This window comes from Lutjanus erythropterus, chromosome 19 (assembly GCF_056507025.1).
Source record: "Lutjanus erythropterus isolate fLutEry1 chromosome 19, fLutEry1.hap2, whole genome shotgun sequence".
NCBI classification, from domain to species: domain Eukaryota; kingdom Metazoa; phylum Chordata; class Actinopteri; order Lutjaniformes; family Lutjanidae; genus Lutjanus; species Lutjanus erythropterus.
Genome location: NC_139335.1, coordinates 33,970,189 through 34,042,277, shown reverse-complemented (window position 1 = coordinate 34,042,277; position 72,089 = coordinate 33,970,189). Strand labels below are relative to the sequence as shown.

Genomic DNA, 72,089 nt, shown 5'->3' with positions numbered 1-72,089 from the left:
ATCATGAGAATCTTCCGGGAGATGGTTGATATCTTGGGACTTCAAGTTCGGCAGATCAGAAAGCCGGTTTTAATCCACCTTGGGATGGAATTAACCCAAAAACAGGCATGTGGAAGGACATACCAGTTGGGGGTGAACAGAACCCCTCAAAGACACAAAATTGGCCTGAACGTCTGCAAAAAAAGGAGGTGTCATTGAAAACGAAAATGCGTTGACCTTTCTCTCTTTCTCACTCTCTTTTTCCCTCTCAAGTCTTTACGGTATCTTGACCTCCCCCCCCCCTTGCATCTCAGCATCACTGCTGCTCCTCCTCTTTAGCAAAACTGCATGGCATGAATGAAACCAATTAAAATCCGAAGAAAGACAGTCAAAGACACAATGGATGAATTAAAAAAGCAGAAAGAGAAAAAGCATGGAGTCCATGAGAAAGGGGGAGAGAGACCACAGATTTCTCTTTTTTTTCCACCCAGCAATGTCAATGCAAAGTCATCATCATCATCATTCAAGCCACTTTTTAACCACCCCAAACCGGCTGCTAATATTTGCAAAACAGCATCTTCTGCAGCAAACTGCTCTCTCAGAAGGGATGATGGATGAGGAGGAGCTCCCTCCCCCTCTCAAGGGAAAGAGGGAGGGGGGAAGGAGATTCTACAGACCATACACTCTATACCTCTGGGGATGTGGGGCAAGAAGATAGAAGCTTTTTAAAGAAAGCAGGCATTCAGCAGGAGCAGGAGAACATCTTTGAGAAACTATTCTAGGGACAAAAACAAAAAAATGGCAACGATTGCAAATTAGAAATGCATTTTTATGACGTTGTTTACCAGCATGAATATTCTGCATGACTTCTGCAAGCCATTCTGATCTCCCCCATGAATAACAGGGCTAGAAATTGAGAATTTAACAAAAATTATGTTATATGCAACAAATTTAAAGAAATGTTTAGGATTATGTTTCAAAAGATATTTCAGTTTTGTTTTTATTGACAAAACACAAATAATTAAGAAAAAAGAGGTTGCAACATTTGCCCTGTTTTTGTTTCTGTAAGAAATCTTAGGAGACCCTGTGTGTCCCACTACAATCCAAGAAGACTCCTCCCAACCTCTGCAAGTATTTATTCTGCTACTACGAGTTCGTCTACTACTACTACTTCTACTTCTCACCTGGCTGCTACCCTGCTTCTTCTTCTTCCTCCTCTTCTTCTTCTCTTTCTTCTTCCTCTTGTAGCCTTTTACCAGAACCCTTATACGTAACTCTCTCCAATGGCAGCTGTGTGTGTCTGTGTCACAATTTGGACCCAGGACTATCAAACTGATGTTGAACTGTGCTGTCCGCTTCCAGATGTCATTGACTTGAATCAAAAATGTCCGTTGTCCATTTCCTTGGAACTTTTTCATGACCTTGACATCCAAGGCAATGCCACACCTTCCAGGTTACAAAGGTCATCTGAAATCTGGGTCAGTGATAAGTCAGGAGGTACAGGTGATGTTATATACCCACACAGTGATCCAGGAAAGGTCTGTTTACTTCTTCAGGTGAAAAGGTACAGGATGGCTGCCTCATCATCCAGGGCTGTAATTCCTCCACCTTAGATCTATGTCTGAGGAGAAATGTTTCTTTTCTCTGAGCAGTGATTTGCTGTTTTGTCACTTCATGTTAGAGTCCCTCCATTGTTATGTTATATGGAGTGAGTTTTATAAGTATTAGTATGAACAAATACACGTCCAAGGGTTTCAGAAATCCACATCTCCCAAGCTCAACCTTACCCATCTAAGCAAAGTTTGTAGGCCACATTTTATTTATGGCAGGTGTCAATAGCCAACAAGGTATTTGCACCCGGGGTGGAACAGCAAACGTGGCTATTTACACATGAGTGTCTAGCATGGCTCAAACAAGCACCCAGATGTGATAGCCAACAACCAGGTGTGTACACCAGGTGTATACACTCAGGTGTATAGCCTATTTGGACTAGGTGGTAAACAACCAATGAGGCTATTTACAACCACAAACCATAATCTTTTCCTAAACCTAAACAAGTAGTTTTGTTTCCTAAACCTTAAAATATTAAAATAATAAGTCAAGTCTAAAAATTAAAAGACACTACTGAATTCTAGTTTCACCCAGGATTCAAACCCGCTTCCCTGTGGAAAAGTTTAATTTTTAAACCATTCATCCACCACAGCCCTCTTACCGAAGAGCCTAAAGATCCTGCACACTCAGTCACTAAACTGTCAATAACATTTAGTCCAAAAATACCAATCATCATAAAAAAAAACAAAAAACAAAAAAAAACGTGTAATTGTAGAATGTAATTTTTTATTTTATTTTTGTTTGGTTTTTTTTTTGGGGGGGGGGTGACAAACAAGAAAAGGGGTTCCATGGAAACATCCCACATCCAGATAGAAGACAGAAACTAAAGGATGTCATGTGAAAATGTTTTCCCCAGTAGCTTTTTCATGGCGTAGCTTTGCCAAATCTGCCCTTTGACAGTCCCATAATGAATGGAAGTCTCTGTAAGGTTTCTTACTAAATGGGATTGTGGATATTTTAATTACTTACTTGAGTTAGCTGGAATGTAGCCACAACTGCACAGGTAAAGCTCCCCTATTCTTTATTTTTAATACTTTTGTTTTCAAAATAGCTCAGGAAAACAGTCACTTTCTTCTTTGTGTTCCTGATGTTGCATAAAGGTGTAGCTACATTTAAAATGTATTTATTTACAGAATGAAGTTAAAAAAAAAAATAAGTACAGGTGTTCTGATACCATTTGATCTTTCCCGATTGTATCGATGTATAGATTCCCCGACTTGTTGGTACCCGGTCCAGCATTTTAGGCTGTATCGGCACATTTCTGATATCAGTGCAACCCTATTCATGGAATACACAGATATCATATACACTCTGAAGGAACTCAACATATGACTGTATGTAAACCTGCTTTAAAAAAGATTATCCTCATGGCTAAAGGTTTTGCCAAGTAGTCATTACAACCAAACTATTTCTAATTCTGTAAATCTTTTTTTACATAACAAACTGTCCTAGAACATGTATAGTTCTGCTCACATGCCAAATGTGGACATTTTTAGTAGCCTGACATGTTTTTAAAACAATATATGACATGCCCAGCTAAAACATGTAGTAAGTACGCCATAAGCCTGTAAATAAAGAAGGTGAAAACTTAGCAAAGACTGCAAGAAGTTCAGCCTGTAGAGTGGAGGATTTCCACATTATTATTCTTTAAAGTGACCAGATTTGAAAGACTTTAGCAATTGTTTTGTGAGGTAGTACGCAATAAATCCATACAAAGTCTTAATTAAACACTGTGGTAAAACTCCTGCAACAGGGTGCTTTAACACTGAAGTAGGTTGGGTCTAATACTATTTGCAGTAGAGCCACATCATAGGAGCAAAGTATCATTTGGCCTGGTGAGATAACAGAAGATGCACAGCTGCACAGTGTGCAGCTCATTGGTCGGAGCAGCATCGATGGATGAACAGCAGCTCCTGTGTGCTGGTGCTGCAGGTGGTGGTTCTCCCAGGGTGAGAGGCAGCTATCTTGGCTCTATGTGTTCAAACAGGGTAGGCCAAGTACCCCATCACCAGGAACAACAGAAGCAAAGCATTCTGCGGGGCTGTTAGAAAGTTTTTTTCCTCACTTTCTGTGGACAGATGTAGATAAACAGAGGGAATTCCACAGAATGGTGGCAGAAGATCTTTGAGTGGACTGGAAGCTAGCAGACACTAGACATATGTGTTGTTACAAAACAAGCTATAAATGTGGATCATCTGGATTTGGACTGTGCTGATACTTATTATTTGTCCTCTCATGTCTTTGTCATGCATCTCATATTTAGTTTTTGATACTGTTTTATTAATTGTTCTGTATTAATTTTCATTTGTTTAGTGGGACCATGTGGCATCACCACGTGGGCAAAAAGCTTGTGAAACTGTGTAGACATGGAGGGATTACTGAACAGGCCTAGCAGACACAGGATAAGGGTTTAGGGAGCTCTGGTCAATCAAATGACTACAAAGAGAATCAAAACAACAAGAAAGAGATGCAAAACTGCTTCAAAGTAAGAAAAGATGGCTGCTTGTAGCATTTTTGTGTCTCTTTCAGTCTGAGCAGATTGCTTCATTGCGAGGGGGGGTCTTTTTCATATCTCTGCCTAGGGGCCCATTGTTGAATAATCCATCCATGTGTGTTATTTTTTCATTTTGTGGCTGACATACAGTAGGGCTATGACAAACAAAACAAAAAACAAAACAAGAATATCCCCGTTCACAGCTTCTTCTCTATTTAAAAAAACATGTTATGATGCTTTTTGCAGACAGAAGTTTGTCAGCTGTACGTCATGCCTTTCAATAAGGGCTATTAAGCTTAAAGAGTTCATTCTAACAAACCTTTGCTATATCACAGTGGAGCATCGGTGATAGACTGATGGATGTGCCTGCTCAGAGGGTCTATATTCAAATGTCTACCCGTAGGTTTTGTGAATTGGACCTCTGAAAATGTTGTCATATGTAGCATGACGTTTCAGCAATCATCACATTGCAAAAGGTGCAAAAGGACAAAATGTTCTATAAGGTAGAACTTAAGGCCAACTTTTTTCTATTGGCATGAATATAAAACATCCCAAATTATTCTTCTCAATGGTTCTTAATGTTGGCATTTGGCAATTCATGCAAGACATGCTGGGTTTGCAGCTTTACATTGTTTAACAAAGACTGGTTTTGGGTCATCTGCACAGTCAAACCCTCTATTACAGGTGGATTAAAAGATTCTGGAGAAAGGTAGTTATTTGTTGAGTCTCATTTCCAGGTGATCAAATACTGATGCTTTGGTTTGCATTGATTCTTAAGTCTTCTTGACTTAAACCACCAACCCTCGGACTGAGCCACTCAACCAATTAGTAAGACTCAGGGATCACCCCAACACAAAGCAAAGTAAAAAAGTATTTGACAACAAGGGAATGAGACTCAACAATTAACTATTTTTTCTCCTGAATCTCTTACTTCACCTTTAGCTGGGATTTTCACATTATTATTGTGCACTCTGTAGAAGTCTGCAGAAAAAGCCCTTTGCACACTTGATGATGTACGATTTGAACAGCTCCAGGCACTAACAGATGTCTTGAGAAGACACTAATTTAATTTGCGTGTTTGTAAGTGTGAGGAAGTCCAGAAATCTGTATTCAGCCGAGGTCTGACCTGTTTGCTATAGAGCAAAACAAAATCCTTCTGGCTCAGTTATTTTTTCTGTCGTCTGTCTTTTTTGTAGTCTTTTATGTAGGTCATGCAGTGTATCAAAACCAGACAGAATCATATTTTTAGGCTAATTAACATTATAAATTGTAGCATTAGAGCATATGTTACCTCCCTAACTGAATCCAACAACTTCAAGGCTGTAATAGAATAAATTCCCCTGGTTGCTGACATATGAGGTGAAGATTTGCACTATATTGTGCATTGTGGGAACCGAAAAGATTTTGGTACCCGTTCTGTGTTCAAAATTACTGTTTGTTGTCACACTCCACAGAAGAAGAAAAGCAGTGTTACTGTTTTTCCTTTTTTTTCTTTCAGTTTTTCAGACATACCAACTGTTCTCTGTATCATTCTGGGGGAGTCTTAACAAATCGCAGGGAGCCAAAAATCAATTAAAATCATTAGAAAATAGGACCTATCTCAGGAATACACTGTATCAAAAATCAGAGGTGGAATGTGGAGATGTTATGATGCTGCAGTTTGTATTTTCAGGAAAGTTTGAAATTTCAGATGAGCATTATGATCAGTTCAGTGAGTAAATCTTGATCCCTACAATGTTACTTGAAGCCTGGAATTAGATTTCTCTGTCATTTTGGTTGAAATGTGTCCCACTGTCCTTCCACACAGCACTACAGTAGGTCTTCATCTCTTCCAGGGTGTTCTTTTTTATGTGGTACTGTATGTCATGAGATTAGGAATCAGTTCTGATATTTTATATCACTTGTCTTCCTAAAGGTATAAAGTACAGCTTCAGAAATGTCAAAAATAATAATAGCCTACCGTGCACTGTACTGTAGCTATAATAAGATGAACACAACTTCTGCCAGTGTCTAATTTTGTTCATTTATATTGCTTTCAGCATTGTTCTTATTTGCTAAAACTGTAGTTTTTGGTTTTACATATCATATATTTTGTATATTTTAACACATGCAATTATGATGAATTATGACCATGAAGATTCTAACAATGCATTGATAACAGCTTTTGTATTCAAGCATGCAGTGATCATAAAGACAGCCTATGCACGCACCAGTTGGGCTACAGGCTTCATGTCATTGTGTTCTTGGAGAACAATTGTTCACTTGTCTCAGAGGGGATTTGGGGAAGATTAGTCAGGGGGCAAATGTGGCCATCATAGATATCTGAGAAGGAAGAGTTTTATGTTGCAGACTTTTAATCTGGTTATCAAATTATGGACCTGGTTGTCCATACAGTTGGGAGTCTTTTGAGAAACAGATTTGAAAAAAAGACAAAGGCCAAAATTGAATTGGGTATTTTGACTTTTAGTCCCTAGCATGGGCCAAGCTACAAAAAGGCAAGATCCTACAATAATACAACTCGACAGTGTTTGTCATTAGACCCTTGCTGTCTGATAAACACCTACATCTTTCAAAGTCCTTGGCAGCAGTTTGCAATGAAGGCTCACCTGACAGCATTGTCAGACATTTTGGTTTGAAACCAAGTGTAAAGAAGATCAATCCTTTTTTGTTGTAGTTGTTGTTGTTGTTGGTGGTATTCTTTTTTAGAAAGGTGATTGGTTAAGACCTGAAACCCTGGTGGCATGGATGGATTACTGAATGGGCGCACTGGGTAAAGGCCCAGGGGTCCAAGGGGTCAGGTAGCAGACACAAAAAAACTACAAAGAGATACAAAGCAACTACAAAGACACAAAACAAGACAAACAAAACAACTACAAAGTGGAACAAAATGGTAATTTAGAGACACAAATCAACTACAAAGGCACACAATGACTACTAAGAGACTCAGAAAAACCACAAAGTGAAATAAAATGACTATAAAGAGACTCAAAATGACTACAAAGAGACACAATGACTATGAAAAGACAGAAAAGGACAACAAAGAGACTCAAAACAGCTACAAAGTGAAATAAAACGACTACAAAGTGACTCCAAACAAAATACAAACAAAACAACCTTTACGTGAAACAAAACAACCGTAAAGAGACACAAAATGACTTTAAAGAAATGCAAAAACAACCACAAAGCAACTTCAGTGAGATGCGAAATTACCACAATCAACATCTCTCTGTTGTATTTATGTCTGGTTCAGCTACAAAATACAGTTCAGCTGCATCACATCATTTTGTGCCTCTTTCTGTCCAGGGGTCTGGCTTCTCTGCAAAAGGTGTGGAGGGCATTTTGTATGTCTGTGCCCAGGGGCCCATTGCCTCAAAGTCCGTCCATGCCTGAAAGTCCAACCAAAAACTCTCTTGGATCTTTGTCTCAGTCTTCATGGTGTCCCTTTTCAAAACTCCTGAAACTCCTCATGAAATAAACAATTGCATAAATTTGACATGAGTGGAGGATATTGGATATTGTTGAGTCTAGAGGCTGCAAACGCTCATTACTTCACAACAAAAAGCACACAAGTTGAAAATCACAATATAGTTTGTTGACATTGGATGGAATATTTTTCATCTTCGATCCCGTCCCGCAGAAATGATTTTTGTAACTTGCTCAGTTTGGGAACATTTAGCTGTCAGACAAAAAGTAGTAAATGTCTCCAGTGTCTTGTTTGGTGCTTTAGTGTATGACAAAGAAATGCTTCAAGGGTTCACAGGATATGGGTACAGCCCTGCATCACTGTCCCTCACCAACCCCCACCCCTGTCCATACATCTCCTGAGGCATGTTGCTTAAACCAACCTAAATACAAAATAATAGAGACTTACAAGTAGCAGGAGGAGAAGAAGTAGTGATGGCTGCACAGTTTGAGACAGACTACAGAAACCTTGGTTATTTCATTGCAGTGTAGTCAGGACAGAGCAATAATGGTTTAAGCTCTTTTATAAGGATTCTGATTTTGGTTATGTGTGTAAAAATGTGTGTTTGTATAAATGATGTGTGTGAGTTCAGAAGCATTTGGTGCAGACTGAGCTAAGCCATACCCCTGTTAGAAGACTGACAACTGAGCTAACCAATAGTGCAACTTTACTTGAAACCCAATCCATGACCAAACATATCAGGACAAGATGCAGAGGAGTGGCTCTGCCCTCCCCCCACAACACACTCACTTTCTTTAATGCTGATTGGAGTTTTAAGGGCATTTATACAAATATTTCAAGAAGCTAGGAGCAATCTGATTGGTGGGTGATGAATCAAATGCAACAGAAATGGTGGATTCACAGCTCTGTGTGACATCCCTGGTAGATTGTATTAGTTGTATTAGTTAATTACATTGCATTTTACTACTTGAGGCAAGCTAACTAATTACAGTTGAGGCTAGTGGAGCTACGCTAAAACTAGCTAACCTAAACTTTGACTCTTTCCTCTCAGGGCCCACCAACCCATCTTGGTTGCCCTAAAATCATGATTAAAAACTTAAATGAATAAGCAATCCAAAGTTAAATCAAAGTTAAAATTGTCTTGGCTAGCTGGTTTTGGTCTAGGTCTACTAGCCTGCACTGTTTGGATATGCTAGGTTTTCTTACATTACCAAACGGATAGTCTTCATTTACATTTGCTACATAAGCTAGCTAGTATTCACCAAGCTCCACTAGCCTGCATTGTCTGGACACACAAGTTAGCTAGCCTAAAATCATAAATAAAATCTCACTAGCCTATGAAAAGTGAATGGACCTTAAGTTAAAATTATCTTTGTAGGTACATTGTTTTGGCGTAGCACTATTAGCCTTCACTGTTAGAATAAACTAGTTAGCAAACATTACCCTAAAATCATGATTAAAACCTGAAAAAAGGCTAAAAACGTGGAATTATATATATATATATATATATATATATATATATACATATATATATATATATATATGTAGCAAGCTAGCTTGCTATATAGCTAGCAAGTTGGGCTTTAAAACTCCAGTCTGCGTTTGCTGCAGGAATCTCTCCTCCTCCTCATCCCATGCTCCTCTCCTCTACTCTCTCTCTCATTCCCCCCCCCCCCCCCTCCTCCTCCTTCAGTTATTTTGAGGAAGAAGCTTCTTTTTGCATCCCTTGTTCTTGTGTTTTTCTATCCTGTTTTTTGGAGATGAATTCTAAATGCATGCGTGGGAAACTTTAAACTGATGACTTTAACTTAATTGTGAATGGCCTTGTGAAGGGAAGCTGCTCGCCTGCCGAAAAACACAAAGAATCTCGTGTTCCTGTCTTCCTTTCTCTGTCAGGTTAGAAGATGCAGTGTGGAACAAAACTTTTTTTTTCCTATCATTCATTTACTTTTCATTTTAATTCTTGTGCTTTTTTCATCCTCTAATACAGGCATGGGCATTTTTCACTGGCACTGTCACTTTTTTCAGAGCAGCTCTTTCTGGAGGCAAAACTGGCTCAGTTTCATGAGTCCAATCATGGTTTTCCAGAAGCTTCCAGCACCAGTGTTGAGGTTCTGATCCTCGTTTGGAAATTGGAGCAGAGTGCTTCTTCATTTTTCTGTCACCGTCAGAACAGATTCTTGGGTAATCTTTCCCTTCAGTTTTTCAACATTTTTCACAAGCTGCCCCCGTCATATCATCATGTCTGTTCTGCCTGTCTGTTCAAGATTATTCCATTATTTTCACCCCAATTCACACTCAGTTTTTCTCTTTTTTCCCCTTTCACTTATTATTTTACCTAATGCTGCAGATTCATATCTGATTCTGTTGACTCACTGATTGATTAGTCAGCTGATCAATTGGTTGGTTGATGGTCCCACAACAGGGATAACATTTGGTCTTCTGGAAAGAGACAGAGAAAAAAAGGAGGACAGAGACAGAGAGACGAGAGGCTTCCCTCCATTTATGAACGGGGTTTATTCTATAAAGATTGATGCTGGATATAATTTTATTGTCACTACACTGGAGAGAGAAAAATAAAAAAGAATCAAGAACTGTATAAAATATATTTCAATGGAATGTTTATTATTTACCTTTTCTATTTTTGAAACATGTAAAGAACAAAAAAGGTGAAACTGTAAAAATTCAACAGCATTTGTGAAAAAGAGACTTATAAAAAAAACAGTTCTGTTGTTAAAATGTATGAAGGTTTGACTGTGAATGCTGATTTACCTGAGCAACTCTTCTCCTTTACTGATAGGATAATAAAAAACAGATGAATAATAATGAAAAAAAAAGTCACCAAACTACTGGGAAAAAGCAAACAAATTCAGTTTAAAGAGAAAACTTCAAAAACTTGATAAAAACATTAAAAGCTTATGCCAAAATTTCCCATGTGTGTCCTGAGTCTCTTTTTTGTTGTTGTTAGCTGCTTGATTACAGTTTTTATCTGTTAAAAGACACATTAAAGAAATAACGACATCATTTTATCCTGAGCAGGATGACACTTGGAGGAAGATGTTCACTTAAAACAGTTAACTTTAAATTCAGTTCAGGTCCAGTGTGAATGGGCACCAGAACCGAAGCCGGGTTAGTGGGCAGCCTCACACTGAACAGCTGGACAGGACCAAAGATGGCCTTCGACACTGAGAGAGAGGCCAGTTTGACGACAAGTATTTCTGTGCTAAGCTTATTACCCGTTTTGTTTTGTAACAACAAGAGTGGAATTACAGAACAGGATGGACCAGGGCTAGTTGGTTAGCATGCTAGGATTTCTCTACAACAATACGATAGGAAATATAGACATCTTTTAAGCATATTGTGTCAATAATTGTAATTTTTTCAATGTTTTAAACTAAAGTTCTCATGTATTGTACCTTTAAGACAGAACAGACAAATGAGGACATGAGGACTGTGTCACTATGACATTTCATGTTATCTTTCATTGGGACTTACAAGTTGCATGAACTCATGTCATACAAACAATAGTTTAAACAGTCTGTTCAAAGCTTTCATGTCAGACAGGTATACAAATATTTCAATCAGGAGATACTTCAGAGTAAAAGGAGATAGTTTATTGATGCATGCATGAGATAATGAAGCATGAAAGTCTTTGGCGGTTAAACCCAATTGTGGTGAATACAATATGCACATATATAAGGCTACAAACTGGGAGGGTGATAAAGCTGTAGTGAAGTGGAAACCCGCTAGACACAGGGTCTAGACACTGGTGGAGAAGCAGAGACTGGGTGAAGTGAAGTGGCTCTGAACTCCTGGCTGGAGTGATGATCTGGAGGGGAGAGGGTTGGAGGAGGGTTGCATGATTGTCTGAATGACACTGATGGAGCAAAGTGTAGCACTTGTAAAGACCAATACAATAGTAGGACTGCTGGACCAGTTCTAGGTTCGTATGGAGTGGGGGGGGGGGGGTAACAGTACGAGAGGAGACCATAGACCAGACACTTTGAATACAAAAGCCGGCACTTTACTGAATGTAAAACAAGGTAAAATACAATATAACAGCTGCTCGACAGAACAATAATCCTGCAGGTAACCAAAAAGTAAATAAAATTCACAAAAGGCAAATAGAATTCACTTTTCACTCCTTTAGGTTCTCTACACTATGTAAGGAATAGTTTAGTTTCGACAGCTCATCCGGGCTGGATGGCTCCTTTAAGTTAGATAGATAGTGTTATTTTTGGTTAGACCGGTCTTTGACTAACTATCTTATTTTATATTAACAGGTTGTTCCTATTTTGGTTTTGTTATTTTCTTGAGTTAACTGTCTTTTTTCTCACAGGTAAGAGATTAATATCACTATCTCAGAACTCAAAATTAAATGAAACATACTGTACACCATAAATCACAATCATGACAATTACGAAAGGATACAATATATAACACTTCAATCCAATCCAGTTCAAACAAAGTCAATTCGAGTTCAGTTCAACAATCCAGTTCCATCTTCATTCAGTTTCCGTTCAAAAATCTGGTTGTTTCCGAATCAGTTCAAGAAAGAAGGAAAAAATAAAATGGGGAAAAGAAGGAGTTAAATACTCCTACCGCTCTGGCAGCGAGTTTTCCATCAGTCTATCCCTGTGCAGCAATCTTCTCACTGGCACGATGAAGCAGGGTCTTTGGGTCTGATTCGCCATCTTATCTCCTGCTGTGTGTGTTGTCCCACACTCACTTCATGGAAGGGTCTTCACTCTAAGTCCAACTTCAAATTGGTTCACACAAGGAAAGAAATCCTGACCTGCACGACAGGTCATGAAGAAAATGAATCATTCTATCCACATAAATGAACTCAATAAAGCTTTACATTCATTGTGAGTTGTGATATTGCTGCTACGCTGCTCAACCAGGCCCAATATGGCGGCGTAACGTTACTGCTACGTTGTTTAAACAGGCCTAAGATGGTGCTGAAGCTGCAACACCAGTGCTGTGGGCCTTGGCTACGGTAAAGGTGCATCGAGGCTCTTAAAGGGGAAGCATCACTCTTATTTTCTGTGGGCAAACTTTTAATTGTTGCCATTAAAGGGCTATTAAAATGTTTTTTTTTACAGACTTTTAATCAATTAAATACAATTTTTTTTTAACATTTTAAACATATTTATGCATTTTAATCACTTATTTATTCATTTTAAAGGACTAAATATGCATTTATTCACATCATGTTTTAATGTGGGCTACAAAAGACAGAGCTGTTCGGCTGCAGCAAATTGACTGGCTAACAAGACCGTGGCAAAATCTGATTGGATAGTAAAGAGGAAAGTGAACACCCACAGTCAACAGATTAGAGGGAGTAGGAGGAGTGAGAGAATGTAAATGAAGGTTGTGAATGAATGCAGCATGAAGAAGGTCTTGCTGATTGAACTTAGTGAGCTTCATTAAAACACAGTAAAGACAAATGTCTCAGTACAACACATTCATGTAAATCAAATGCCCCACCATACACTACACTGAATCTGACAGTTTGTGGCATGGCAGGAACATTTATGTTTAAAAAGTTGTGGTGTGTTTTTTTTAAAGCAACAGTATATAGCCATTCCACATGCAAAAGTTAGTACAGCAGTCCAAATAGAGAGCTGGAACCATAAACTATATAATAAATCTGTTTCATATAAGATCTATGGTTGAAGTGAGTTGTTGCCATCTCTTTCCACATTCAAGGAGGCTCGGACAGGCTGCAGGAACATGCAGGAGCTCAAGGTGAGTGCAGCATTGTAAAATGACAATAACAAGCACACATGCAGGCTCTGTGTGTTCTCTGCTGAGTCTATTCAGTCTTACATTTCTTTTATTTCAAGCTATGATCAATATCTGGTTAGATATGTAAATATGACCAAGTTTTCTGAATCTGCTCAAAGAGTCAGAGTAAACACACCATATAACTTCAGAAAGAAGTTATATACCCATTTTAATAGCTAGTACATAATGTCAAATCACATTTGGTGATTTGTTGGAATTTAAGAAAACAATAAATCAATTTAAAATGTCCTGTCATTATTGAAAGCAAAAGGGCTACTACTATAAGGTTTAAAATTACTGAACGTGTCCCAGATGATCGCAAATACTCCTTAAATTGTTATAAAAACATATCATACACATTTCATTCCTTACAAGAGAAATAGTTTATGTTTGTTCATCTTCTGCATCCACAACAGTATGGCAACATAACACTTAACATTTATTTATTTATTAATTCATTCATTTTTTATTAAAATTATTATTTTGTGCATTTTTGCCTGATTTAATAGGGACAGTCTTTGTCATGTGGACAAATATTTTCTTTCAAATGTGTTTTAGTTTTTGGAGAAAATAGGGGTCAAAATTAGAGCTGTAGAGAAACCACAGCAAACCACCGTGACTTCAGTTACTGTATTCTAACATTTAAAATATCTGCAAGAAAATGAAGAAATATTTCAATTATGTGCATTATAATACTATATATGACAACAGTATGGAAACATATTAAAATGACAACATGGAGTCATAACTCTCAGACTCACATCAGACTCCAGATCCCAGGTGTGAAAATGCATTAAAATTAATCAATCAGTGTCATAATTAATATGAAAAGGTTTGATGGTATTTAATATTTTTTCTCTTGCAGCATATTGCCTTTTATATTTTAAATTCCAATTTTGTTTCATCAGAAAATAAATATTAGCACCTTCAAATGCTCAGAAACATCCCAAAACCCTTGAAATTTGATTTGATTTACTTGCAACATCACAAGCGTACTGTAATATAATAATACATGTTGGAAATAAATAATAATAACAGTGATGTAAATACAGTAAAAGGTGTAATTTCATTTGACATTATTATCAGATTGAGGATTTGATCATATGTGTCATTGTACTGCTTTTTAAAGCAATCATGTAAAATCTCTGCCCTCTGCAAAGCCAGAATACAGGAACTTCCAAATAAGGTCAAAGGTCAAATCAGCGGTCAGGATTAATATGTAGAAACAATAACTTGATATAAAGATATAAAACTGATACATATCTAATTATCTGCCTGCAACTAATTTGGCTTGACAGCAAGCTCTCTGGAAAGTTTTTGCCTTTTTCCTTTGGAGGGCAAATATGACAGGAAAGGGGTTAGAGAGAGGAGATGACAAGCAGCAAACTGCTGTAGGTGCAAGTTGAACTGGCGGCCGCTGCAGAGGACTGACAGCCTCAGCACAAGGGGAGCACGCTCTACCAACTGAGCTACATTCTTTCATATTGTTAATGACATGTAACACATGTCACATGTCAGCTGTAGGTCAGAGATTACTGTAACAAACTCTCTTGGTTGAACCTTCCTATTGACATATTCCTGTGTCATCCTCACATTTCTGATTTATGGTCATTCCAAAAGTATTTAACTGTATTACTGTATTAGTATTGTATTTTGCAGTAAAAAAAAATGGACATGTAATAATGGTAATTCATAAACCTCACCACATGGGGTCACTACTCAGTCAATAAAAACAGACCAATAAACAATAAAAAACAAACTGCCCATTCTTCATGTTTTCTTGTCTTCAGGCAAGGGCAGATATTCCATAGTCCATTCTCATGTTGGAAGAGGAAATAAAAAAACAAACCAAAAAAAAATCTCAAGCGCAATTCCTGAAGGGGACACCAAAACCCCAAAGTACCATTGTATTTCTGTCTATAAACCCTTATTACCACTGTATAATGGGCAGTACCAGCATGTTATGATGTTATTATTATTATTATTATAATTATTATTATTATTATTATCACAATAATGACAACAACAACAACAACAACAACAACAACAATAATAATAATAATATTTATTTCTCGTATTTCATTCATCATCATTTTATTTCTGCCTAATTCTGCATCTTATTCTACTGTTTGGTCACAAACTACATTAATCTGCTCATTTTGTGTTTCTCTTCATTTCTCTTCTCTCCCCCGCAGTCACACACCTCTGCTCTGTTGATGCATGTATGAGCAAACTGTTGCAAAATGTGTCAGAATGTTAAGTCTGGTTTCTGAGCTGGTAAAGAGAGCCCGGGGTCTCCAGGGTCTCAGACACAACATCAAGGTTGAGTAAGAGGCTTAACAGTGACTCATGGGGTTTCTTGTCCTGACGGCAGGGTAACCACAGACCATGGACCAGGTTCACTCATTACATAACTGCTCCAAGCTGGTCTGCCATGAACCTGCCTTGGGTACATATGTGTTTGTTTGTGTCTGCAGGTGTGTGTCTGTGTGTGTGTGTACAATCAATAGATATGTCAGACTGAGGTCATCAGCACTATTCTGCTGACTCGTACGTGTAATATTTCAGGTACTGCTTGTGTAGTTTGGGGCTAGACTCTTGTTCATATCAGTGGTTGATTTGCTGCTTTGTCTCACAGGACATTTACAAAAAGAAGTGGAAAACATTGTACCAGCATGTGCAAAAAGTTTGTTAATAAATGGGTTTTTATTTCAGATAGAGTACTTCAGTGACCATAGGCAGGCAGATGCTCATCTGCCATTCAGGCCCAGTGAGTCTGATGACAGACTTTTCATCTAAACTATGGTTGGAAGATCACTGTCAGGAAATTCTATGACCATTAGACTTCAAGAATGATATAATTTACTGATGAATGTCTCTGTACTACCTCCTCGGCATACTTAATGAACATTGGAAGAAATGGATTTATGAATGGTTTTGTTTTTTTCACATGTATCTTTATTGGTATGACATTACAGAGCATACAGCTCTGGAAAAAATGAAGAGACCACTGCAAAACGATCAGTTTCTCTGGTTTTACTATTTATAGGTATGTGTTTGAGTAAAATGAACATTTTTGTTTTATTCTATAGACTGCTGACAACATTTCTCTCAAATTTGAAATTAAAATATTGTCATTTAGTGCATTTATTGGCAGAAAATGACAACTGGTCAAAATATCAAAAGATGCGGTGTTTTCAGACCTCGAATAATGCAAAGAAAAGACATTCATATTAATTATTTAACAACACAACACTAATATTTTAACTTAGGAAGAGTTTAGAAATCAATATTGGTGGGATAATCTCAATCTTTAATCACAGCAGTGGTTTTTATAATCTTCCTCATAAAATAAGATTTGGTTCAGGTGATCATCTAATCAGTGTCTGATTAAGTAGAATGAGGAGGCTTGTGTTGGAATCCAACAAACACTGGAATGGACTGACTGCCACACATGTAGAGATGCTGATGTAAGAAACATTTGTGAGAGTGCTCTCTTGTCTTTTTTCCAGAGCTGTACATACATCTGGAAGTTTTACATTGTCATAAACACACAAGAACACAGTATAAAGGCCAAACACTCACCATGCTCACTTAAACAATAAAACAAAAATAAGATATAGTCGCAAGCAGAAATAAACAGGGTCCAAGCACATTACGAATATTTGGATGCTTGCAAGAAACAAGCATTGATAAGAAACACCACACACACACACAGTTATGCAGATGTTTTCACACTGTTAGTGGGACTTGGACACGTGGAACCCTTGACCTTTGGATCCCCAGAGAGGGTGACTTATAGACTGCACCACCAGGAAGATGTGTACAATACACCTTCTTACACACCTTCTTACAAGTTGACCAATCACATCATCTGTTTAAACTTAAAACACTTACAAAAGTCAAACTCTTGGTGATAGAATTTAAGAAAAATCTCACATCATTCTGCTGCCTTCAGGTGTTTCTTTGACTTTAATCAAACACTGCAAAAAAGCAAATGTGTATGCAGTAGACATTAAATTTTACTGCATTCTCACCATCTGACTGACTTGATATCAACAATCTACAGAATGACTGTGTTGGTTTATGTTGAATTTGAATGAAGATTTGTGGAGAAAAAGTAATGAAAGTTGACATTTTTAAAGCATAACAGTAATTGATAAAAGATGCAGGTGATTCAAATGGTGAAATAGCTGAGTCTAGGCTAAGCTGTTTTCAAAATACTGATTATTACAGCGCCACCTTGAGGTCAATGAGTGTCATTTTTGTTGCCTGAGGAGTGGGTAGAAGTTGCAATCCACCTACCAATGTCGGTGAAATTTCATCTCACAATTTTTGCTGCACAAACACTTTTAGCAGAGAAAAATAATAATAATAAGAAGAATGAATAATCTGACCAAAACAATAGGGGCCTGCACTGCTTGGACCCCTAAAAAGCAAAAAAAAGAGTCACACAAACAAAAAACTTACATATGGAAGAAACTCAAAACTACACAACCAGTCCTATGTATATCCTATCCTACATATAATAGTTATGCTAATCTTCAAGAGAAGGAATGGAATTAACACAAAAAAAGAAAAGGATCCAAGGTCAGAGAAACCTCTATTACTGTATTTCATGTTCTCTGAGTATGGGAAGGATGTTAAGGGCTCGAAATTCTACTCAGTGCACACTCACAGTGTGGTGTAGCTATCATTGCTATTTTCTGACAGGTGAAGTTATTTTCTCACCAAGCACCTATGTTGTGTAGGTAGCAAATATATTCGTGTCCTTCTGTGCACCCATATATTTCCTCTGTCCTGTCTGCTTTTAAAAACATTTTCTGTTTAAATATAATATAAACATATTGCAGCAGCATTACTGCACACATGGAAACAAAAGAGAAACAGCCTCACTGATCATTAAACTGTTGTTCAGGTCAGGAAGCGCAGTTTTTTGATGTGATTTCTGCCCTTCAAAGTCAAAAATTTGTTGTAATCCTGTTTGTAACATTAAGGCGCTTTTACATGACAAGAAATTTGCTCTTCGCTTACCGCCAGTTAGAGCACAGAGGCGCCGAGCGGACGCAGAGGAGCTCAGGTATATGTCATCAACAAGTGCGAGCTATAGACTGTTGCTAGGGAACACCAAACGCTACTTGTCACTCCAGAAAGAAAAAATCATCAGACTCCTCTTCTGCAAAAACTAACCACAGCTCTATGTAACAACATGATAGGATTTACTGTTGCTGAGCTAAAGGACAGTTTATATAGCTACGAAGCACTGATCCTGTCACTGTGTCTGCCTGGAATAGCGAACATACACAAACAGCTAAGCTAATGTTAGCATTGATTTAGCTTAACGGTAGCTCGTAAACTCTGCCTAATCACAAGCCTGGTAGCCCGATCTGACTACTGACATTTCGCCAAGCAATACTCTTCCTGCCGAGATTGTGGTGTGATTTTAATGTGGTGTTATACAGTTCGGGGAACTCTGAAATACAGAGAATGAGTTTTTCTTCCACTGTCTCTCCCTCCTCTGTTTGTATGTGTTGCTTCTGGCTACGTCACATGTCAGCTGTTATCTCATTGGTTGCGCTTTGAAAGGTCAGCGGCAAACGAGGTCAAAGTTCAAATAATTTGAACTTTTGGTGCAGTGGTGCGCCACGCCGAGGGTAGCTGCCAAGATTTATCCTGTTGGATGGCAACCTTCAGGTCCCATGTTTGCATCGCTAACCTTTAGGCCACCATCATCTTTAGTCCTTTGTAAGACAGAATATTCACTCACTACACATGTTCTCCTGCACTATTGGGAGTATTCCCACCACATTTGGGTTCAAATTAACTTGATTCTTCCTAAAAGTGACACAGAAGAGTACTCCAATGTTTAAGGTCTCATCTCAACCTCCTTAACCATCTTCAAAATGTTGCATTTATAAAGTGCAGTGAAATATTAATGACAAATGAAATATAACTGCCAAATATAACCAGAGGAGCCCAGGTAGAAAGGATTTATGAATGGTAATAAATTTATTTATTGATTGACTGATAAATCACTAATGGATAATTTCTAAGATTGCTTCTTCATCAAACCTGTTTAGTTTGGATCCTGGTTCCAGCTTCTTTGTGGAAAAGAACACGTCACCTCCTGGGGCTGAGAAAGCCAGAAAGGTGGAAGAAAAGGAGAGACAGGGACGAGCAGTAACAAACTAAACCAAATCAATTCATTTCCATTCAATTCCATTCAATTCAAATCAAATCAAATCAATGCTACACAAAGCAAAAAAAAAAAAACAAACAAAACAAAAACAAACAAAAAAACACAAATAAGAGTAATGCTATGTGTTGCATTTTGTTTGACACACAAGAATGGAGTTGAAATGTGACTCAAATATGTATCTGCATATATGAATGCAGATACATATTTAAGCTAATACAAAGCTGAAGGATATATTCTGCAATAATAATCAACAAGTTTCAGACCTGAACAACAAGTTGCAGGTGCAGACCAACAAAAACAAATGTCTCCAACCAGAACTGGAGTAGATGACTTTTTCAAAACACAAGATGTGCCAAAATTATGAGGCCGATGTCAATCCAGCCAGACAGCAAGCCAACGCCCTCCAGCACGAGCTTCTGAAAGAAAGAGAGGCTCACAAAGTTACAGTAGCAGAGGGCCGGATGGTCATTAATGATATGAAGACTAAGCAGGAATGCCGCTGTCAAGAGCTGGAGCAAGAGATCTACAGCTCCTGCAGCAAAATGCCTACAAGAAGGAAAAGTCCTTTGAAAACCAGCTGGAAGAAGTGAAAGCTCAGCTCAACAGTCAGATCTTACTCAACCACGATCTTTCTGCTGAGCTTGAGGCTGATCGTCCTCCCCGAAATCATGAGGAGAAGAATCATGAACCGTGTCAGCGGGAGCAGTCCAGCTTTAATGTACCAGCCATCGAACATTCGAAGAAGGCTCAGATATCAGAGGATGAGTCAAGCAAGCAAAAGGAACCCATACCAACGGAACCGACCATCTCACTCCCACAGCAGGCTAAGACCCCAGCGGGAGAGCTTCCAAAGACAACAAACTCACCTTCATTGTGGAAAAGAACATGTCACTTCCTGGGGCTGAGAAAGCCAGAAAGGTGAAAAAAAGGAAGACAAGGATGAGGAGTGACACACATCGGATTAAACTAAACCAATTCAAATAAAAGCAACGCAACACAAGATTAATGCTATGTGTTGCAGGCGGCACGGTGGTACAGTGGTTAGCACTGTGCCTCACAGAAAGAAGGTCCTGAGGGTCTTTCTGTGTGGAGTTTGCATGTTCTCCTCGTGTCTGCGTGGGTTTTCTCCGTGTGCTCCGGTTTCCTCCCACAGTCCAAAGACATGCATGCTTGGTTAATTGGTTACTCTAAATTGCCCAAATCAATTTCAAACCCATCCCACCTCAGAAATTCCCTCAAGGTGTTCCTGAGATATCATGTTCACAAGAATGAGATGGCCGGAAAACATAATGCCTCAGGCCATAAAAACACAAAAATAATAATTTAAAAAGGGGTTTTCAAGGTTTTTTTTTTAAAAGAATTCTGAATCACAGAGGTCCTTCACCATACAGCCATGAGTGCACAAAAAATTAGGCAGATCAGTAGGAGTGTCAAAATGAATCGTTTCTAAGATGCATCGTGATGCGGATGTGGACGATTCTGCATCGATGCAGTGACAGAGCATAATCGATTATAGCATAGAGCTGTTCCGTTTCGATTTGAGGATGCAATGCATCGTGATGCATCGTGAATCGTTGACAGGATAATCACAATCAAATCGCATCGTGAGATCAGTGAAGATGCACAGACCTACCGATCTATCCAGTAATATCTAAGATTAGCTCCGGCTGAGATGTGCGTCCAGTGATTACACATCCATATGCACACACAAACAGAAAAATGAGTTAATAAGAGAAGTGTTTGTTCTGATGTTCTACACTATAAGAAAGAATTCCATACAATTACGGATAATGTCCTGGCAGAAAATTACCAGTACATTTTCTGTTAAGTTTACAGACACTTCTTTCAACCCTATAACAGAAAATTCTGGCAAATTAAAGCATCTGTTGAACATTTCTTCACCACTGACAATTATAATAATCAAATCTGTACAATGGGCAGTTTCTTTGAAGCTGGAATGTAAAATTCTGTATAGCCATTTAGTAACCCACATTTTCTTCCACTCTAAAACAATGTTGAAATTCATTAATGATTGGTATCCGTCACCAGACCAGTGCAATGTTCTAAAGTGTTGCAAATATAGCAACATGGTCAAAAAAAAAAAAAAATCCACCACAATATACGCAAATTGAACATGTTTACTTTTTCTTGAAGTACTGCTTTGCTTTTGTAATCATCATTGAATAAAAGTGCATTCAATGAGTTTTTCCTCATATAAACATTTTAAGTCAAGTACATTCAAAAGCTTTGATTGCTTTTAACAGTTAAAATGCCTAAAACACTGAAATGACAACAATTCATTAAACAATGTGCAAAGTAGGGATGCACAATAATATCAGCACATCTTCTGTATTAGGCGATAAAGGCTTTAAAATGAAATATTGGTATCAGCACGAAATGAGCAATTTTGCTGATATGGCAGGTTGAGATTTCATTCTTTCATTATGTGCAGCATAATTAAAATCATTAAACATAAGAACAGTCAGCAGTAGTTTTCTTATTTTGCTAAGTGAATGTGTGCATTTTGAATAGCACTGTATTTTATGTTTGCATGTGCCAGTGGGCCATCACAATAAGAAAAAGGCAGTCTTGATGTTGTCAGCATTTCACTGCACATCGGCCAAAATGATTTGGAAAAGTATCAGTATATCGGCAAAATCCAATATCGTGCATCCCTTGCTTTGTATAAGATTTTGTTTTTTTTTGCTTTAAATGGCAACAAACAGGATAAAACATGACAAAATAAAACACTGACATGAAGATGCATTCAATAATTAGTATTGTACCTGTGAAATGGTGTGCGGCACCAAGGATAGTTTAAATGGAGTCAACTATGAAATTAACCGCCAACCATTTTGATGATCTATTAATTGCTTTGAGGATTTTTTAAACAGACTTGGAGAACTCCTTACAGTTGACTTCAATCTAATTTTATGATGTGATTTTAATACAGTTACATCAGAAATTGACAACAGCTGTCCTTTTTGTTTTTGATTGTATTTCTATGTTGAAGTTTTTATAGGTGTTTCTATAGGCTTTGTGTAGCAGAGTGGTTCTACAAGCAGGTCAGTGCATCATCAGATGGTTTCAGAGAGTTACAAGGTTCTGTAAATGATACTGATACTACTGATAATAGAAAATGTATTTTGTACTTTGTACTTTTGAATACTTAAAAATTTTTAAAAGCAAGAACTCTAGTACTTCAACTCAAGTAAAATTTTTACTGAGCAACTTTCACTTGTAGTTGAGCGATATTTGACCAGGAGTATCTATACTTTGATTCAAGTACTGGGGTTGAGTACTTTGTCCACCACTTAATAGAAAAAAATGCAGAACACGCAATATTTCTTATCTGATTACTCGATTAATCGCCAGAATAATCAATAGATTATGCTTTAATTTTACTGGTTCGGCCCACTTGAGATCAAACTTGTCTGTATGTGGCCCCTGAATCAAAATGAGTTTGACATCCCTGATGTAGACGATGATACAACTGTAACCCTCTTTTCTTGTTGTTCGTGTTCTCCAGTTCTTCCGGGCTGTGGGTAATAAGCGGGCTACAATGTGTCTTTCTTTCGCTCATCTAATATCCGCCAACACGGCACGACAGCACAAAACAACTCCAACTTAGGAGTACAGCAACACCTCTACACACTGTCAAGCACAAGGCACTCTCTCTGAGTGTGTCACCTCTATCTGTCCGTACAACGACAACAGCAGGTAGGAACCAATTAACTCAACCAAGAGGATATGTCCCTTAAAACACTGCACATGAACATACAAATGAAATAATATACAAAGTAATATAAATGACAATGAAATAATAATTTACAGTAACAAAGTAAGTAATAAAAAAAATAACCCAAAATATAATGTGTACAATAATTACAGTTACACAGCTACTACACTACTTCAGTATATATCACTCTCATAACACAAGTTAGACATTATGATGTTTTGGACCTTTGCTTTAGGAAATTTCCTCTAACTGGACCTCTTTAAATTTTAGTTGAATACCCCTGCTATACAATATTATACCCATACTTCACAAATAAACACGTACAAATAGACACACCAAGGAAGGAAAACATTGCTGTGCCTTTTTTCCTGGCTGCTGTCTGACCTTACAGAGCCACCGTAGTTGATAAGAGACCCATAGCTAATAGTATTGGCCCTATGCTCTTTGGTTATTAAACGTGTTAAAAAGCACCACAAGAAGACCTTGCAGTGCAGTCTGACAGCCCCGGCTTGACCGTGGATAGCTGCTGAACTCCGGCCAGCTCTACAGGAGAGGCGGAGCCAGAGTGGAGCTTTTTGGCGAATTGGAGGGACATGACAGAAACAACTGGAGTCTCTTGTGTTTTCCTGAGACGCTGCAATAAAACCTACGTGAGGTGGCTATCAACTTCACTTACAGTGCAAACACACCAACAATAGCCCTTTGTTAGCTGCCAGTTAACCGCTCCGCAGCCGTAAAAACACCTAAGCCCACCAGCCACTAAGCTAATAGCTAATGCTAACTAACATTACCTGACCCTTTCCCAAATTCAACACTGATTTGTTGTCCAGACGGAGATTGTTCATGTGCTGGAAAGACTTATGGCTACCTAGCAATGGCTAAATTAAGTTAGTTGATACATTTGCTGGTCAGGTCTGTGACTTATAAGCAACTAATGTTTGCTAAGCTAGCTAGCTAGCTAGCCTGTTAGGAGTTGGCATCTGGGCTCTTCACCTGTGCTAGCATCCCTGGTCGTGGCTTAACAACTTATGTTGCTAAATCCCAACTTATGTTGCTAACCCTGAATGACATATTTATAAAATAGCTAATTTTTTTTATGTATATTTGCTTAAAGTGAGCTTACCTGAAGACCAGTCATGGCTGACATGAAGTAGCTTCTCCATCTCCAACACCTGCTCTTAGTTCTGTTGGCGCCAACTGAATAATGTGCAATGTATCGATCCATAGTCGACCTATCACCGGCTTTGAAATGGAGCACATAAATCCATCCTCTGGCAAACCATGTCCCTGCTATGCTTCTCAGATGTATTTACAGACTTCTGGAGTAGAATGCCGATGCATGATCTGAGGCTGACGTCGGCCAGATGTATGCGGGTCATTCCTAGCATTGAGTGCTATTTGAGTTCCCATGCCATAATGTGGTATGTTTTGTGTCAAAGTGGGCTAATATTTATTTTTCATATCTCATCTTACATGGTTAACTCCCCACTACCATAAAACACAACCATATGTTCACAGGATAAATTTATTTTAAATAATTAATCTGATTTTAATTGCAAGTAGGGTGTACTGCCATGTCCCCACTCATGTTTGCTCAAATTAAGTTCCAATTATAAGTAATAAAAATCAAATAAAGTCTATTTTTTCATTATTTCTGTATAGCCTCATTTATAACGATACCCAACTAGTGTTTTTTTTTTTTGTTGCCAAACCATTTTTAATGTTTAAATTCTTAAAAATAAGTTGTGTCCCTGAGTCGACTGTCCACCCTCTTACTCTGACAATACCCCTTGTTTTTTTAACAAGTGGATTGTGTCTGTTTTTGCACTGAACTGAACTGAACTGTGGGAAAGGAAGTGCTTTTTGTTTGGGATTTATTGGGGAAAATAATGGACTAGATTTTTTTAGTTTTCTGGAAGGGACTGACAGTTTGATTTCTCTGTTGCTGTTTTGTGGATTGCTCTGCTTTAATACACTGGTTGCACTAAATCTTAAACACTGTGGTATTATGTTGTTTGTAGCTTGGTGGTGTAACAACCCTTCCTCCCTGCCCCTGTTGCTGCTGCTCTTCTCTCTCTCTCTCTCTCTCTCTCTCTCTCTCTCTCTCTCTCTCTCTCTGCAGGAGGGTCATCAGAAGGATGGGACACACCTGGGCCCGGTGTGCTCCCTCCTTGAAATAGCTGCCACAGCCTGCGATCTTTCTCTTCTCCTGCTGACACCCAGACAGACAACACCTCAGCAGCATGAGACCAGTATCACCCAGATTATGAAAATCACCTGAGATTTTAGTTTCAAACAACTGTACACAGATACACAAACTCATAAAAGCCACTTTTAGGTGCCTCAAATTCCTTTGGGGACAAAAGTCTATAAAAATAATTTTATCATGTATTTCTGCTATGTTTAGTTATGAGAATATTCAACCCTCAAATTCAGTCTCAACACTGCTTCTGAGTAGCTCTTGACATATCTAAAGAAATGCATTAACTTACTCTTATTTAACTCGTTCAATATAAACCAAAACAACTGAAGGACGATGGCTAAACTAATGGCCAATCCTTGCCATACTAACAAGTTTTATGTTGACAGGACTATCTCTGTGCGTAGCCACAGTTGGGTTTCAATAAAATTCTATAGGAAACACTTTGTTCTAAATAAGATTTAGACTGAATATGTTAGCCACATTGGCACCACAATCAAATTTGCATGAAATTTGCAAATTTCTCCACCACCAAAAGCACTTTGCTCATTTTGGCGAGCTGTAGTGTTCCCTGTGGCAGGCGGTAATACTGCCTGTGCACACAAATGTCATAACCCAGAAAGTCTGCAAGTTGGTCTGATTCATTTCCTTGATGATTGAGTACCTGAGACATTGTAGCTATGTGCTTTCGCAGCCTTGTTGATGTTAAGACCTCTGGATTTTTAGCATCATTCTCCCTTGCAAACTTTTGGATGCATTCTCCCCCTCTGTAAGGCTTCCATGTCCTTGTTGAGTTCTGACTTTTTCCTTGCTATGAAAGTGACCAACTCCATTCTTGACACCTCTCCTTCTCTTCTTCTGTTGAAAATGATCACCTGTGCCAGTGTCACTTTGGCAATACGAGCTCTCACACCCCCGCAAACTTTCAAGTTGTTCTGCCTGCAACTCTCATTCCCACGGCTTTGTCAGGTTTGCATGGAAATCAGTTCAGTGGTCACCTAAGTGCAGACCGCACACTGCAGAGAGCCAGACGTATTTGTTATTGGCCATACATGACCCGTGATTTTCGCAAGTTTTGTGCTGAGTGCCTGAGTGCAGTAGAGGTAAAAAGATATCAGATATCAAGTGTTTCCTTGTCTGAAGATTTGTTTCTAAAGTAGAAATCCAATTTAACCTTAGGCTTGGAGACAACGTTTTCAATATGTGATCTGAGACAGATTCTGATCAATGATGATACCTAAATACTTGTAGGATGTAACCATTTCAATTTCAGTCCCTTGAGCAGTTAAGATCTTAGAAAGATTAGAATTTTAAAATAGCATGAATTTGGATTTTTCTGCATTTAACACCAGTTTAAGTCAAGTTAAGTGGGTCTGGACAGCATCAAAAGCAGACAGCAGGTATTCTAGAGCTTTTACTACTAAAGGTGATGGACGATAAATGACAGTATCATCTGCAAAGAAATGGTAGTCAGCATTTGATAAGTTGTCACAGAGATTGTTGGCACAGGGAGGAATGCAGAGGAAGACCCAGCAAACTGGACGCATTGTGTTCTACCTGACAAATAGTTTGCAAACCAGTGTACAGCATGTTCAGATAAGCCAATGATGTGGAGTCAACTGCCAAGTTAACATGGTCTACTGTGTCGAAGGCCTTTGACAAATCAATAAAAAGAGCTGCACAATATTTTTTGCAGTCCAGTGCTTCAGTAATGTCACTGACCACTTTAATAGCAGCTGCTGTGTTGTTTTCTAACACCAGACTGATGTTGTGTTAAAATGCCATTTGTTTCTAAAAACTCTTTGTTCACTAACAGATTTCTCAAGGACTTTAGCCAAAACACATAGTTTAGAGATTGGTCTGTAGTTACTAACAACTGAGGGGTCTCCTCCCTTCAGCAACGGGAGAACATAAGCAGATTTCCAAATGTAAGGAATGACATTGTTAGAAAGTGTAAGATTTAAAATATGTGTTAGAGATTCTGCTATAAAATCAGCTGCAAGCTTGACAAAGTGGGGATCCAGCAAGTCAGGATCAGCTGATTTGCAGGGATTCAAATGCTTTAAAGCTCTATGAACATCAGTCACATCAAGAGCAGTGAGATTGAATGGTCAAATTAAATAAGGAACCTGCTGCTTTATTCATAATAGTACATGAATCTTTCTTTCACAATGCAGACTGGTAATTCATTTGTGGTTACATTTCTGTTTGAAGACTATTATTTTATTATTCTTCTAGGTTCATTAAGGTTGCTAGTTGTTTTAGAAAGGTAGACCTCAGATTTAGCTTATTTGGTGAGAGAGGTAAAACAATTATCAGCCAGCCCGGGATTTGGATTTTCTAGCCTTAGCCCACACAACATCCCTTTCTTTTAGTAGATTTGACAATTGAGACGTGAACCATATATTGTTTCGGCCTTTCAGTCTAAATTTACAGAATGGAGCATGTTTATCTACAATTTTAATAAAAGCATCGTGAAAATATTTCCAAGGCCCACAGATCATGAAGAAAATCTTGCTCACAGAAGTATTTAAAATCTCTTTTAAAAACAATTGGATGTCTTGTTTTAGGAAGCTTGTCTTGTCTGACAGTAGCAATGACACAGTGGTCACTAATATCATTGGCAAAAATACTAATATCTGAGTACTTATGAGGAACAGTTGTTTAAAATAAATCTAGAAGAGAGGATTTCTCAGGGCATTTGAGATTTGGACGAGTTAATTTAAATTAGTTGTGTAAGTTTAAATGAGTCACAGGTGGATTTAAAGTTGTCAGAGATAGGAGACAGCCAGTCCCAGTTAAAATCTCCAGTCAGGAGAATCTCATTAAAATCTATACAAGATAGTAGCTCACCCAGTGATAACAAAGCCTCACTGCTTGCTGACGGGGATCTATAACAACCAACAACAGTGATAAAATGACCTTTGAGAAGTTCCACTTTCAAGGCAAGAAATTTTAATTGCCTACTGAGGGACAGGGATGGTGGCATGAAATTTATTTTTTATATAAACAGCAACGCCACTGCCTTTTCTGGGATGGTCACAACCAGTGTGCGAAATACGCGGGGGTCCGGGGGGGTCCGACCCCCCGGATTAACCCATGAGACCCCCAAAGCCTCAAAAGCAAAATTTGAAGGGGGTCTCAAATTTTGTCAAAAGAAATATTTCATTGTCACTAATGGTCACTAAAATGTTTTTAAGCTCACCATGTCCAGTATTCAGAATTCCAAAAAAAAAATATTCACAAATATTTTTTGCCAAACGGAGCCAGCATACGTGTATGCAAATTGTGCGTGTATGCAAATTAGCCACATGTGCACCAAACAGGACAGACGTAACATTGAGAAAAATGGCAAGCAAGCGAAAGCTAACCCAGAGTGTATCACTTGCACACTTTGGGTTCACATTCAAAAAGGTGGCACTCAGAGATGAAGATGCTGGTCCACCCAGTGAAGAAGAACAGGGTGAAGTTGAGGCTGAGTGCTCCGAAGACGCAGCAGGTGCTGAGGTAACGTTAGCTGCTACTGCTGCTAGCATAAGTGACTTGCCACCTGGTTGGACAACGAAGCAGGTGGACGAATGGAAATACCGCAACCCTTGGCTTGACATTAAGGCAGGGAAATTGGGGTGTTTAGTGTGCAGAAAAGCAAAATCGCTACTACTCTCAGAAAAGGGACCGGGTTTACACCTCGCAGAAGAATGGATCAACGGTGATGTTACTAGCTCTGAAGCAAAGAGGCTACGAAAGAAGATATACAAACACAGGGACAGCCAGGCCCACAAAAGGTCAATGGAAATAGCCCAGATGAAAGAGAAAGACCCCCTTCCCAACACTTTCATTGATATACAGTCCGATTTACTCAAGACAACCACAGTCTCATTCAGAACAGCTTACACCGTGGCAAAGTAGAGGCTATCGTACAAAAAGCTCAATCCACTCATGACAATGCAGGAACTTAATGGAGTCGAAGTTGGTAATATCCACAAATCTGACCATGCATGCGCAGAAATAATCAGTCACATTGCCAAGGAAATGCGCTGCAAATTTGTCTGCAATGTGAAAGAAATGAATTCACGGGTGTCAATTACAATTGATGAAAGCACCATTCATGGCAGTCCCTATCTAATAATCTACGTAAGATGTGATGTCAGCGGTAAGGGGGATGTAGACAATGTTTTCCTAGATCTAGTGGAACTTGGGGGTTGATGCCGAATCCATTTATAACTCGATGATGGCGAGTCTACATAAAGCTGGAATGGATGATGACTTTTTGAAGACGCACCTGATAAGCATTGCCACCGATGGAGCCGCGGTGCTCACAGGAAAAGGCAGTGGGCTTGTTGTTAGACTTAAAGAAAAGTTTCCAAATGTGCAGTCTGTTCACTGTCTGGCGCATAGATTAGAACTGGCTGTCAAAGATGCTCTTAAAGGAGTGGCGGGCACTAATCAGTTTGAGTTTTTTATATCAAAGTTATACTCACTCTACAATCAGTCAACCAGGAACGCCAGATTGCTTAGAGAAGCAGCGGCCGAGCTCGACATGGAAATACTGAAAATTGGTCAAATCTTCACCATCAGATGGGTGGCCAGCAGCTTTAAAACAGTAAAAGCAGTATGGAAAGATTTCCCTGCACTAGCACTCCATTTCAAAACAGCCAGTGAGGACACATCACGCAATGATCTTGAGAGGCAAAAATACAAGGGACTTCTGAAGCACCTAACTAACTCAGGATTTGTGGAAGATTTGGCTGTCATGAAAGACATCCTGCGCGAACTCCAGAGCCTGTCTCTCAAGCTGCAGAAAAGAGAAATGTCACTCGTGGATTCAAGTCTCGCCATCCAACAAACTACCAATGTTTTGACGGCCATGAAGACGACTGGTGGAGGGAAATCGACCAAGAAGGCTGAACAGTCCGTCTCATCTGGCCTTTTTAAGGGCGTAGAGCTGAGTGAAGGCAGGGCAAAAATAAACAGGTCTTGGTTTTATGAATCAGTGATTGCGTCTCTTACTAAGCGATTACCGGAGCCAAATTTGGTGCTGATGCTCAAAGCTCTTGACAGGCGTTTTTGGGCAGGAGAGCAGGAGGACCTGCTTTTGCATGGCGAACCAGAAGTACACAGCCTTGCGAAAGCGCTTGGAGAACCAACCAGGGAGGCCGTGGAGCAGTTTCGAGACTGGAAACTACATGGCACTGCACCGGGGAAAACACTGGAAAGACTTTGCATAGCAAGTCGCACATATCTCCCGACGTCAGCTGAGTGCGAACGAGGCTTTTCCGCAGTCAATAACACGGACAACCAGATGCGCAACAGGTTGCGCGAAGACAGCCTATCGTCACTCCTGTTTGTGGACCTCAACGGACCTCCTCTGGACAAATTCGACCCAGTTCCATTCGTCAGAAGCTGGATTAAAGCAGGACATCGCCTCTCTTCTTCCTGGAAACCAGGACGGCAACCACAAGAAGTCGAGCCAAGGCATGTTTGGTCTATTCTAACTTAAGGTAAGAGGCAATTTATTTCAATCTTTGCAGTGACTGAATTGTGATGATATAAGTGATTGTTGTGTGCGCCACTGTGCGTGCTTTCCGGCTTCGACATACTGCATGGTTATGTAGGCCTTGTGGTTGGTTGTGGTCTTAGTGAAGCAGCCTAGCCTTGGAGTTGGAGAAGTTGGGGTGATTGTGTGCGTGCGTGTGTGCGTGAAAGAGAGTGGTGATGTTTGGCTTGTTGTATGCTGTCTGTCAGCATCCGCCGTGGTGCTTTTTCAATTTGAGAGATGGCCTGTTTGCATGGTTAGGCGAATGTGCTTTGTGTATGTGTTCAATTATGTATCTGTCTGTCATATTTGCTGTAGATGGATGGTTAAATTATGTCACACGATCGGTGCAAGTGCAAGTGCACTGGTTGCGTGCTGATAGGCTATACCTGACATTTATTCAGTCAATTGCTCTTGTAAGTGTGCCAGATTGGTGCCAATCGTTGTTGTGTCTGCATTTTAATGCACAACTTTGCCTCTCCTTGTTATAAAACAACGTGCATCCATACAACTTTAGCCAATGCAACCTCCTATGTCAGTGTTGCTTTGCGAATACTATGGGATTATCAAAAATTGATATGTGTGCCTGTGTGTTGTCATGTAGGCTATAGACTGATTGTCTCGGCTTGCATCCATGAAATATTGTAATGTTATAGGCCTACTGCATATTGAGAAAATTTACATCGGTATTGCGCAACAATCGGGAGTTGGGGACCCCCCTGAATATTGACGGGTATTTCGCACACTGGTCACAACGGAAAACATTGTAACCCTTTACTGTAATGTCTTTGTTTAGCCAAGTTTCAGACAAGACAAAATGTCAGTATCAGTGGATTTTGCCCAGATTTTCACTCAATCAAGTTTAGGAAGCAGACTTCTGATATTAAGGTGAATAATACTGCAGCCAAATCAAATTGCTCCGACCAGTCTGACCACTGCCTCCCTGTACCTGTAAAGGTTTCAGGCATAAAAATTGGACGTGAGGTTGCAGCACTAGGAAAGGGGGCTGGCCGATGATCATAACTGTCATTTACCCCAGAACCTACACCCTGACTGGGTGGGTCATTTTCAGCCTCAAACATTTTGGCCCACTACAAAGGTTCAACAACATCCCACCGCTGCCACCAGTGTAATATCAGATCTGTTGTAGTTGGGTTTTTAACAAAAAGTAGCGAAAGCAGTAGCGGCCGGCTCACTCTCAACTAGTTCCCCCGCCTAGCTACCTAAAGGAGGCAACCAGCCTCCCCTCCTAACACTGGAAACGCTCCCCTACCTTCCTGTCTTCACCGCCGGCGACACTATAAGTCGCGAACGGCCCCCACCCCCCGGAAAGTGAGTGCCGGGCCAGTAAACTTTAACGGGCGACGTGCCCCGTAGCGTCCAAACAATTCCGCTCCCCAGAGAGACTAAAACAACCCTAGCCTCTTCCTTTTGTCAGTTCTCCTTCCCGCGGGTCCCAGGCAATCTAATCACCCACAGGTGAGCTCACTCCACCCATGAAGCCAGACTGCCCCCTCCCACATAGCACAACACTGCCCCCACAAACAACACTACACTACAATACCAAGCCCAGATCTAGCTTCAAAATCACAGTGAGTACTTAGGCAGTTAAAATCCAAATCCAGAGGCAAGAAAGGACTTTCCTTTATCCTGAGAAGTTTGGGCCCATCACAATCAATCAAGTGGTGTGCTAGGCAGCGTCATTCCAGCTCCGACAGGTGAGGCTCCAATGGTCCAGACAGACGAACGATCCTCCAGAAACGGTGATCACGTAAGCTACACTTATAATCAAAGTGCACAACATGAAGAATAGGTTTCTTTAATTAGACTGAGATGTTACAGCGATAAGGGTGATATTGGGAGTCATGACCACATCCATACTCCCTAGATACAGAACTAGCCCGGTGCTGATTGACTACGATCAGATTGTTGAACACTTTAAAACCGAATCCCAATGTAAAGTGGCGATTATGTCTGACACAGCTCCCAAACTTACGGATAACACTCTGACTCAGACCCCACTAGAGTATTCAAACATACGGACAGGTAGAGACAGGCAGAGATGTGCTGCTGCCATCTTGGAAATTGATCCCGAGGAGGTAACAATGAGTTTCTTCAAAGCATGATTAACTGGCTGTCTCTTAAATGTTTGCTGCTGACACCTTTTTCGTTGTATACTGATGACGATTCTCCAAGATGGCACGCACACAGTCCGACGAGGGAATGGTGAGGCCGTCCTGCAGAAGATAAAGCGTTTGCATTTTTCTTTTTGTCCCCAGTAGTCCACGCATTCACTAGAGGCTGTGTGGCGGGAGTCTGATTGTTTAATCACAAGAGAGACGGAGCAGTGGATTACAACCTCCTCGACCTCCTCAAGCTGCAGCAACTGCTGAAGTCACTCCAGACTGACTTGACGGAGATGTGGACTGGACTTTACTGGAATGAACTCGTCAGAGGTGACTCCAGGTAGCTGTTAGTTTATTTTTGTTCTTCTTTTTTGTTCCTTCTTTCTGCCTTAATTTGGGGAAAATATTGAACTGAACTCATGTTTTCTTTTTTTGTAAAATCAAGTGGATTGTTTCTGTTTTTTGCACTGAACTGAACTGTGAGAAAGGAAGTGCTTTTTGTTTGGGATTCATTGGGGGAAAGAATGGACCAGATTTTTGAGTTTTCTGAAAGGGACTGACAATCTGATTTCTCTGTTGCCGTTTTGGGATTGCTCTGCTTTAATACACTGGTTGCACTAAATCTTAAACACTGTGGTATTATGTTGTTTGTGGCTTTGCTTGTTGATGGTTGTATATTCTTTAAAAACATTTTTGTGTACATGCTCTTACTTTAATATTTAATGTGTAGTTGACAACCTTAAAAAAATGCTGACTCATACCCTGACAGTATTGTTAAGAACTGATCTAACTGGCACCCCAAGCATTCACAGTCAGACCGTTACACTACTATTAAGATATGTCTTATGATACTGCCTCCTGTGAGTGAACGTGTTTTGTGTGTATACATGTATGTGTGTACGTAGGCTCATGCGGATATCATAATACTTGATGAATGTTCTATGCTTGCATAGATTAGGTGTCATTCATAGTGTTCTCCGTATGTGTCTGTTTCCCTCAGGGGCAGGTGGGTGGGGGTGGGATATATTATGTACATTTATAAATGAATTTCAGGAAGACTGGTCTCCATATATGTATTTTTCTGTTTCTGTTTACAGTTGCTGCTTTTTTAATTTTTGAAATGTGCACTTAGTATGGAACACTAGTAATAAAAATATTGAATGGGAACATCAGTGCTCTTCATGATTGCTTGGCTGCCATAAAGGAGTGGATGTCCTATTGATGGTCCAAACAATGTCATCTCTGAAACAAAACCCTGCATCAGCACTCCAACCAGCCTCAGCAAACCAACTACAAGAAACACACTGGTACAAACCTGCTTCTTTCAGCTCTGCAATATTGCAAAAATAAAATCCATTCTTTCCACAAGCAAGCTAGAACTACTCATCCATACTCTCATTTCTCACACCTTGATGACTGTAATTGTATCTACCCTGGTCTCACTCAGTCATCTCTGTCCCATCTTCAACTTGCTGCCACCAGGTTGTTTACCACAACCAACCACAAAGCCCATATCACACCATCCTCACATCCCTCCACTGCCTTCCTGTTAAGTTTAGAATAAATTTCAAGATCCCACTCATCACTTACAAAGCCCTCTTTGCCCTCACCCTGCCTGAACTTCTGCTGGCCTATTCCACCTCTCCAACTCTACAGGTTTGGAACCAGAAGCAGACAACGCAGACAGAGAGGAGCAATTTAATGATATTTAATAATTAAAACAGAACTAACAAAAGCTTATACGAAAGTAACGCAGGGAGAGTCCTTAGTCCGGGCAGGGAAAAAAAAAATCCATGCAAGACAAAACCAGAAAAACACAAGCAAACAGAATACCAAGAGCACACTAGGAAAAAGCCAAACCAGCAACTAAGGAGAAAAAGACACAGGGTTAAATACACTGGGGAGAGGGAGGATAACAAGACACAGGTGAGGGCAGTGAAGGACAGGTGAAAATGATCAGTGATCAAAAAAGAACGGGAAAACAGACAAAGACAGGAAGTAAAAACAACGGAGACACACAACTGAAAATGCACCAAAATAAAACAGGAAGTGACAATGAAAAACCCAAAACTATGACATAACCTACCAAGGTCTTTTATTCATACCCCGCACGCTCCGCAAATCTAAGAGTGATTGTGCTTTTGCCAGTGTATATGTACAATAATCTTTCAGTTGACTCTCACATATAAAAGTATGTGTCGGGTATTTGTTTGTTTGAATGTGGGTGCATATATATAGGTATATATATTCATGTATGCATATATGTATGTGTATATGTTTAGCTCTGTTTTTTGTGTGTATATATTTATGTGTTTTTGGTATTTCATATTTACTAATACTAATAATTTAATGATAATCCATCTGAGAGTTTTCACTGTGGCACAAAGTAACCAGTGAGCTGATCGTCTGACACCTCTATCCCTACATGACAAACATTAAATATTTAAGTATTGTGTGTGTGAGTCGCTTTTAAAGATTTAGGCCTTCAGTATGAATCAGTGGGCTCTGGGACTCACCTGAACCTAACCAGTCTTAACTTTACATGGACACTGTCAGGGTGCGGGCTCGACTTTATCACCACTTTTACAACTTTGCTGCTGTGAAAAAGTTTTCCAGTTTTCCACTTTTTTATTTATGACCTCTCACAGGCATTCTTCCTTTAATGATGGCAGGTTGACCTTACATGTTCAAACACACACATTGTGTGATAACTGTCATTCTAAAAAACACACCCTGCATGGTGGCCAAAGTCCCCTCACTGAGCATGGTACTGTGTCAGCTATTCCAGGTCATCTGCACATGCACACACACACACGCACACACACACACACACACACACACACACACACACACACACACACACACACACACACACACACACACACACATCACTGTACATCCCTCCATGACTGTGTTATGTAACCCAGTCCCTGTGTTCAAGACTGCACAGTTCAGGGCCTGTGAGTCACACACAGACTGTAAAACTATCAGGTACCTGCTGCCACAAACACTGAATAAGGAGATTTGAATTCACACAACTAATGATAATAATCACAACAACAACAATAATGATAGCATAAGTAAAGACAAAACTTTCATTTCAACATGATTTATTAATTTATTTTCCAAACATGTCTTTATAAAAAATAAAAGTCCTCCTATATAAACAGTTCACTTCAAATATACAACAGAAAACAGGCACTTCAAATGACACAGTAACAGTGTGTGGGTCACAAATTTCAAATGCACACAGTGAATCACAATAATAACTGCCCGTTATACTATAACGGGCAGTTATTATTTCCATACATAGTCAAATACACACATGGCAGTTTGTACCACTTACAGGTCTTAAACAAGTTTCCACACTTTCAGCAAAGCCAATTAATGGATAACCATCACTGTCAACAAGTTTACATAACTCTCAGACAGTGTGACAGTACCTGCCAAAGTCTAACCAAATACTTATTGATCTTTTTCACTATCAGTAACTGTGCAGATGATTAAAGTTAAATTGGAACAAAACAGGAATTAACAAGATTAACTTACAGTCAAAAATGATAAAAGTAAAACGCAATTTGCCACTGATTGGTCACTGGGCAGCAGGTCAGGCACACAAAGAGAAGATATTCCTCTGTTGATGTTTCTTGAGGCAAAAAGAAAAAAAGGCACTTCTCAGTCAGGCAAGCACTCATTGTTTCTGAGCAAAACCTCCTGCTGACAACTTGAAAACCTTAAGACCTGACAAACATTCCCAAAAATTAAATAAAGAAAAACATATGACCAGCACTTGGATGAAGTGTGTTTGTGAGGTTTGAGTTGGAATAAAATCAAACAGGAAGACACGCTGCTTTTTCTTCCAGACTTAGCAAAACCCTTCAAAACATACTATGACAACTGTCATCTTAACATCTCACTGCTGCTTGGAGATATGAAAACCTTTGGCTTCTTGCCTTATCTGTTATCCAACTTGAAATATTTACAAAAAGAAACTCAAGAATATTTCTATTAATTTTCGGAGGCTAAAACTGGCACTTTCTTAATTTCTGGCAGGAAACTACATGGTGGGAGGGGGCACAAATCCACAAAGTAAATTCATGCCATGAAAATACAAGGTACTTCAGTATTTTTGTTGACAGGGCTGAATGATTTAGCGTTTTTAAGTGAAAATGACAATTCTCGGGATTTTAACATATCTTAATTAAATGCTGTCTTGGAGAATTTTCACATCTGAAAGTCCAAACAAAGATCTGAACCAAGATTCAAGTTTTTGTTACACTTTATACATCTGACCTGGTCATTTTTGCTTTGAGAGAGCAATTATGTGAGCACACTGAGGAACTAAACATAACATACTCATATTCCATCGTCATCACCAACATGAGCTAAGTCTTCCTGTTGTTGCAGTTGACTGGTTTGTAGATGGGTGTGTGTCTGGTGTCTTCCTGTCTCTGTCATCTTAACTGAAAAGTGTCAGAATTGTGAGTTTTTTTCCAGCTCACTCTCTTATAATTATTATAATAATTATTTCTTATTGTGTTTTAACTTAAGTATCATCCTCTCCCCATGTGCTGCTGCAGCTCATGCCATTTATTGCATTGCACTTTTTTTTTGATTCTGACAACATCCTTCCAGAAGTTCATTGTTCTGAAAGTCTGAACCGTGCCAACAAATGTTTTCACGTGAAGAAGATGCGTGCGCCAATCAGTCAAGTTTCCAGACAGCCTGGACGCCGTTTCTTGGCCCTCTCTTTGATCTCTTTGGCCACTATTGGTCACTTGAGCTCCAATCCACCATCGTAACAGTTCTGGTCCCACAACCCCCTGCCTGTAAGGGCCATCTTATGGTCAGCTTGTCAGTGTTTGTGTCACAAGTCATGTCAGATCATGACTGATTCACTTGGCAGCGCGGTAGATGGCCAGGTCCAGCGGCTCCTTGGAGGGAATGCACCAATCGTCTGCCTCCAAACTCAGTTTGTAGTGACGCAAAGCACTCTTGTTAAAAACTGGAAGCCTCTCTACCGAGTCTGTTGACAATGCCTAGAGACAGACAAAAACTTTAATGAAGGGATGATTTACCATGTTTCTTACGCATGCATGTATGCTTAATGTAAGATAGCTATGTTAGCCAGTGCAAAGATCAGGGCCTTGAGTGAAAACACTGACAGACTTTGAATTTTAATGAGAAACTGATGCTCAAGTGTTTTTCTGTTTCTGGCTTGGCAGCAATACTCTTAATACTCTAAAATTACATTTGAATCAAAAATATCTGACTTTAACATGTTTTTTGTTTATTTGCGTTCACGTAAATATATCAGCAGTCATTTAGCTTATCTTAGTATAAAGACTGGAAACAAGAGGAAACAGCTCGCCTCACTCCGTCCAAATTTAACAGTGTGTCTCTCACACCTTATATCAAACATAGTGAAGAGAGCAGGACCCAGGATTCAGCCCTGAGGGACACCTTTTCAAGTTGCACAAATTCAGATTTTATTAGACCTGTGATCTGATCATGATTTCATGATCATCATTTTTGTCAAGGTTTCATTTGAAAGTTAAAATTAGTCCCTCAGTATAAATGACCTTCTTCGACTAGCTTAAATAAAAATGTGTTGTCTTAGCCAACCATGAGCTAATTATGATTATGACTTTCCACTCATATCACTTTTGTGCCAAAATAATTGTTACTTGATGTAACTTCATCCAAGATTACCAAATCTGTACTTTAGTTTTATTTGAAGATTTAAGATAGCTGGAGTAACTGGATACTTGTCTTTGGCTAGCTTCATATTAATAGCCTATCAGCCAACACTTCATATAACAAGCACTGCCTGTGTGTATGTATGTGTATATGTTACCTTCAGGTGTATGACAGCATCAGTGCCGTTGCCCTCCATAGAGAAGAGCTGTAAGTCTCCCTGGAAATAGCGAGCGTAGAGACGAGAAATGGGCAGACCATAGCCAAACCCTGCCTACACACACACACACACACACACACACACACACACACACACACACACGTTAGCTCTTCTCATGTATTAATATACAATTGGTCATAAAACATAAAATCATAAAATGAAAGCATAAAGCATAAAATGAAGTAAATTTATATTTTAGAATTCATAAAAGAAAGTTTTAAGAGAGGACTTAAAGGATACTAATGATGTAGCCTGTCTGATTTCAGTAAGTGGAGTGTTCCACAGTCTGGGGGCTCTAAAGGCAAAGGCCTGGTCACTAACCACCTACAACAACTGACAGTGTTGCATCCACCCATCTCAGACAGGCTTTATACTGAGAACAAAAGTGGGCCAAGAATGGATCTTTGAGGGACACCATATTTAAAGTCAGCAACAGAGGACAGTGCAGTCCCTTTTATCAGCTGCTTAAAGCAGGCCATACTTTAAAAAGGACTGTCTGTGCTGTGACAAGCTCTGAACCCTGAATGAAAACTGCTAAAAGTGTTATGTGCAAGTGATTCATTTGTTTGGAATTACTTTCTCCAGCATCTTAGATTTAAAAAAGACCATTTAGAATGTGAGAATGTGTGTTTGAATGTGTGTGTTTGTGTGTGAGTTGCTCACCAGTGGGGCTCTGTGTTTGTCTCCTATGTCTGGTCTGGGAGCTGTGGAGTACATGTAACTGAAGAGACGCTCTGTCTTCCTGAAGGGAACTCCACCTCCTCTGTCACTCATCTACAGAGAGGGACAGAGATGGTAAGTGAGGGCTCAGCAGCCATGTTGGAGGCAAAACAAACACTAAATAAACAGTCATTGAACATTATAAAGGGGTAAGATCTCAGTTTGGAAAGAGCACCTTTATTTTGTTAGTCATACACCATTAGCACCAGGTGTAAGTAGTCAAGAACGCATGGAATAACTAATGTGGCTATTTACACCTGGGTGTATATAGCCTAGCAGAGGCCCTGGCTTAGACTTGCACCAAGGTGTCCACAGTCAACAAGCTATTTGCAACATGGTTGGCCAGTGTGGCTATTTACAGTTGTATGGCTGAGACAAACCATTCTTAAACCTAACCAAATAGTAAGGATGCACGATAACTATCGGTACCGATAATTATCGGCACGATAACTATCGGTACCGATAATTATCGGCCCGATATCTGGGGAAAATGACGTCACACAGATAAGTCCGATAATTAAATTTATTGGCGATAACTAGATCCAATTATAAATAGCCACAGTGCCTTGATTTGACTTATTTTCAGTCAATTTGTTTGCCCTGTGCTGCTGCTGCCACCCGCTGTTGTCACGCTAGTCGTCATATTGATGCGCCACCTCAAACATAAACATGGCGCCTCCATCGCCAGTGTGGGCATTTTTCACTGTTTCTGAAAAAGACAACGCGATTGCAGTTTGCAAAAAATGTTCAGCCGAAGTGTCGAGAGGGGGTAAAAAGTCTACCAGTTTTAACACATCCAACCTTATTAGCCACTTAAAGTTTCACCATCGAAACGACGGTATATGGAGAGAGTATGAGGATGGGAAGACTGCTGCGGCTAGTGCTGCACCGCCAGCCAGCAAGAAGGAGTCTGGAGCATCTGGTTTACTGTCTATTGATGTGGCATTTGAAAAAACAAAACCATTTCAGAGAGACGACCCAAGGGCCAAGGCAATTAACGGGAAAATCGCTGAGTTTATGGTGCTGGACGACCAGCCGTTCTCTGTAGTTGAAGACCCAGGATTTTGCCAGCTTCTCAATCATTTGGAGCCGCGCTACAAACTTCCAAGCCGCCGCTACTTTTCAGAAACACGCTTGCCAGAACTATATAATGTGCTCGCAACACACATTCAGACACTCATCCATAACAACGTACAGGACATAAGTCTAACCACCGACATTTGGACGAGTGACATAAGTCCAGTCAGCATGTTAAGTTTGACAGCGCAGTGGCTGGACGGAGATTATAACGTGATAAAAACAACACTGCATTCGCAGGAGTTTTCTGGGTCACACACAGCAGCAGTGATCTGCGAGGCATTTGAGGCAATGTTTCAACAATGGAATATATCCAAGAAGATGGTGCACGTTGTCCTGAGGGACAATGGACGTAACATTATCAAGGCTATGGATGATTGTGGACTTGCGCATCTAGGCTGTATGGCGCACACATTACAGCCCGCCGTACACGAGGCTGTGATAAGCCAAAGGAGTGTAAGTGACTGTATTTCAATTGGGCGTAGACTAGTAGGTCATTTCAAGCACTCTCAGCTAGCTACCTCCCGTCTGGCGGAGTTACAGACAAGACTGGGTATGAAACCTGCACGGCTCCAACAAGACGTGCCAACACGATGGAATAGCACGTTTTATATGCTGAGGTGTCTGCTGCAGCAAAAGCAAGCACTTGCAGCTTATGGAGCAGAGTATGAATTGCCTGCAAGTCTGAGCGCGAACCAGTGGACCCTAATTGAAAACATGTTGTCCATTCTCGATCTGTGTGAACAGCTGACCAAAGATATAAGCAAAGCTACAGCCACAGCTGCAGACGTGATCCCCGCTATCCAAGCGTTAAAGCGGCTGTTAAACAAGACCACTCCAACAGACCACGGAGTGAAAACTTCAAAGAGCACCCTGTTAGAGGCAGTTGAAAATCGTTTTGGCCACATCGATGAAGAGCCCCTGTATTATCTCGCAACAATCTTGGATCCGAGATATAAGGACCGTTACTTCACCCCTGCATCCAAACAAGAAGCAAGGGAACGGCTACGGGAGAAGATGGAGAGCATCCAGGATGACCATGATGCACAGGGTAAAAGATTTTAAATAATCTAAAATGGTAGTCTAAAAAGTTAGGCCATTTATTACATTTTGGGGATGGTAAAAAAGAATGTAAATGTAATTAGTGCATTACATTTCTGTTAATAATGTGAAATGTGTGTTAGCGATGGAAAATGGAAATTAATTGGATAAATAAACTGAATGAAAATAAATTAATTAAATCTTGGGAGATTTACTTACAGTTTATCACAGTTGTTATGGACATTCTGATATTGATTTGTTGTGGCATTTAAAAACCTTTCACCGTGCTAATTTCTGACACTGGTCAGGTGCTACAGATGAGCCACAGGCAAAGAGGTCCAGGGCAGATGGGCACAACAATTCTCTGCTGGACATGTATGCTGAAATCCTTGAAGAAAACACTGCTGACAGTGAACAACAGGGAATCCACCAAGTGGAAGTGGAGGCAAGTTTTTTTTTAATTTTGGATGAACAAGCTTTCAATTTCTGATAAAAATCAAAATATAGCACAGAACATCTTAATAATGTTATTCTGTTCTTCTGTTAGATACGAGGATATCTGTCAGAGCCCACACTTCCCAGGAACCCCGAGAACTCGCCCAAGACACCATTGGAATACTGGAGAACTAACAAGTCCCATTTCCCAAACCTGGCCCAACTTGCTCGTAAATACCTGTCAGCCCCTTGCACTAGCATCGACAGTGAGCGTTTGTTTTCTGCAGCTGCACACGTAATTGATGAGAAAAGAAACCGAATTGGATGCGAGAAGGCAGAGATGCTGCTTTTTGTCAAGAAAAATCTCCCCTTGCTCCGCCCACAATTAAGAAAGAAAAGACAGTAGAGGGATAGATCCTTGTGCAGGAACTATTCTAAAGTTAAGAGAAAAACTATTCGAAAATGTACTTTGTAAAAGTTCTTCCAATGAGGGAATGTAGACCCAATCAGGCTTGTTGTGGATTAAGGAAACCTTGTTTATTTGGGTTAAAATGAAAAATGATTTTGTTTTGTTCTCAAGGAACACAAGGCTTTTGTTAGAAGCCTTTATTTTTGTATGGACAGGATGCATTTTATTTTTGCAGTTTTCATTCTGTAGATCTTTTGTATGGACAGTCATGTACTTTATTTTTGCACTGAGTTTTTGTTCTGTAAAATCTCTTTTATTGACTGATGCAGCTGAGTGAAGCAATAATAAATGGGTATTTTTGAGTCATAACTTTTCTTGTTTTTGTTGTGACTACAACACTAATGATGTCTGTTACATTATTTTGATAAGTCAGAAGCAGAGTTATAATGTTAAATTCATCTTTACTCACTACGTCTTTGCCTTTCTTTACCTCAGGTGTGTATATAAACTATTAAAAATGTTATCGGTTATCGGTATCGGTTATGAGAAGTAGGAAGTTATCGGTTATTGGTATTAGTGGGGGAAAAAGGTTATCGTGCATCCCTACCAAATAGTTTTGTTTCCTAAACCTAACCATTTATTTTTTTTTTACCTCAACCTAACCAAATACTTTTGTTTACTAAACCTAAGCAAATAGTTTTGTTGCCTAACTCTAACCAATCTGCAACCGAAAACTGAAAATAATAATAATAATTATAACAAATATATAGAATAATAAACTAAAAATAATTTGTAGTTTCACGTGGGACTCAGTGGAGTGGAAGCCCAGTCTTCCAGGTCAGGACTCGAACCCTGTTCTCCCAGGGAGTGTCCTGCTTTTAACCCATTCAAATACCATAACCTCCTCTCTACAGAGATTTTGTTCTCTTTATGGCTAAACTAGAGTGCCAGATGTAAAGAGCCAAATGTCTGCTGTGTGACTATTGTCACCCAGGTGCAAACAGACATTCAGATATCATGCTAGCATGAAAAATACACAGGATGACCTACTAGCATAAAAGTCAGATAAGGATGGACTGCTTGCATAAAATATAAAAACACTTAGAACAGGTCCTATCATTTGTGTGTGTGTATGTCACTTCACCCATAGTAACCACATTTACTTTATTCCAGGCAAAGGTTATTGTTATTAAACATTAGTTAACAAGAGTTAATCCTCTAAACATGGAGGCAGGCTGTGCCAGAGTCAACAATGTCAATGAATAGGCTCTAAATCTGGGTGGATGATGATTCTTTGATGATAATGAGGGTTTATGGGGTTTCTGTGACGTAACTAAGCAGCTGAACAGAGGTGAGTCAGAACAACAGGGCAACGGGTGAAAGAATGGGGATAAAACGAAAGTATTTGCTCTAATTTGTCTTTCAATAGCTTTTTTCAGCTTTTTTCATGACAAGCTAATCACCTTTACATAATGTATGTGTAACATACTTCAGTGTAGCTGTTGTACTGGGAGGATTACTGTTTTTTTAAGAAGTTTTAGTTGAGCCAACTCTGTTTCTATTCTTGGTTTGAGAATTCAGGGCATTCAGATAACACCTTTCTTGTTCTTTCATCCTGTGACCTGCATTCTAGGGTTGGACCAACAGTTATCGATCACTGAGCTCTCTACCACCATAACATCACAATGTAAACCCATCTGTATCTGAGGTAGTTCGTCCCCTATAAGTCCATGTCATGTTTATTATTTTTAGATTAAATGCAGCTAACTTAAGGACATGTGGTGCAGAGATGAAGACCCTTTTAAACCCAGCAACAATATCATTGTCCATCTGAATGTTCCTCTGTGGACAACGTGACAGTCCAATTCTTTAGACATCACCCAACCCTAGTGCATTCTGGGGTTTTATAGTGTGCCTTGCACTCCTTTGCAACATAAACACAACAGAAGATTCAGTTCCCTTCCTCTCTTTTCTTCAGCTGTCCATAAGACAGAGCTCGTCCATGATGGCATGCTGTCCTTTAACACAGCAGAAGGAGGACAAAGTGGTTCTCCCTGCAGAAGGACTGAAGTCCATCCAGTGTACCATCATCTCATCATCTCATCTTATCGCACCCTCATGCCAACTGCAAGTCAGATTTAGTTTGAGAGATTCTGCAACATTGTTTTCTTGTAAAGCTCTGTCAAACAATGGTTTTTAAACTTAAAAAGACAACAGAATATCAACATAAAATGCTTCCATACTGCTCGTCTGGTGTAAATTAAGTCTCCTAAAGCCCCACCATGCCAAGATGACTAAAAAATATTATTTACAGCATGTTTGTAGCCTGAATTGTCACTGAAGATCCTTAGCTTGGAGCTACGTTCATGTGCCTATGCACACTGTCTGAACTGGGGTCTTTTTTTCCTTACAATAGATATTAACTGTTTATCGGTTAACAGCCAGGAATGTTTTTGACCGGTTATGTATTGTAAGCCTGCATCAATGAAGTCTGTGTGTCGCTTTCTCTCCCTTTCAGTCTATGCTGTATATTTTAGCCTGGTGCTTGACTGCACTGAGTAGAAAAAGAACAGAGTTCACAGTTTCAGGATTGAACCTGTTTTGCTGCGCTCTGAGTGTGGATCAGCTGAGCGGACAGAGCAAACTGGATGTGGTGCCGTGTGCACAGCTGCAGCAGTATGTGTGTTTGAGAGAAGTGAGACAGACAGAGCCAACAGCAAAAATGAAAGCAAAATATTTACAACACAAAACATTAAGGATAGAGCTTCAAAATACTGTGTCAGAGCTCATTGAATTAAAGGAGCACTGGAGTATAGCACTGCATTTTTCGAACTGGTTAGATCTTGGTTAATGGGTGTAGGCTACCAAAAGCAAAATCAACCAAAACTGAGAACCCTATTCCTTACTGCAGTGGTTCCCAAAGTGTTTCTGGCATGCCCCCCTTTCAGAAGCCAAAAAAAGTTTGGACCCCTATGCCACAACTTTTATCAATAGAATAATTGGGGATGGAACTGATAAGAAAGATTCAGTTGAATCATAGTCAAACAAAGGTCAGCCGGATAGAATCAGTTGTTAATTTCTCCTAAATGGATCATATCATATTCATTCAACTTTGTTTTACTCTTTACCCCCCCCCCACCACCACCACCCAAAAAAAAACAAAACAAAAAAACAATAATGATTCGGCCAAACTTCTCCATTAATTTGGCCAACAGATTTTTACAAGTAAGAGCAGAGCAGTCCCTCACCTTGATTGACAGGTCTTCTCCACCAAGGGTGACCATGACTTTAATGGGTGGCAGGGTCCTGCTGGCCTCGTGGGTCTCAATGGTTGCTCTCATGGCGTTCTACAGAAAGGAAACAGGGAGGTTTATCAGCTGCTGGGCTGCCAGTAGGGTGGCACCACAACACTACATACTGAGGCAGATATGAGATGATACCAAAGGGAGTTCAACATATTCTATGTTCTTATGTCAGTAAATTAACTTTTGGAGCACACATTCATTTGGGATCAGTTTAGCAAATATAACATTTCGACATGGTTTGCATGGGCAGTATTATAACTTACCTTGAAGAGTTCAAAGAGCATGTGATACAGGTGAGATGGGATGTATGAAATATGGATGGGCTCTCTGATGTTGTTGGCTACGTTAGGAAAACAAAGAACAGTCAATTCTCAATGTACACACACATTAAACAGTGATACAAACTGTGAGTCTGTATTTTTACAAGAGTGAATTCACAAAGAATGGGTTGATAGCAACATGACGGTAGTGTCACTTGCAAACACCATCTGCCTCGTTCCAAGGTCAGATTCACAGGAGATATTATGTTAATAATATTATGGTGCAAACAAAACCATAAAATGTTGCAGATGGATTCAGTTTGCCCTTATTTTACATCTGTTAAATGTTCATGTGCAATTTTCTGTGTTCTCAAGGTGCACAGAAGTAATATATCACTTGAGCTTAACATGTTCACTTGATCTCAATTGACACATTTTGGCCTTTTTATGATTTCAGTTAATATATAACAGATTTCTCCTTTAAATGTGTGAAAATAGCAGCAGAGCACCAAGATGCTATTTCTTGGCAGGGCATTTAAGGGGTGCATTTCACCCTTTGCAGAAACTTTGAGAATTTCTTTTTGTCTTATTTGTGCAGTTTTAGCTGCTGCAAACAGCACGCAATCTCTTAGTGAACTGGCTCCACGGTGTTCGGTGTGTCTCACCATTCGTCTGCCTCAGCTCCAGCTCCGGTGCTCCCAGGTAATACTGCTCACACAGCAGCTTAGCAGTCTCATAGGCATCTGGAGAGAGAAGGAGAGAAAAAACAGCTGTATTCTTTGCCCTGTACGGACGTGATAACATTGACATAAAGATAAACAGATGTGATAAATACAAGGTTATCATCAGTATCAACATTACGACCGATAAGTGTGTTGAATCACCTCCAGCCGCTCTGACTCTGTCTGTTCAAACAGTAAAACTGGTCCAAACTGGATGAGCTGCCTGCCAGCTCTGTCCCAGTTATTGACCTGCTTCATTGCATGTCTGAGGGCTTTTGTCCCTCCATCAGAGAAGCACAGTGATAACTGAAACACTTCTGCTGAAATAATAGACTGTGAAAACCTTTTGGAGTCTTGAAATGGCAGTTAACTTAAGGTTTTGCTTTCCTGAACAAAACACATAAATTAATTGTTTTAGTAAAATTCATGATCACTTGAAGTGTAGATGGAGGTTTAGAATTTTATTTTACTATTATATCTCATTTTTCTTGTTTTTCCTGTTCTTTTTTTGTATTTGAATTCTGTTTAAAAGCATTGACACACCAATGTTCTTACTTTGTGTCTTATCCTGAGTATACAGCTATATGTACTATTTATTTGTACGTATTTATTTATTTTTACTTTATTTCAGGACAATATGTGAATTAAGAGCAATGTACAAAAGCTTTATGGGATTACCCAATTGAACCAATGAGATATACAAATTCAAATTCTCTTATGTTACTTTCATATGAACTGTTACCTCCGAAATAAATGGGAAAAAACAAATTAAAAAATTGGAATGAAAAACAATGGATAGTTAATAAATCGTCAAATTACACAGAAGCTAACACTGAATGTGAGGCTTTTAGGGGCCATGGTCCCTGTGAATCCAGGGGCTCTACGCCTTAAACACTCTGCCTAGTTGGTAATCCAGCCTTTTATCAAGCTGCATCATCACAACTACCGAATGACCAAATAAAGCACATGAAAATATGTTTTGTTTTGTTTTTCCTGTGTTATCCACTGTATATCTCTGTGTACTGTACTGCACATACTACATGGAGTCACATGCCAGGTTAATACACATTATGAATAAATGATGATCATGGATGGAGAGTCAGGGACTGTAATGAGAACATAATGGAATACTAGGCAAACTTGTGTCAACTGATGTAAACCTGATTACCACTGCTAACAACGTCATGCTCCTCTGTCCTCTTACCTCGTACAACCTCTGTCACATCACATGCAGAGTCGATACAGCCAATGGAGTTGGGGTGGGCAGGGTTTATGTTGCCATTGAAGACGAGAGCTACAAGAAAGAAGAGGGAATCACTGAGTAGTTAATGAGATTTTGTAGCAGCTTAGAGGCTCTTTTGTGCGATTTGGTTGGAGGCACAGGCTGATACTTGAGTGTGTGCATGTGTTTTTAGGGGGCAGCTCACTGTGCTGGTTGATGAGCATGCGGATGGAGATGCGGCTGGTGTAGAAGCGGTCCAAGAAGTACTGGAGGTTGTGGTCAGTAACAGCATCCTGCTGGCCAAAAGCATCTTTGTACTCAATTACTCCCTGAGCCATGGTGGGGACCACCTCATTGTGCCGGTTCCTGATGGCTTCTAAGACTTCCACAAACCTGGGACCAGTGAGTGGAGGAGGGCAGCAGAAGAAAGAAGGGGGGGGGGGCAGAATGGACAGGTGCATAAGGTTAGAGAGGAGGAAGAATGTGAAAGCTCTGTTGTGTGCGTATGTAACACTCACGTCTCGAGGACTCTGTGGTCATCGGGGTTCTTGTCCAGAAACTCCAGGATCTCCATCAGGCTCTGGATGTACCTGAGAGAACACAAACACAGCAGAGTCACTGACCATCCAGCATACCTGCATAGAGTTAGTTGGAGTTGTGGTTCACAAATGGTGTGGCATGAGGCCAGTCCAAGTGTGCTGTGAGATACTCTGACAACCAAACATTATTACTGCAGTATCATACAAGTTATATAAAAAAATATGATTTTTTTTATTATTATCTCAGTACACACTCATTTTCCAACACCAAAGAAAATTCTACTCCCTAAACCATCTATATGGTTTTGGAGTGAGTTGCAGAGTTTTGGAGATGTCTGCCTTGAGATGTCTACCAGAACTACTTTCTCCGTACTAGAAAGACAGTACAACAACAAGGTCAAGGTCATATGAATTTTTTGGCTCCACAAGCTGAGTTCAGTTATATACTACAGAAGGCAGACATCTCTACAGCAGATATCTCCAGAACTCTACAACTCCACCAAACTCCACACCAAAACTATCTAGATGGACAAACAGCACTACAGATAAGATCAAAATGACGTATTCTTGATTGTGTTGCCGGATTGTGGGAAACACATCAAAGGCCCTGATTGATTGATTGATGGGTTTTTTTTCTGCCCACACTCCAGAAACTCTTCCTCTGGTAGGCTAGTACTTGCTGCCTCCGTTGGTTAGGTTGGTTATAGAGGCTATAGACCTTTTTCACAGCAGCTGTATTAATATGAAATAGTAGGTAGACACCAATGATATTAATTAAAGGACCAGTGTGTAATAATTACAGGAATTTATGTACATAAATGAGATATATTATATATAAGTATGTTATTTATTATTATCAATCAACGTAAACTCATAATCTATATGTTCGCATTACTTTAGAAATAGCCATTTATAGTTACATACGGTCGGGTCGCCTTACGGAGATCATCATCCTGCGCCGTCTACGGCAGCGCAGAGTGGACAAACTGCACTAACAGCAACATCGGCATAGCGTTTACACGTTGGAAATCGCTGATGGAGGACAAACGTTTTCACAGTGACGCCGAGGTTGCCTGTTTTCTACTGGACAGGTAATTCGCTATTTTGTCCGCTGACAGCCACCATACTCATGGTGAGAGAGGGGCGGTGTTGGGGTAAATCCTCTTAGTTGAACGTTAGATGCCACTGGAAATCACACACTTCTCCTTTAAGGTCCTGTTCCATTTAGTGTAGCAGAGCCTTTTCACTGGGCCAACATGCACAATAGCAGCACCTTAATTCTGTTTGACCCGAATGGAATGGAACCTAAATAGGGAGGTGAAGTCCCTCCCTATTAAGTGACTTTCTTATCTTGTCAAATTATGGTTTAAAACGACAACAAAAATCACATGTGATTAGTATCATAGTTCAAATGTTATCAAAAATAATTTGTTTCTTGCAATTGACTACCATTCATATTTTTTTCTGTAGTTAAGTCCCATGGTGTTCCACTGGAAGGGCTGTGACTTCGCCTCTGTATTAGTGTCATTGTTAACACCTGTGTTTACACTACTACTTAATGTCAAAATGACTGCTGTAAAAAGGATCTGTTTTGAATAGATATGAATATAAGCAGGCATTGAGATTTTTGCTCACCCTTTAGCATGTCTTGAGCACAAACATTTTGAGTTAGAGCATGGTAGACACACACACGTACACACATTAACCCTGCTGCAGCCTCATAGTGATACAGTACATTCCACACAGAGAAAGGGAGAGGGAGGAGACAGAGAGGACATAAACACCACCATCCATCACCAGCCTTGCCATATAGTATCAGTGTGTGTGTGTGTGTGTGTGTGTGTGTGTGTGTGTGTGTGTGTGTGTGTGTGTAAATGCAATTCAAAGGAGCATGACTCTGATTGTCTGAGTCTCCAGCAGATCACGAGCAGCAGCATGCTCACCAGTCCAGTTTGCTGTTTCTTATTAGATTTTAATGGATGTTCAGCTTCATGTTTTTTTCCCCTGCAGCACCTGAAGGCAGCAGCGCCCTAGCACAGTGCCGTGCCACGTTGTTTTTGTCTTGTTACATCTTGACGTCATTTTTGTTTTGTTACGTCCTGTTACATCTTTTATTTTGTTTTTGTCTTGCTTTTGTTGCATTTTTTCTTCTCTGTCTTGCTGTGTCAATGTGTTGTTACATCTTTTACGTCATTGTCATCTTGTTATGTATTGTAACATTGTTTTTATCTGATGTTTTCATCTTGTTACATTTTTTTCCTCTAGTTAGTTTTTTTGGTCTGTTACATCTTTTTTGTTATGTCTTGTCTGCTTCACGTTATGTCATGTTTATTGTGATACAATGTTTTTGTCTAATGTTTTTTTACATTGTTTTTTTGTCTTGTTACACCTTTCTCGTCTTGTTACATCTGTTCGTTTTGTTACATCTTTTATTGTTTTTGTTACATATTTTTGTTTTGTTACATTTTTTAATTTTTTTTTGTCTTGTTACGATATTCTGTTGTTACATATTTTATGTTGTTTTTCATCTTATTACATGTTTTTATTTTATGAATTCTTTTACATTGTTATTCATCTTAATTACATCGTTGTCATCTTTTTCATCTTGTTTTGTCTGTTTGTGTGAAATGCACTGATGGATACACCAAGAAATCAAATCTTTTTTGTGTGTTCGTGTCTCATCTATTTAGGTTGAAATCAGTCTTGATGTTGGAAAGCATGCAAAATAAAAATAATCAATAAATCTACTCAAATGCATTTAAACTGAAGTAACAAGCCCAAAATATAAGTAAAAAGTACAGATATTTGTGTTCACATGTATGGAGTAAAAGTAAATAGCTGTCAGAAAAATAAATACTCATGTAAAAGTACAGAGTACAGTAACAGAGTATTTGCACTTTTAGTTACTTCTCTCTTAGTTACTTGTAATCTGTCTCTTCATTCCTGTCATGTTTTCTCCCCTACAAGAATCTCAGAGTGTAGTGAGAGACCATTTCCTGTGAACAGTTCCTAGAAATTTCCAAGAAAAGCAGCAGAGCTGCTGTCAGGACTCTGGAGAACACAGCGTCCACTTAACACATGGAATGTTTTACTTGTTTTAATCACCATTTTGAAGCCTGTGTATTATCTTAAATGAAATATTGTGTCTCAGTGGTGCAAACTGAGAAATTCAAGGGCTATTTCAAGTCTGGCTTTTCAAAACTGGGAATAAAGATCATGATAATTTAGATTGTGGATTGTGATTGAGATTAAATAAATTTTGATATTTTTGGACAGATTGCCCCTCCCCCCACCATGCAAAATTAAAGAGCAGAACAGACCATCTTCAAAACACTATTTTCAAAATTCTCTCCCTTGTGTAACCAAAGGTGTCCACTCTGTCTCATTTAACAAACTGAATACAATCTTCCAACATGTCCCACAGCGACTGTATTCTTATGAATTACACTGGTAGCGTGACTTTGTTTATCACTTTGTCAGTCAGCAGTGAGGCAGCCGTTCTGAATGTGCTGTCAACAAACAGGCAAGATGAGGGCAGAGAAAGGAAGAAAGGCGGGGTGCTCAAAGGAGAAACTGGGACAAAGTTCAACCACCCTCCCTCCTCCTCCTCCTCCTCCTCTCCCCGCTCTGTTATGGCATTATACTTGGGCCTGCAGTGTTGACCTGCTATTCATAGCAGTTGGATTAGTAACACTGTAATTCTTACAATGAGGAACTAATCTATGATGTGTTTCACAAGCCTACAGGGTGCTGTGTGTACTCAAACAGGAGCGTATGAAGCTGCACTATCAGTGAAAACATGAACATCTCCAAGTGTGGAAAGTAACATGTACTCCATCTGTTTCCAGATGTCCTCATACTATTTTCTTCATCCTGATACTGATTCCAATACCTGAACTTTGCGTTCTGGCTGATACTGAGTACGCATCTAATACCAGTGTGTTCCAAAATATAATTTTTTGGCCCTATGTGGATGTGTTACGATTGCTAGCATATAAGATCACTCAGTAAACAAGTCAGTCAATCAGTCACCAGTACATTAGATATTCTGTTCATCAATAAGTCAATCATTCATAGGTCCATCTCTAAGTCTCACCAGCTCTGGACCAGGTGGACGGAGGGCGTGGCCAGCAGCCGGTCAGGCAGCAGGCTGATCTCCTTCATGATATTGGACAAGCGGACAGGAAGCTCCTGCCGAAGGAAGACAAACGATGTGCGCTCACATGCATTGGTTGAACCTGGAGAGAAGAACAACAGAGGATTATTATTCAGTGTAAAAACAAACTCAAAACCAATAAGTCAATGAAATAAAATATAGGACATGAAACAGCTTATTACTGGGTTGACAAACTAATTTTACTCAAGGTCCCCTTACTAGCTTTTTATGGCACGTTTAACTGCATCTCACAGTCTTCATCCACAAATTGAGATGGCTCAGTTGATATCAAGAGACCTACAGTAAGTATGGAATTTCAGTGGTTGTACATTGTGGGGAGATGGTACACACCCCAGCAAACTTCATTCCCTGATGACGGCTGTGAGATGTGACCATTTTCAATACATAAAATGCTGATCCTTAACTACTGCGACAGCATGACGGGTATTGTTTTCACCTTGTGTGAGTGCTGTGTGTGTATCATCATGGCAAAATGTGGTCCAGGAGACACCTACCTCTACCATGAAGGGGGTTTTGTGTTTTTTATCAACACAATACCGTTACAACCGTGCAAGGTTCCTGCAGTACTTCACAGTTGTGTGCCTGTGAGTACTCATGTAATAATATAGTGATGACTATTGAGTACTCCTGGGTCCAAATATCAGCTGGTGTGATCCCAGACATATCATTTAGTTTAAAGCAAAAAAAAAAAAAAAAAAAAAAACGTTTGTTTTTCATGTTGGAACTACTTTGTTTTCAGTAAGAGAAGGTAGTTTCAGTAGACTCTAAAGTAGTTTCAGTAGATTCTTCTGCAGACAGTAAGTAGTTCCTACATGACACTGCTGGTCTGTTGGTTATCTTGAGTAATCAGGTCATCCTTTTTGGAAAGAGACACTGCTTTTGAATATTTCAAACAACAAGCTGAGTGCCATTTAATCCCATTATATTGGAGCTCAACTCACCAAAACTATCTAGATGGATAAACAACACTACAGTCCAGGGGAACATAATTTTTCAACTAATTAATGAATGTGTTTTGTTTCTCTTGTCTTTCACTCTCTCTCCACACACACACACAGTCATATACACACATACATGACAAAAAATATCTGGCTCTGGTCTAACTGTCCTGTATCCACTGTTATTGTCGTCTCTCTTGTGTTGCTTTCTGTTGTCCTGTAAATGTTTTGTATGTTGGTATGTTGTCTTGCATTAAAAAATATAAATAATTAAAAACCACAAAAAAAAAGAACTTCAACTGGAATCATGTAGAACCAATAAAATAACAGTAAACATGCATGCACATAAATAAAAGATTAATCAGAACCAGTCTGCTAACAGACACTCACCGAAATCCAAGAACTGCTTCATGGAGAGAGGAGAGGGGGAGAACTTGGAGAAGTGATCGATGTGTTTGGGCACGTTGGCCAGAGCCGCGGTCTTCATGAGAGAGCGAACAAACTTCATCTTACTGCTCATCCTCACACCAACATACAGCACATAAAGATGAGATGAAGCTCCTCTGGTGTCGGTCAGATCAGTGACAGATAACTGTACAGCAGAGTAGTCCAGGAGATGCTGCGTTTACGGTCTGCAGCTACGCACCAGACACTGTTGTTTATGAGACGACCTCGGCCAATGGGAGAGCGCGGTGGGCGGCAGCCAGAAAATTGTATTCCAAGAATCCCACCTACTGGTACTGTAGGGAGATAGTAAACAACTTGTGTGTGTGTGTGTGTGTGTGTGTGTGTGTGTGTGTGTGTGTGTGTGTGTGTGTGACCGGGTGACATCATTCTTTACGTAACGTTTCCTCCATGTGATAAACAGCGTGTGTAAATGTCTGCTGTCATATCACAGCTGCACCAGGTACACTGAGGGAACAGTAACAGTCCTCTGGACACAGGAGTCTGTCACAATACAAAGTGCTTTAAACGACTATATGATTTTACACTGTTCAAAAAATAAAAAATAAAGGAACACTTTGAAAATACATCAGATCTCAGTGGGGAAAAAAACATGCTGCATATCTATACTGATATGTGTCTTGCTTTGCACAACTTGTACAAATTACGACGACGACAAGCTATAACTTCAAGCATTTATTAACGTGCTGGATACATACAGGCTAATAATAATAATAATAATAATAATAATAATAATAATAATAATACATAGGTTTTATATAGCGATTTTCTAAGTACCCAAAGACGCTTTACAAAAGGAAAGAAAAAGATATATACAGACAAAAGAAACATACATACAATACATACATACAATACACTACAATGCCTAGATAAGAAACAGATTGGGGGTGGCGATGCTGGAAAAAGATGATTTGTCAGGTGTTGTATGTGGTCTTGAAGAGATGGGTTTTGAGGTTGCGTTTGAAAGAGGGCAGTGTATCAGAATTTCGAATGTCCAGGGGGAGGGAATTCCAGAGGACAGGGGCAGCAATGGCGAAAGCTCTGTCACCCAGGGTGTGGTATTTGGCTGTGGTGATGGGGGTAAGGAGGTTGGCATCAGCAGAACAAAGGCGGCGGGTGGGAGAGTGGCGATGGAGAAGATCTGTGAGGTATGACGGTGCGAGGTTGTTAAGGACTTTGTAGGTGATGAGGAGGATCTTGAAATGTATGCGTTGTTTCATGGGAAGCCAGTGAAATTGACGGAGGATAGGACTGATGTGTTCTCTGGAGGGGGAGCGAGTGAGCAGTTGGGCAGCTAGTAGTGGTCTTTATTTCCATAACTTTGTAAGAAAAAAAGAATATATTTGGAAACTAATCATTTTAAATATTATAGAAATATTATTGTTAAACTGCCCATGTGTTGCTTTTATGCCTCAAGTTATTCTTTGATACCGAAACTTTCTCAGTGCGGCCTCAGATGTTCAGAAGAGACCCTGCTCTTCTAATGGTAGCAGAACGTGAAGAGCTCAACCACGAGGCCGACTCCTGGTCTCCTGGCATTATTTGTACTTCAGGTAATCGTTTGTGGCTCACAATTTGATGTTTTTTGTCTCTGTAATTGTAAGATGGAAGTAGGAAAAATGATGCACAGGTTTAATGTTGTCCAGATACTAGAGCTCCAGTGATTGACTATTAATTGATAATTAAATTAATTGGCAACTGTTTTGATAATCAGTTAATCGTTTTGAGTCAAATGTGAATGTTTTCCGGTTACTTTAGCCCTCTTATGACAATGAACTGAACATCTTTGTGTCACCTTGGGCTTTGGAAAACAGTGATCAACATTTTTAACATTTGCTGACATTTTACAGACCAAACCACTGATCGATTTATAATCGATTAACTGAGAAAATAATCAACAGATTAATCAATTATGAAGCTGAAGTTGACAATGAGGTTTGAATTGATTTCTCTAATTAGATTTAGCTTAAAATTAGATTCTGTTAACATTTTTTTTTCTCCCTTTTTTGTCTTTGCTCACATCCAACAGATTGAAGCAGAATTTGGTCATTGTAATCCGCTGTCCTGTCTTCTCATGCTCACTGCAGTTTCAGGCTGGGTCTAAAAACTATGCTTATGAGGGCTGGACAGAAGACTTGGCCTTGTCAGGCTCAGCTTTTCAACACACAATTAATTCCTCTGACCCAACAAAGCTGAAATTATCACCCATCTTTTCTTGTTCCAGGGACAAGTGGCACAGCTGTTTTCATATATACAGGTGTTCTTGTCTACATTTTAAACACAGATACAGGCATGACGAGTATCGATTGAAGTTCAAGTTTATAGGCCTAGTACAGTTTTCTTATGACAGTAAAAGATATGAGATCTGAGATAGGACAAGACACAGCCATGAGTTTAGGAATTGCTTCTGTAATAAAAAGATAATAAAAGATGTACTAAAAGATTTTTCTTATCATGTAAATTTAATGTAGAACAAGCACTTAGGATTTTTTTCTTCTGTAATTTGAGGCCCCAGATGATTCTCTTGCAAGTTTTGAAATACCTTTTTTTTTTTTTTTTTTTTTTTAAGGTTATTTTTTTGGGCATTTTTGCCTTTATTGACAGTGACAGCTGAAGGTATGACAGGAAAGGGGGGTGAAGAGACGGGGTGACATGCAGCAAATGAGCCGCAGGTGGGATTCGAACCAGCGGCCGCTGCAGAGGACTAACAGCCTCAATACATGGTGCGCACGCCCTACCGACTGAGCTATAGGGGCACCCCGAAATACCTTTTTTTTAAGTATTATTTTTGAGTGGATTTATGATCATTTATACTCGATGGACATCAGAGATGATAATATCCTTGCTGTTAAGTCACACTGAATGACATCTACGTGTTTCATGTCTGTGAATTTACTTGGAGAAGGAGTGCAAGTTTTGACTCAAATTGACAGTATCTTTACCTCCCCTTCAACTCTGCTGCCCACCTGGACACACTTTTGGCTTTGTCCCGCTGAATGTCCATGTCTTTTACAGACCACTTCCTGTCACCTCTGCGTACAGTAGGTCAGTGCACCACTTGGTCTGGACACACCCCTGTGAGTGAATATTTTATTACCCACCATCCCTGTAATGTTAATCCTGTCCAGTCAGGCCTCCAGATGAACTCTCTTCATGACAAAGGCCAATCTGGAAGATATGTGTGTGTGTGTGTGTGTGTGTGTGTGTGTGTGTGTGTGTGTGTGTGTAGGGCCTGGCAGGGATCTAAACTGTAACACATTTCCCCTGTGGTCACCCACTTCAGTGAGCTTCCACACTGTAAACAAGCTATATTAGGGAATGCTGAATAGCAGGTGGGGGTGGCTGGTGTCTGACGCAGGGGGGGTCAGAAATAGACTGAACAATAACAGCTACAAGAACAAGAACAAAAACAAGAACAAGACGTGGTTATGTGTTATTTCAGTGGTTCCCATCCCCTAGAGCCACTGCCAGTGGACAAATATAGAGTGAAACAAAGTGAAACGTGATTTATTTAAGGAAAATAAACAAGAGTTTGTTAATGTTGCCATGCTGACCTTTATTTCACAAAATTCTTTGTGTGTGTATGTGTGTGTGTGTGTGTGTGTGTGTGTGTGTGTGTGTGTGTGTGTGTGTGTGTTAATAACTGGTAAAAATTGTGGGTTGGGGGGGTGTCAGGTATTTTTGGCTTTGGAAATCGGGGGCATGCCAGAAAAAGTTTGGGAACCACTGTGTTAGTGAAATGTGAAAAGTCTTGCTATCTTTATCATTAATCACATCAGTGTGTGTCATTAATATAGACTGAAAGTGACTCTGTAATTCAGATTGTGTTTAACATGTTCATACAGCTTCAGTTAGAATGAAGCAGTGAGTGCAACAACAGACTGTCACTGAGGTTACACAACCTGAGTGTTTCCACACACACACACACACACACACACACACACACACACACACACACACACACACACACACACACACATTAGCAGCTGATAGAGAATGTTTCTCTCTAGGAAAACACATGCCAGAAACATACACAACAGACAGCTGCTACTGGCTGTCACACGTGGAAGATGAACAAATTTGCTGAATAATCAATGTACTAATTTTGTGAGTCTGTATGTAAGTTGTGAAATAGGAAGGTGACTGTATTCAATCAATCAATCAAATCAGTGGAACAGTATATTCAGGAAGACTAGTGTGCCTACACATTGTTAAAGGAATGATTGAATCGACACTGTTACAGAATCAGCAACTGTTGTTTTGCATATAAGGCAAGATGCTTTGTAAGACCTGCAGAGAACACTGTGCTAGAGTCTTCTCTCCATGCTGCATGAAGTAAAGAGATCTGATTCATCACACCGTCTTGGTAATTCTTCAGAGAACTAGCAACTCTCACTATTTAGACGAAGATTTTTTTCCACACACATATACAAAGAGTTGGTGCTGTTGTTTTCAGTATGTTGTTTTGATGGGTAATATTTTGTATTTGTATTATTTTCTGTGTGTGTAGCTGCACAGTTAAACACCCAAACAAACAGCTCTACCTAAAAAACAGGAAATCATTTGAAAAAAGTATAATTTCTAATTTGTTATTGAATATGTTTTTAGACCAAATTTGATTCAACTTATTTCTAAAAACATCAAATAAAACAACAAGCAGGTCTAAAACTGATGTAAATAGCTGTGATGGAATGAATCTCAGTCTGCCTAAAAGAAGAACAGAAGTTTATCACTAATTACTTTATCATTTTATCACTTTATCAGTTTGAAAAATAAATTACACTTCATAATGTCAACATTATTCTGTTTGACTTCAAATTATAATACAATTCTAAACTTACATATAGAGCCAATCATTAATTTAATGATACATTATGACCTGCTGTCAGGCGTGTTGGATGTATATCTTCTCATGCAGGTTTGTGTAGTCGCTGTCCAGACGAACATTCTCTGTTATAATCATTAAAATCCCAGTGCAGCATCAGGGGCCCCAATAGCTCAGTTGGTAGAGTGTGTGCACCATGTATTGAGGCTGTCAGTCCTCTGCAGCGGCTGCTGGTTCAGCTCTCGCCCGTGGCCCACTTGTTGCGTGTCTTCCCTTCTCTCTACCCCCTTTCCGGTCATATCTTCAGCTGTCCTATTACAATAAAGGCAAAAAGCCCAAAAGATAATCTTAAAAAAAAAAAAAAAATCCCAGTGCAGCATCAAATACTATGACACTTATCATCCTCATCCTCCACCTCCATGATGGACACTCCACCTTGACCCTCTCCTCTCGTTTGTGTGGTGAGACTTTTTTAAGGCCAATATTGAGCTATATCTTCTTTACTTCAGTGACAGTCTGACCCTCAGGTAACGGTATTAACAGCATTCATTTTTTCCCATTCGTTGTTTTAGCAGGTCCTTTAATTCCACTGCTGATGCTGTTAAAATTACAGTCGTTCCTTTATGGTTCTCTGAAAGCAGAACTTAAATCTTCTGACACGTTAAGTTCTTCTTTTTACTCTTTGATGCCTTTTTCATGAATTAACACTTCCTGACATGTTGGACAGGAAGTGTTGCTTCATATGGTATTATTGGGGCAAGTCTCATGCACGTGAACTCAAATACACACAGATCATTTACACAGTTCAAGTTAAGATCATATGAAAATGCTTTTCTCCTTTTTCCAGTGTTTATTACGTGCCATGTTGTTCCCCATGTAGCTTGCTAATCTGATGGGGTTATAAATGTGACACATAAAAATACCAGATCTGACAGGGTGTCAGTCTGCAGCCTCCCAAATTTAAAACTGAATGAGTCACGGAGGACTCAGACATGTCATGCAGGTGAAAACAGGTGACAGGGCACAGAGAAGCTCTGAGGAGAGCTGGGGATGAGAGTAAGGCTCAGGCAGAGTGCGCCTGGATGCCCTGCAGAGGCTCCACCCCCTCTGTCCTGTAGGACAGTTCCCTCTGGAATGACCGAACACTAGCTGTGTCCCCTTGATGTTTACTGTGTGCAAAACATACTAAGACAAAGCACACAAATCAGGTGGGAGTGGTAGCCTTTTTAATACAAAATTACACCTTTGTATTGCTATCTGTCCACTGCAGTTCAGTATTAACAGCTCAGCATTAACACTGTTGAGGGACACACAAACAGGCAATTATGCACTAAAGACTGTAACTTTGATAGATATGCACTTGAAGAAATCAGACTGCTGATGCTTAAGCTTGATTGGTTATGAGAGAACCACACACACAGCTCTGGGCTGAGGAATGCAGTGACATAACCATTGTGGTGTGGCTGTGTTAAAAATGTCCAAATTGGGCCCAAAGTGTCAATATTTTGTGTGGCCACCATTATTTTCCAGCACTGCTTAACCCTCTTGGGCATGGAGTTCACCAGCACTTCACAGGTTGCCACTGGAATCTTCTTCCACTCCTCCATGATGACATCACGGGGCTGGTGGATGTTAGACACCTTGCGCTCCTCCACCTTCCATTTGAAGATGCCCCACAGATGCTCAATAGAGTTTAGGTCTGGAGACATGCTTGGCCAGTCCATCACCCTTAACCTCAGCTTCTTTAGCAAGGCAGTGGTTGTCTTGGAGGTGTGTTTGGGGTCATTAACATGTTGGAATACTGCCCTGCGGCCCATTTTCTGATGGGAGGGGATCATGCTCTGCTTTAGAATGTCACAGTACATGTTGGCATTCATGGTTCCCTCAATGAACTGTAGCTCCCCAGTGCCAGCGGCACTCATGCAGCCCCATACCATGACGCTACCACCACCATGCTTGACTGTAGGCAAGACATACTTGTCTTTGTACTCCTCACCTGGTTGTCACCACACACCATCTGAACCAAATAAGTTTATCTTGGTCTCATCAGACCACAGGACATGGTTCCAGTAATCCATGTCCTTAGTCTGCTTGTCTTTAGCAAACTGTTCGCGGGCTTTCATGTGCATCATCTTTAGAAGAGGTTTCCTTCTGGGACGACAGCCATGCAGACCAATATGATGCAGTGTGCGGTGTATGGTCTGAGCACTGACAGGCTGACCCCCCACCCCTTCAACCTCTGCAACAATGCTGGCAGCACTCATACGTCTATTTACCAAAGACAACCTCTGGATATGACGCTGAGCATGTGCACTCAACTTCTTTGGTCAACCATGGTGAGGCCTGTTCTGAGTGGAACCTGTCCTGTTAAACCACTGTATGGTCTTGGCTGCAGCTTTATCTTCTAATAGCCTAGTCCATCTTGATGTAGAGCAACAATTCTTTTTTTCAGATCCTCAGAGAGTTCTTTGCCATGAGGTTCCATGTTGAACTTCCAGTGACCAGTATGAGAGAGTGTGAGCGATAACACCAAATTTAACACACCAGAGACCTTGTAACACTAACGAGTCACATGACACCGGGGAGGAAAAATGGCTAATTGGGCCCAATTTGGACATTTTCACCTAGGGGTGTACTGACTTTTGTTGCCAGCGGTTTAGACATTAATGACTGTGTGTTGAGTTATTTTGAGGGGACAGCAAATTTACACTGTTATACAAACTGTACACTGACTACTTTACATTGTATCAAAGGGTCATTTTTTCAGTGTTGTCCCATGAAAAGATATAATTATATATTTGCAGAAATGTGAGGGGTGTACTCACTTTTGTGAGATACTGTATATATAAGTATAAGGTTAATGCTAATTGAGGCTATACTAGATACTAGTTTTAATAGTAAGTATTATTGGTACAGTTGCTGATTATTCTAATCAAATTCAAAATGCAACTTAAAATCTTTATCAAGTTTCAGGTCAGATATGTTCAGCATATGCCACATTGCATTCTACCCTTCACTTTAACCCCTAAAAATATTAGTTGGGCTCAGAATTTGTCAGTCAAATGGGACTGGTCTTTTCAATTAGGATATGCCACTATTTGTTCCTTGTTTCCATATAGACTGTCAAGCTACGCTCTTTTGAGCTGCCAGATTTTTGAACAGGGTTCGAGGAGGTGTTCAGCGATATTCATGTGATACAGCAAACAAGCCAAGTTTATTTTTTGCAATGGTCCAGCATTACCACAGTACGATTAGGCATCAGACTGAATTATCAACTTGTTACACTTCATTTCCATATTCAGAGAAAAAGTTAGCTCAGTGGAGTGGGCGGATTTGAAGGTCTGGACCCAGACAGTGTGATACCAATCTTGGTCATTTGCACACCAACACACACAAGACCTGTTAAAAATACAGGGATGTCCAGCATAAACACTGAAGCTGGCTTGTCCAGCTAACACTAGCCAATCAATTGCATGTGACTGCACTTCTCCTAATGGACCACTTTTCTCACAGATTATAGCTCTAACAGCCAGATCAACATAGTTGTGCCCAGTAAAGTCATCATAAGGCCACAGAGCCAGTTGGCAGCTATTTGGAAAAAGAGAGAGATGAGGAACCTAATTTAAAGGCTTAATTTATTACTATTCTGTTCAAACTGACTGTTATATAAAAGGAGGGAGAAAAAAAGCAACAGACTTCGGGCCCTATCTTACACCCTTAGCAAAGCCATTGCGCCGCAGGCACAAGTGATTTTGCTATCTTACATCAGCGCAAGTGCCATTTTTGCCATGTCTGCAAGATAGCAAATGCACTTGCACCGGGTCTGTACCGCTGTGGGAAAGAGTTCTAAACATGAAGGCAAAATGAAGCTGTGGCCCGGCACGTTTGCTATCTTGTGCTCAGCACATTGGCGTAAAAAAACTCTCATTTATGTTAATTCTCTTCCTCACACAGGAATGTGGATTCGTGAAGTGTCATTTGAACATATTTTCTATCAGCAATAGAGTGTAAATATTGAAGTTAAAAGCATGTGCATGGCTGAGGTGCACACAGTCACAGAACACTTTTCATTAATCTTAAATAGCTCTGCACGTTTTTTATTATAAAGCCTAATAAATCTAAATAGACCTGTAAGATCTGGTTCCCTCCTCTCTCTACCGCACCATCTCTCTCCCACCCCTCAGCCAGTAGAATTAATAATGATGATGATGATAAGAATTCATCCTAAAATACAACATAATTTCAAGGTGCTTCAGGTTTAAACAAAACCAGTTACATAGCTGAATGACATTTGCGGTTCATTTATTGTATTGGTTTTTGCAGGTGTTAATGTAAAATAAACTATTTACACATGAAGCTGTTTTGAAGACGTCCTGCTGTCTCCATATATTGTGTGCTCTTGCACTTTTTCTTCTCAAGCCAGGAGATCTGTCTCCTCGCTTTACAAATCTTTTCACTTTGTTTCCTCCTGGTAAATCCGCTGTCATGCTGACACCGCTTGAGCTGCTGGCACACCTGCCTCTTAAAGGTGATGAGAGCTGACTTTCTGATTGGTTTATTGCATGTTTGGCTTAAGCTCAACTGTGAATTAATGAGGGCTCTTGAGCACATCTGATAGGTGTATCCTGCTTTGCGCTGGTGGCACTAAGGGCGGGGCAGGGCAAAATACCACTCCTGCCCCTGCACAAGATGGCAAAGCTGGATTTGGACACACCTTGAATAAATTAAATTCATTGCGCCTTGTGCTTTCCACTTGCGCTTTAGATCAGCGTAAGATGGGGCCCCTGATGTCTGAGCAGAAATCACTTTTGCATTACTTTACATGGCAACATGCTCTCCTGACAGTGATTTGAGGCAGGTTCAGTAAATCTCCTCAGTCTTTTGTCCTGGAACCTCAGAAGAGTTTTCATTTCAGGTGGCAAAGAAAAACAATAATGGCTGAATTTTATCCTTGGTATTTATCTTTTACCGTGGTATCAAATGGAGAACTGTGGCTATTCACTAGTATTGGTATCTACTACTAAATTTCTGGTATTGTGACATCCCCAAGACAATCAGCATTGGCGTATGAGGAGAAGTTATTTCCAATATCAAAGAGTTTTGAATCTAATCCAATTTGTAAAAAGACGTGATGTCCAGCACACAACTGGATGTCAAAGTGTTCTCTATGGAGACAGACACACATTCGCTGCTGTATAAAGCCAGCCATCACTCCAAGCATACGTTTGCAGGTCAGCTGCTATGTTTCCACAGAATCTGCACTCTCAGAGAGGATTTCAAACAAGCCACAAAAACACTATTCACTAATTTGTCCACTAGAGGGTATTCAAGATCCATTCTCAGAAAGTCATACAAAACATGTGAAGTATCTGTTGTTCCATTAGTTGTGCATGTATAGATGTGTATCTTAGAAGAAGTTAAGATTGAGTATATGTGTGACCATGTTGGAATGTTAAAAGGTTAAAGGTTAAAAGGGTGGAAGTGAATTAGGTATAGGAGAGGGTTCAGTCGTAGGTTTATAGGGGTCCTGTTTACAGGGGGCAATATGTCTGTAATTCCTTTGTTTGGAGAAAGAGATGCTCTGGAATTGACAGAGACCATGTGCTAAGAGAAGCCCTGTTGTTTATGCAATTATATGTTAAAGAGATGTATGCATACTCCTATAAAGGTTGGTTGAAACCACAGGTCTGGGAGAGAGACTCATCCTGGCTTTAAGTCATCTCCCAGGCAAACCATGGTGCCTGTATGATATTTGGTCTTTTTGTAATAAACCTATTTTATACAAAGCCAGTGTCAGCGAGGTTCCTTCATCATCTGCACATCATCAAGGTTGAGAAACAACACATGTGTGCAAACTAAACTCCTAGATGTCACATCTAAATTACCTCTCATAACAAGATGTGTTCTATCAGCTGCTGGATTAGTCAATGATCAAAAACTTTCTAAAAGCCATTAGAGGCAGAGAAATTTTACAAGGCGAAAGAATTTAAAAAAAACCCTACAAGGCCAAAATCTCACTTTTGATGACCCCAAAACAGAGAGGACACAGGAGTTTTTTTTTTTTTTTTAGCACTAAACTTAGATGTTAAACAAACATAACTTTAATGTCTATAAAACAATTGCATGGAGATACCCACATTCCAGAAAACTGTGTCTACCTAATCACATGTTCAAAGCGTGGTTTACAATAGGTGAAACAAAGGAAAAAATTACTTACATAATTCACTCAACATATATATAATATTTTAAAACCAGAGAGACAAACACTGCTCTGGTTGATAATTTGAAAACATGGCATTCAGGTCAGGATACAGTTTAAAAAAGCAGAAAGAGGATAGAAAGGTACTGGATCACCAAGCTGAATACTATTTATCCCAGAGGTCTCAATAAGAAATAAACTGTTCCCAGGAGAACGAAGCGATGACCTGTCCCAATCTTGAGTTCACAAACTGTAGTTTGTCGAGCTGCTCAGCAGACAAGTTGAAATAAAGTACTGGTTACCAACCTGGAGGCCTGACAACCACTAGGGGTTACAAAAGATAGTATAGGCCTACATCACAGCATGTCATTCATTTCTGTGAGGAAAACTAAAAAAATAATAGTGATCAGAGAGCCTTCACTCTCTGATAAACAGATCGCCTAATTATAATTATTTTGATGGCCTGATAACATCTCATGTAAGTGGGAAGTGAAATAGGTTGGGATCAAAGCACAAAGACTCTACTAAAGGTCCAAAAATTCAAACTCAGGTTGGAAGTCTACAAAAGAGGCAGACAGGAAGCTAGCAGGCTGGATGCTAACAGACTGAGGTGTGGGCTGGAACCTGGCAGGCTGAAAGCTGGGTGGAAGCTAGCCAGTGAAGACTGGAGGCTAGCATGAATGGTAAGTGGATGGCTTCTGGGGAACACTAGGAAATATAGTCTGATCTTCAAATGTCTCCGCATGAACCACCATCAACCTTGTGGCCAATACTGGGTCCCACTGTAACAACAGAAAATTTTGGTCACAGATTCTCCCTCAGCATCACTGGGATGAATATGAGACTGGAAGACATGTAGCTGGTCTGTCATGGCCAGATCATACAATGTGGGCAGAAATAAAGACTTGTGTGCAGAGATACTCACAGGAAGCTAGGTTGGGATCAAAACAGTCTTCACTGAAGGTCCAAAAAATTATACACGGGTTGGCAGTCAAAAACAAGGTGAACAAAGCAGGCAGGGAGTGAAAAATCCATAAATTAGAGAATAGCAAAATCAGAAAAAATCCACAAGAGCAACACCAGGAAAATGTCAAAAAACATACAGGGGAAGAAAGCAGATGATCTGGCGAAGAGGCATGGAAAGAGGTGAATACACGGGTTTTACTATGGGGATGATCAGGGACAGGGGAGTAATAGACAACAGGTAAAAACAATCAAAAATAAAAAGGGTGGGGAAAAAAAGACAGTACAGATAGGACACATGAAGGACAAAAAAGACCACAAAATAAAACAGGAAATAACTAACAAAGACCTCAAACCATGACACCATCCATTTAATCTTACAACCACACAAGTATTTAATGTCCAGTTTGACAATGTGACAGCTGTCAGTGGTGAAAGAAGGTGTCATTGAACTCACAAACTAATATTAATAATTAAATTTGATCCAAATGCAATTTGATCCAAGTTGATTGCTTTAGTCTTTGCTGATATGTCTTCGGTGATGTTCTTGAAATCATTTTGGGTCTAAACATCATACCACCTCCTCCAGGCAACCCCAGCCTAGGATGATCGCACCCAAGCTTGTGCCCAGATGGCAAACTAGCTACTCTGCCCCCATGACTTCTTTCTTGAGCCACAGCCTCCTTGACGCTCTCTCTGCCACATCTGTGGTGTTACAGATGGCTCTTCTCCTCCTCTCTCCCTCCATGCACAGTGAGCCAAGGGCTGTGAATAGAGATTGGGCTGCAGAGCCCCTGCATTCAGCCTCTTTTGGCAAGCATCTTGCTCTCCAGCCACATTCTTACCAAACTATCATACTTGGTGACCTTCCTCTCAAATGCCCCTCCCAAGTGGATGCTCCCAAATGCAACTCCAGGAGAATGACTTGTTTTGCAGCATCGGACATCAGAACCACATCAGGTCTTAAGATGATGTTGGCAATCTGCTATGTGAACTCGAGTTGCTTATCAAGGTCCAGTATCAGCTACCAGTCCTTTGCTGAATTCTAACAACAGGATGTCGTGCAACACCCCAGGCAGCTTTCATAGGCTGCCTTTGTTGTACAGAGAGACTCTGAAGTTGTGATTAATTGTGCAACAAATGGATGCCTGTCTAGATATTGCACTTGCAGACCATCAGGTCTGTTATTTAAAGAATGGTTGATTATTTTACCTTGTCAGCGGTAGACAGATAATTGATATAAATATGTTTGAAAGTTTGAGAATGCAGTTGTCCCTTTAGACAAAGAAAGAACACACCCTACCCCCCAATGATTTATTTGCATAGTTTCACTCACCTGGATAAGAATGTAGGTCTCCCCTCAAACAACAAAACCCATGCGCCCCTACTTACTTTATTTGTTTCACTAAACTGGAAGCCTCTGTGATTATGATTATATTATCTGAGCAAAGAGAGCCTGATATTGATGTTTGACATGAGTTTGAACTATACTGAGTACATAAAAAAGATGATCAGCTCATCATCAAGCCTCTGCAGAAGCATGGAAACTGATGTTTATATTACCTGTTTTCTGGCATTATTGGGACTTGTCTGAAAACTCATCTTAGTTGGAGCTGTGAAACAGCTGACCAAACTTAGCTGTGGGAAAAAAACACTTCTTCTTTGTCTTTTTATGGAAGTGGTAGTGATGAACTTTCTCTAAAAGAAACAAAATTTGACAAAGTCCCACAGTTCACTCCAACCTAGAGTCAGCCACGACATGATCAAGAACCATCAGGATCAATGGGATATCTCATTCTCTCCTAGATACTGAGATGTCTTCTTTCAAGTCCATATTCAACCACACCACACACCATACGGTCTTCATCTACACTTCCTCCTACTTAGACACAACCAGTGGTAAGTGTAGCAGTGCTGACACCTTTTCTGGACAATTGCATAGTAACCATTTACTTCCTACATTACTCGAAAGACATTGTGTATATATAGTTTTGTCTATGAGGACTGCACTGCCACATCTTTGACTTTCCCACATACAGCCAGTGCAGACGTATCACAAGTGAGCTGAATGTGTTATTTGTCATGTGTCAAAGGAAATGTGTGATCCATCATGCTAATGTCTGATCTACATAGTACTACTACTGTCAATGTATTCCTCTGATGATCCAGAGCAACCAGCAGTGAGTGATATTTAAATTTGTCCCTGGACCCATTCAACATCAGTTTTGCACCATGGTAGCACTACCTCTCCTTCCACCCAAGACTGGTTCTGGTTCTGCTCAGGAAGGTCCCATGGAGATACTCCAGGAAGATGGGCTGGAAATAAGTGAATGGTGAACAAATCAAAGCTCATGGAACTTTGATGCAGCATAAGTGTCTGCTCAATAAAGGAGAAAAAAAGTGATCAAGTCCAGCCAAATTAAAATACACTGAACTTGTATGAATGGACAGACTGAAAAGTGGACATCTTGTCCTGATAGAAGAGGGATGACTGAAAACAATCTATTTGCACATTAACAGTTTTTACAGGAGCAACACACATGATCATAACAGACTGGGCTGCACTCCTCAATCTACACCTGCTAAGACAAAGCCAGTTCTATGCCAGTCAGTCAGCCTTCTTCATTCCAGTTATCCATTATGCATACAGAGATCAACATGACAACAGCAAAGAATGCATCACTCAGGAAACATGTGGAAGCAAAATTGAACTATGTGGGGATGGCATCATCTGACAGTCCTAGTAAGCATTTTATTTTTTCACCCAAATGTAAGTACTTATTGTAATTTCGCTGGTAAAAATTGGAAACTTTTTTTTCTCCCTTGGATTCAGTACTCCACATACTCCTATACGACACCACAAATCAGATCATTGTTTTTGAATTGGTTGAGGTAGTTCAGTGTGAATTGTTAGCATGTGTCTGAATGAAATGCAAAATCTGTCTGAAAAATTATTTTACTGGTTGGCAAATACTATGGATTTACTATATTAGATAAGACATAGTTCTGCTCTAGGTTACAGAAGTATCCAGTTCTGTGGCTATGAAAGCCATGGGGTTTCAGAGGGGGCTGATCCACCTACTCTATATGTGGATAAATTTGACCCCTGGCATGTCAGCAAGAGTAAGTAAAATGCATTTTTTAGTTTATGTGTAAAGGTACATATATAATCACATTCTCCTTTTAGTTTGATGATGATTTGGAGTTGGTACTTTTGTTTTTCTCAGGTGTGAGGGAGAAGCTTGTGACTGCATCAAATAGGACAAAAAGATCTCCAACCATGGTTGAAATTAGTCTCCAGCCTATACACTAAAAAAGCAACATGCACATCACACACAGAAGCATTGAGTACTGGCATTGGTACAAAAAAACAGATACAAAAGTATCAAATTAAGTCTGCACACCAAGTAAAACTGGCTCCCCATACTGATACAGGAAATCATCCTGAATGATCTGCACAAATTGCACCTACTCCTTATTTCCACCTGGAGGAGGTAGTCACTGCTGCATCATATTTATGGTGTGCATCGATGGTGTGGAGTACACCTGTTGTCACCCACCCTTGACGGAGGAGCAGCAGAGAAGAAAGAGGTGGCTCCAGTACATTTTCATTCAAATACACCTGATTTGTACAACACTTATTAAGTTCAAAAAATGTCCACAGCTGTGAGGAGGAGTAATGCTGCTGTACTCTACACTACAGTAATAGTACTAACACTGCTGCTAGTTTTACACCCACTTAGCAGAATCACACTTTCTCTATTTTTAGTTTTACCATTTGTTTCAAACAACTTGAATATTTGGTAGTGTGTTATCTGCATGCAGCACCAATTCAGGTGCTACAGCAGACAGACAGGAGGTGAGACAGGAGGTGCTTCACAAAGTCCATGGGAGGATCCTCAAACGGCTGGATTTCAAGGGTACTATGTCATCAAAGTCCACAGAAGGAGTGTTCCAATTTTCAGGATTCTTCAAATTCCACAAAAGAATATCTATCTATATATTTACATAATTTGTTCCAATGGGTTAATATATTATTTGAATGTCTATGAATATATATATATATATATATATATATATATATATATATATATATATATATATATATATATATATATATATATTGAATATATATGTAACTGGTCTTCTTCAGTAACAGCTATTAAAGGACAATTACAGTAAAAAAAAAAATGTTGTTGGGAACATAAATCAATCAAAATTTTAAGTATTGCCCTTTAACAAAGCTCACTTAAAGAAAAGGTACAAATGTTGCCTTGTGTACCCTGTTTAGATTAAGGCTAAGGTATTAGCCTTAACCTATTATCATTACCACTTGTGATTGTCTGGGCCTGGAGGTCGAGGTGGAGACCACAGGCTCAGGAGGAGGCAGACTGCCCTCTTGCAAGCTACAGATGTATATGACAGGTAGGTTGCTTTCACTGTTACCTCTGTCTGGGTCAACAAGGATGGTGGCAGTGTGTCACCATCAACTGTAACAAAAAGTGTTTTCCTGTTCTCCCTGTCCTTCTGTGTCCCCTGTTTCTCCTGTCTGTCTTTGTGTTTGTGTTGTCGGTGTGGTCTTTCCTCGTTCCTCTCCTGGCTCCCAGCTCTGCTCCACATCAGCAACCAGCTCACCTGTCGGCATCACTCATCACTTCTGCTATAACACTCCTGCTCAACAGCCAGTTCTTGCTGGATCATTGCATCAGTTAGTCTGGTAGTAAAGCTTGAGTTTTGTTTAACACTTTTCTAGTTTTGTATTTGTTTTTGTGTTAGTATTTGTATTTGTTTTGCCACTGGTACTTCTGTTTTTGCTTCAAGACCTCCCTCATTGGCCTGCCTGCCTCTGACCCCGGCACATTTCTGCCATCCACCCACCTCATTGATCAGCCTGCAGTTAGACATAAACCCTCTTGTCTCACCTGCTTCTTTTCATTCAGTAAATTGGTCTCCTCGTCTCCTCCACTCGCTTCCTTTCTGCGCGCCTTAGCTCCACCCAGCGAGGAAATGAAAGACGGATGTGAGGAAAAAATGCAAGGACAGAGGAGACGAAACTTCCTGGTTCCTCAGCGTCAGTCTAAAGCGACGTCAGTTACTGATGACGTGTTGCACAGCTGTATTAGCTGTCAAAGGGACTGCAGCTGAATGCCCAAAGAAGCCTTTACTTATGAACAATTTCTAAAAACTCACAGTAGTCTTTAATTTTGTAATTTGTTTTAAATATGTGGATCATTTAAACTCGTTTAAATCATCTAATATATGCATGGGTTTGTGTTGTTTGATGATCACTCAAAAACCTTTATATCCTAAAGTGTCAGACACATCACGCACAGACTGACAGTGCATGATATTGTGTTTCATCATGTAACTGTGAGAATAAACTGTGTAATTAAAATGATTTTGTTGTGTTCAGGATAACGTGGAGAGCATTATTTATACGGCACGTCCCTTAATTGATAAAAGACTTCTGCGTAGGACACACTGGTGTATCCTCGCTCTGAGCTCCTCCAGAAGCCTCCTCCCTCCTCACTCCTCGTCTCCTCCAGGTGCATTTAAGCAGTTGGAAAATCCTTCATCATGGTGGAGGGGTAACGACGAGGGGAGACGAGGAGGCAAAATTCAATGTAATGAAAAGCACCCCATGTGCTGTGTCTTTCATTTATGTTCACTAACCCATCATAACATCCCCCCACCCACCCCCTCCATCAGGGGGTGACCTTTGTTACTGGCAAGGGCCAGCTCCTCCATGGGAGTTTTCTCCTGTGTGGACACCTCCC

At 39.9% G+C, this 72,089-nt stretch overlaps 2 protein-coding genes across 2 annotated transcripts; one reads left to right on the top strand and one right to left on the bottom strand.

Annotated features, from left to right (window-relative positions):
- Positions 1-28,863: 28,863 nt before the first annotated feature.
- On the top strand, positions 28,864-30,936 carry LOC146310329 (E3 SUMO-protein ligase KIAA1586-like). Its single transcript, XM_084745247.1, has 2 exons — positions 28,864-28,943; positions 29,835-30,936. The coding sequence occupies exons 1-2, from the start codon at positions 28,864-28,866 to the stop codon at positions 30,934-30,936; spliced, it is 1,182 nt and encodes a 393-aa protein (XP_084601373.1).
- Positions 30,937-37,224: 6,288 nt separating this feature from the next.
- On the bottom strand, positions 37,225-54,509 carry LOC146310328 (pyruvate dehydrogenase (acetyl-transferring) kinase isozyme 2, mitochondrial-like). The gene is made up of 11 exons (XM_084743539.1): positions 54,251-54,509; positions 52,842-52,983; positions 48,725-48,796; positions 48,412-48,599; positions 48,189-48,278; positions 46,928-47,005; positions 46,266-46,342; positions 45,946-46,044; positions 39,679-39,789; positions 38,956-39,069; positions 37,225-38,137 (listed from the first exon to the last, which is right to left on the bottom strand). Exons 1-11 carry the CDS (start codon positions 54,378-54,380, stop codon positions 37,994-37,996), a joined length of 1,245 nt encoding a protein of 414 aa, XP_084599665.1. The 5' UTR covers positions 54,381-54,509; the 3' UTR covers positions 37,225-37,993.
- Positions 54,510-72,089: the final 17,580 nt, after the last annotated feature.

Excerpts from the sequence above, each read along its gene's own strand:
- LOC146310329 (XM_084745247.1), top strand. The coding sequence starts at position 28,864 with ATGAAGATGCTGGTCCACCCAGTGAAGAAGAACAGGGTGAAGTTGAGG. Across the intron at positions 28,944-29,834 it reads AAGACGCAGCAGGTGCTGAG|ATTAGAACTGGCTGTCAAAG; the intron begins GTAACGTTAGCT and ends TCTGGCGCATAG.
- LOC146310328 (XM_084743539.1), bottom strand. The coding sequence starts at position 54,380 with ATGAGCAGTAAGATGAAGTTTGTTCGCTCTCTCATGAAGACCGCGGCT. Across the intron at positions 52,984-54,250 it reads GAAGCAGTTCTTGGATTTCG|GTTCAACCAATGCATGTGAG; the intron begins GTGAGTGTCTGT and ends TCTTCTCTCCAG. Across the intron at positions 46,343-46,927 it reads GGAGCTGAGGCAGACGAATG|CCAACAACATCAGAGAGCCC; the intron begins GTGAGACACACC and ends TTCCTAACGTAG.